This window comes from Cervus canadensis, chromosome 20, assembly GCF_019320065.1.
Source record: "Cervus canadensis isolate Bull #8, Minnesota chromosome 20, ASM1932006v1, whole genome shotgun sequence".
Classification (NCBI taxonomy): Eukaryota; Metazoa; Chordata; class Mammalia; order Artiodactyla; family Cervidae; genus Cervus; species Cervus canadensis.
In genome coordinates, this window is record NC_057405.1 from 15,926,591 (window position 1) to 15,998,679 (window position 72,089).

The window sequence follows — 72,089 nt, forward strand, 5'->3', positions numbered from 1 at the left end:
ATCCAATAAACATTCATCCATCCTGGGCTGGTGATCTGTTTCACCCTTGATAATATACATGTTTCGATGCTGTTCTCTCTAAACACCCCACCCTCGCCTTCTCCCACAGAGTCCGAAAGTCTGTTCTGTACATCTGTGTCTCTTTTTCTGTTTTGCATATAGGGTTATCGTAATTGAGAAGAATACCTCTGGGTTATTTTTTAAGCACAGTGTATTAATACCAAAGACTGTTTAGAGTGTTAATTACATGAACTGTTTTACTCTCTGGCTTTTAAATGTGAGTGTTAAATAGATGAAACTATATGGTCTTTTCTTCATCTCACAAATGACCTTCACATCATTAAAATATATATTATCATCTGATGTCGTTCAGAGTATTTCTGTTAATTTTGCAACTAACCCATCAGGATGACAGCCTAATGAGATCTCTTGCATTAATACTAACTGATCTTTGTGCCTCTGGGCTCCATCACAAATTGTTTTAAGCTGCACCTACGTGTTTGTGTATCTTAATTGCTTACTAGTATATAAGTTCATAATATAAATTCAAATACAGGGATGGGCTATCATTTCCTTCTCCAGGGGCTTTTCCTGTCCCAGGGATTGAACTCACCTCTCCTGCATTGCAGACACATTCTTTTCATCACTGAGCAACCAGGGAAGTGTGATTACATAATTAATATTTAGTAATCTATTCTTTTCAGAAATCCTAAGGCACTTTCATTTTTAAGAAGAAAATAGAAAACCATGTAATGGAAGGTAAAAGGGAAAAATATGTTTTTAAATGACAAGCAAATGTGGGAAATATAAAAGAAAAATATACAAACAAAAGGAGGAAGTAAGGACTAAAGAAAGGATGGAAGGGAAGAAGAAAGAAGTGGCAATAGAAGGAAAAATAAAAAGGAAAAAATATACCTTAATAGTTTTATCTTCTACATTAAAATGATTGGTTTATTATAGTTTATTCCAAAGCAGACCATCTGTGAAGATTTTCTTTTTTATTGAATAACTTCATTGACTTTATATAAAGAGCAATTTTATAATTATGAGTTTAATACATTTAAATATCATATTATAGGCCCTGTTACTCACTGATTATTGATATATCTCTTCTAAATTGAAATAGTATTTGAACAAAGGAGGAGTGAGGAAATAGAAAATATTTTTTATACTCAGCATAGTTTTTGAGTAGTCCCTTGACTAAGTACTATTTAATTATACCCATTAAACATTCCCACTGGTTGATAACAAGAGCAGATTATTTTACCCAATGGAAATGTTAAAAAATACACACCAGAGTTTGAGATTTGCATCATGGTATATAATTTTATTGATTAGTAAAATAGCCACTTTCAGGGTGATTTCATATTTAAATGAGATAAGCATGCAACCAAAATTAACAGTTCATAAGGAATTAAAGAGGTTAAGTCAGCCAAAAAATACAATATTATTTCAAGACAGGAAAAATGGAGGTACCGTGAGTAATTGATACCTGGGTTTATAAATCAAAGCAATTGCACACATTACATCTTGAAACCTGAACAGTATAGCATAGATGTGTTTGATTTTCAAAGTATATATGCTGTCATTTCACAAGTAAATGGTCTGAGGAATTAAAAATCATTCCATGTCTTCAGAATTGCAGAAAGTCACCACGTTGTTGCAAAGGAATGATGGCTTTATTTCAGTTTGCATTCTCTGTTTCCACTGAGAGTTCAGTATTATCTGTGCTTTATCTAGATTAAGCCTTAACATAACTCTTTCATCAAAGTTAGTATCCTGACATGTAGTGCCTGATTCTAATGGAACTGATGAAAAGATAAAGGAATGACTGCCTTGCCCACACCCAACATGCATCACTATTTCCACCAGAGTTTTCAAATTTGACACTGAACAGGCAGTTTCAACACCTACAATCTCAAAGTGATTACTATTACTGAGCATGCCAAATGGATCAGTAGAATTTTGTCCTGAATTCTTTCCTTCCAAATAGGGAGTGTGAGATTAAATGGTTATTTGAAGCACTTACTGAAATTCATGGATCAGTTTTGTTGGCTAGCTTTGCAGACATTGCCTTATATGTTGTTAACTCTATACAAATAATTTTTGTAAGTTAATTGATTTTCTTTGATCATTTAAAAAAAATGAAAAAAATTGCTCTGAGACTTTTCCCATCCAAGTACTAACCAGGCCCGACCCTGCTTAGCTTACGAGATCATACGAGATCGGGCACATTCAAGGTGGTATGGCCGTAGACTGTCCTGAGACTTTTCAGTGACAAAGTTCAATAAAGATCATTTTATTCAATTATTGACTCAACAGAGAGTTATTAATCTACTATGTAATAGGAACTGGATTGTAGATAAAAATTAAGCAAGGAAAATAACCTGTCAATGAGCTCATGGAATAGAAGAGATAGATAAGTAAACAAATATGTAGAATAAAATGTGCTACAAAAAGAGTGAGCCTAAGTCTACATGGCATGTTCAAAGTAAGACAGAAGTAGAGAGAACTTCACACATAGGAATATTCTAAGGCATTAGGGCTTGGGGACTGCATTAAATTGTTGAGAACTGGAGAGTTTGGTAGTGTCAAAACCTTGCTTTAATGAGTATAACAGGAAATGATGCTAGAACCTTTCCAGATCACAAGCATTACTTATATGAAATGTCTAGATATTTCATTGACAGTAAGAAGACAAGTTCAGCAAGAAAACAAATTAGAAGATTTGGGTGTTAGAAAAACCAACTGAGCATTTGTATGATGATTTTTAGTTATTCTTAGTTTCACCTTTTTAAACTAAACCAGTGGCAGAAAAATGGTGAGAGGAGAAGAGAGAGATTAGAGATGAAAGAAATGGAATTAACAGGACTTAATACCTAATGAAGGGCTTCTCTGATGTCTCAGATGGTGCAGAATCTGCCTGCAATATATTCTTGCCTGGAGAATTCCATAGACAGAGGAGCCTAGCAGGGTATAGTCTATGGGGTCACAAAGAGTCAGATACAGCTGAGCGACTAACACACAGACACACACACACATTGCTTATTTAAACTTGACTGCAGAAATGGAAGAAGAATTTAAATAATAATAATAACGGAATACAGTAGTCCAGATGCTAATTTTCCCTTAGGATAATATTATATTCTAGAATAATCAAATCCTCAAAGATCAGACAATTCCTACAAACTACTACTAACTGGCTCAGTTGCCAAATTTTGTCTCATTTAATTATAACTTATATTTTCATAATACTAGGTCTCTGCCCCAAATGTATGACTATAAGTCTCTCATATATTCCTATTCTCTCGTATTCTCTAATATACTCCTATTCCCACATTTTAAGGATTTCCTCTTTCCAGTTTCAACCTCTTTCCATTATTTTCGTCCCCAAAATTTTCCACTCTGCTCTCTTAAATCTTCATCCCACAGTTAACCAATTTAATTTCATCACCATTGCTGAATATTACTTCAGTTGAATTTTCACTCTTTAAGAACCCATTGATTAAAAAAAAAAAAAAAAAGAACCCATTGATAAATCTGCAAATCCCTAACTTGATACCTTCATAAAGCAAAAGTAAGCAAAATTTTGGAAGGAGAAGCATTATATGGGATACATACCCATGCTTCTCTGACTCAATTAGAAGCTCTTGCCTTTACTATTGGAGAAGGCAATGGCAACCCACTCCAGTACCCTTGCCTGGAAAATCCCATGGACCAAGGACCCTGGTAGGCTGCAGTCCATGCGGTCGCATGGAGTCAGACATGACTGAAGCGACTTAGCAGCAGCAGCAGCACCCTTTACTATGTCTGCTTAGCTCCACAGCATGTTTGAGAAATGTGTAAGTAGAAGCCAAAATATTTATTTCAAAATTATTTAGTTAATAATAAATGCAAATATTGAAAAATTGTCCTTGTCATATTATTTTATAATATAAAAGAAATGTAGATCTTATTAGCGACTAAGGCTCTCAGCTACCAAGTATTGGTTTAATACTGATGTTTTGTCCTTTGTGTATATAGACTGATGTTAATAAAAAAAAAAGTCAACATTTGTAGATGACTTTGTTTTTAAAAAATAGATGAATAATATTGTCTTAATTCAATTCAAATATGCTCTATTTAGTGGGACATAAACATAATGGGATTTAAAACTTCCTAAAAATAGTTCATAACCTAGATATTTCCAGAGAAATGTACTGTGATTTGAGAAAAAAAAAAGTTCTCAAATTTTTATCCCAGTTAAAATCATAAGAATGATTTCTATCTTTACTTTTACTTTTATTTTCAACACAAAATATGTATTCTATACATAATACAATGTTATCTTTCTACTTTCATAAATTTGCATTTTGGAATCATTTCTAATTTAGAAGCTATTCCAACAATGAAAGGTCTCTAAAACATTTTTTATTGTGATAATGTCATTTAGCATGAGATCTACACCCCTAACAAAGGTTTAAGGGCAAAATGCAGTAATTTTTGCTGCAGGCAGAATGTTGTACATATCTCTAGAACTTGCTCATCTTGCATTATTGGACCTCTGTACCTGTTAAACAGCAACTTCTCTATTCCCTCTCCCCACAGCCCCTGGCAACTGCCATTCTACTCTTCGCTTCTATGACTTTGAATAATTTAGATACCTCATATAAGTGGAGTCATGAAATATTTGCCTTTCTGAGGCTGGCTTATTTCTCTTTCAAGAGACAACTCATGCAACAGAAATATTTTTAGAAACCATCATAAAAGATTATTAGGAATAATTATCAGACAAGTTAAATAATAAAGAGAAATATATGCATTTCTGGAAATATACAAACTGCAAAAACTGGATCACCATGAAGTTGAAAATCTGAACAGATAAAAAATGAATAAGGATATTGAGTAAGTAAGTAACATTTCAGAATAAAGTTCAAGACCAGCTTCTATCAAACATTTTAAGAAGAATGGATGCCAATCCTCCTCAAACTCCTCTAAAAACTAAGAAAAGAGAATATTTCCAAACTCATTTTTGAAGCCAACATTGCCCTGAGACGAAAGCCAGAAAAAAGACAGTACAAGGAAAGAAAAACTACAATATTGTGCTGCAGTCCACGGGGTCATGAAGAGTCAGACACGACTGGGTGACTGAAAAGCAACAATGAACATTGCTGCAAAAGAGCTCTAGGGTGGGATGATTTGGGAGAATGGTGTTGAAACATGTAAATGATCATATGTGAAACGAATCACCAGTCCAGGTTCGATGCATGATACAGGGTGCTCAGGGCTGGTGCACTGGGATGACCCAGAGGGTTGGGATGCGGAGGGATGTGGGAGGAGGGTTCAGGATGGGGAACACATGTACACCCTTGGCAGATTCATGTCAATGTATGGCAAAACCAATACAATATTGCAAAGAAAATAAATAAATAAAACTGAAAGAAAAAAAAAGAAAGAAAGAAAGAAAAGAAATAGTCCTGAATAGCAAATGAAATGAATATTTAAGGGAAATTATGTAACAAGGGAACTTAAAAAGTGCCTTTCTATGGCCACTAATGACTGGAAACAGTGGAGGAAAAAGAAGCCAATATGTGAAACATAATGAAACAAAATGAGAGACAATAAAAGAAAATGAAATCCAGGAAATTATGATGAGGAAAATAAAAGTTATCTAAAAGTACTGAGTTCTAGATATCCAGGAAGCAACTGAGTCATTATAGTATGGTATAAATATAGTTGTCAATAGAAAAAAAAGGTTGAAATAGCCACATCTAAGAAAATTTAAATAACTAATTAGAAGTTAAAGTATTCAAATTTTTGAAAGGTAAAGCACCTTTAAATATGCATGTTTTTTTGAGAAACAGATTATTGAATACTTTGATGACTCAGAGTCCACATTTGGGTCTCAAACACATTTCCTGGTGAGAGACTTTAGTTCTGAAGGATTTTGCAATTTAACTGTCATGATAGTTTTATATACATATAAATAAACAAGTAAAAATAAATAAATGATGAAAGAATGAAGGAGACTTTTATTCTGTAATGAAGTATACATATATACTGTTAGTCATTCCTTCATCTATGTTTCTTGTCATTAGTGATAATCATTATCTACTAAGCCAGAACTTGAGACTAATTTTTTGCCTCCCAGAATCTCATTAAATCAGCTACTTGGACATAATTTTTCTCCATTTATTGCTACAGTAAAAAGCTTCAAAATTTTATAATTTATCTAGTCAATTAATTCCTTATTTTCTAAATTTCTTGATTCTTTTTGTGTGTGTGTGTGTGCGTGTGCTTTTTTTTTGTTTTTTTCATTTATTTTTATTAGTTGGAGGCTAATTACTTCACAACATTGCAGTGGGTTTTGTCATACATTGACATGAATCAGCCGTGGAGTTAAATGTATTCCCATCCCGATCCCCCCTCCCACCTCCCTCTCCACCCGATTCCTCTGGGTCTTCCCAGTGCACCAGGTCCGAGCACTTGTCTCATGCATCCCACCTGGGCTGGTGATCTGTTTCACTATAGATAATGTACATGCTTGATTCTTATTAATTCTAATTAATTCTAATTAATTTCTTGATTCTTATTAATTCATCAATTCATCATCCACATTCCAGAAATTCTTCTCTATGAAGGGGATAAGGCTTATAAGATAACTAAAATTTCAAGCATTTGTATTTTAATTTTTTAAAAACTGTTTTAACTTTTTGTTATTCAAAACTACAGGCAATGAATTTGAACTTTATTCCACATGCAACATAAAAGGGAAAAAGTAGAAGCAGTGACAGAATTTATTTTCTTGGGCTCCAAAATCACTGTGGATGGTGAAATTAGATGGCAGCCTTGAAATTAGAAAATGCTTGCTCCTTGGAAGGAAAGTTATGACAAACCTAGAGAGCAAATTAAAAAGCAAAGACATCACTTTGCTGACAAAGGTCCATATAGTCAAAGCTATGTTTCCCCCCCCCCCCCCCAGTAACCATGTATGGATGTGAGAGCTGGACCATAAAAAGTCTGAGTGTCAAAGAATTGATGTTTGCAAATTGTGCTGGAGAAGACCCTTGAGAGTTCTTTGAACTGCAAGATCAAACCAGTCAATAGCAAAGGAAATCAACCCTGAATATTCATTGGAAGGATTGATGCTGAAGCTGAAGGTCCAATACTTTGGCCACCTGATGAGAAGAGCTGACTTATAAGAAAAAATCTTGATGCTGGGAAGGACTGAGGGCAGGAGGAGAAGGGGGTGACAGAGGATGAGATGTTTAGATAGCATCACCGACTTAATGGACGGACATCAGATTGAGCAAATTCCAGGAGATAGTGAAGGACTGGAAAGTCTGGCATGCGTCCATAGGGTCACAAAGTGTCGAACACAACTGAACAACTGAACAACATCCAACAGGAATGGAGAAGGGCATGACAATCCACTCCAGTTTTCTTGCCTGGAGAATTCCATGGACAGAGCAGACTGGCAGGCTACAGTCCATGGGGTTGCAAAGAGTTGGACATGACTGATGTGACCTAGCTCAGCACAACCAAAAGAAAATGTACATTCTTTATCAAATTGTGCTGGAGAAGACTCTTGAGAGTCCCTTGGACTGCAAGGAGATCCAACCAGTCAATCCCAAAGGAAATCAACCCTGAATGTTCATTGAAAGGACTGACACTGAAGCTGAAACTCCAATACTTCATCAACCTGATGTGAAGAGCTGACTCATTTGAAAAGACTGATGCTGGGAATGATTGAAGGTAAAAGGAGAAGGGGGTGGAAGAGGATGAGTTGGTTAGAGAGCATCACTGACTCAATGGACATGAACTTGAACAAATTCTTGGTGACAGTGGAGGACAGGGAAGTCTGGCATGCTGCAGTCCATGGAGTCACAGAGTTGGACATGACTTAGTGACTGAACAACAGCAACGAAGCCTTATATTTATGCATGATCAGTGAACAGTTACATACTACTAGAAATAATAATTATTATGATCATAAAAAAATTCACAGTGAAACTGTATTCTACAGCACATTAGTAGAATCATAAAGCATGCGAGGATGGTTCAGTATACACAAATCAATCAATCTGATACATCACAATAACAGAATGGAAGATTAAAAATCACATGATCATGTCAATAAGTGCTAAGAAAATATCTGACAAAATTCAACACATTTTCATGATAAAAACTCTTGACAAACTGTAGAAGGAACTTACCTATTGAGCATTTTGTATCTTGAAGGCAAACCTTGCAACTAGGTAATTTTTAAGTTTGTCCTAGGAGAATTGTTAATATTTGTTGCTATTTTTGTTGGTATTTTAAAGAGTAAAGAAGTCTCATTGAATATTCCTGGGAAAATTCTAAGTTCTCTTTAGCTCCATACTTTGAGATCTCCCCTTCAGGGTGAAAATCCTCTTCACATACCACATGATCCTTGCCCCTCTCTTCAATTTCAGTATAAGTCACTAAAAAGCCTTTTGAGAGAACTCTATGACTGGGAAAAATTCATTATTTTTTGTTTTATTACTGCAAGCTAGCTTAAATAGCCAAACATTATATGAGAACCTCTGCTATCAAAATCTGTAGGCTTTTTGATTCTGAACTTTTATAATTTCCTTACATAAGACATATCCAGTGACTTAGTTGGGTATTCTGACATGAATGCAAGAAGAGAGCTCTAGGTATGTTGTACTAGTTACTGCCCCTGTTTCAGCTCCTTTGCATTTGCATTCAAATTACAGATGACACGATTTTACATATAGAAAACTCTAAAGACTTCACAGCCAATAACAGCAACAGTTAACTGTTAGAACTAATAAATAGAATACAAAATCAAACAAATCAGTGGTATTTCCATAAACTAACAAAAGGAAATTAAGGAAGTGATTATATTTACAATAACAGCAAAAAAGAATAAAATTCTCAGAATAAACTTCAGCAAGGAGTTAAGTGACTTGTACATGGAAACTATGAAACACTAATGAAATAAATTAAGGCACACAATAATAAATGTAAGACATCTTTGTTAACATATCGGAAGAATTAATATTGTTGCAATGTCCATATTACCCAATGTGATCTACAGATTCAATGCAATCCCTATCACGATCACAATATTTTTACAGAAATAGAAAAATAATTCTAAAATTCATGTGAAATAATTAAAGACACTAAATAGCCAAAGAATTTGATAAAGAAGAACAAAGTTGGAGGCAGCATTCTTCTTGATTTCAAAATATACCACAAAATTATAGCAATTAAAATAGTACAGTACTGGCATATAGATACACACATAGACCAACATAACAGAACAAAGCTCAGAAATAAGTTTATTATTATAAACTCAGTGTATTTTTGGCAAGGTGTCAAGAATACAACATGGAGAAAGGATATTGTCTTCAAAAGACAGTGTTGAGAAAACAGACTATCCATATGCAAAGGAATGAAATTGGATTCCTCTCACATAATAGACACAAAAAACAATTCAAAAGTGTGTTGATGACTTAAATGTAGCACTTAAACCTATAAAAATCCTCAAAAACAAAAATTCAGAGGAAACTTCTTGACAGTGGTCTTAACAATGATTTCTTGAATTTGACACCACTGCACAGGCAACAACATAAAAAAACAGACAAATGTGACCTTATCCAACTAGAAAGCTCTGTGCTGCAAGGGCAAAAATCAACAAAGTGAAAAGGCAACCAACAGATTGAGAGAAAATATGTGTAAACCATGTTTCAGACAAGAGGTTGGTATCCAAAATATGTATCACCTACCAATAAATATTTGTAAAAACCAATACAAAAATGAGCAAGGATGTTGAATAGACATTACTCCAAAGAAGCTATACAAATGTCCAATGGCAGGCAGGCATAAGAAAGGGTGGTTAATATCACTCATCACTGGGGAAATGCAGATCAAAACCACTCTAAGTTATAACTTGCAGTTGTTAGGGTGGTTATTATTTGAAAAAAAATAAAGTGTTGGTGAGCATGTGGAGAAATTGAAACACTTATACACTGGAATGTAGTATATTGCAGTCACTATGGAAAATAGTATAGAGGTTCCTAAAAAATTAAAAATAGAACTACCAGAGCAATTCCACTGTTTGACATATAGTCGAAAGAATTGAAGTCAGGGTCTCAAAAATTATCTGCAGCCCTCTTTAATTGCCACATTATTTACAATTGTCAAGATATGAAAACAACTCAAAAGTCATTCTATAAAGAACAGATACAGAAAATGTTGCATATACATACAATGGAATATTATCAACCCTACTAAAGAAGGAAATCATGTCTTTTGCAAAAAAAAAAAAAAAAAAGACGAATATACAGGAGATTATGCTAAGTGAAATAAGCCAGTCACAGAAGGACAAACACTATGAGATATCACTGCTATCAGTTTCTAAAACAGTTAAACTCCTAGTAGCAGAGAATGGAAGGGTGGTTTCCAGGGACTGGGAGGAGGTGGAAATGTACATTTTGTGAATGTATATAAAGTTTCAGGTATCCCAGATAAACAAGCTCTAGAGATTTGTTGTACAACCTAGTACTTGTAGTTAACAGCATCGTGCACTGTAAAATTTGTGAATGGGATATAGCTTATGTTAACTATTCTTACCTGAAAAAAGAAAAAAAATGCAAAAGAACTAAAGGAAATTTTTGGAGATTATAGCTATGTAGTACCTTGGTTCTGGTGATGGTATCATGACTGTATACATATATGCAAATTTTTCAAAATATATTTATTAAATGATTTTGTATGTCATTATGCTTCAATAAAGCTAAAAAATAGTTTATTAAAAAATATTTTGACATTTTGGCTTTATTTCTGTATCTGTAGTATTCTATGTGTGGGGAAAAGGCATCCTTCTGACTAAATTAACTCAGGCGACCCATGAAATTAAAATAAATAAATAAATAAATAAGCATATTTTAAAACAAGTCCTTGTTTTCAGTACCCCTAGCTCTTTGCATGATCAAGTCCACCATGAGTTTTTCAGCAAATCCAATTGCTCTCAGTGGGATCTGCTTCTGCAGGCCCTGTCTCAGCTTGTGCTCGCACAACCCTCCCTCCGCTCTTTGTTCATTTATATTGTGGTTTGGTATTGTAGATGCTCTAGTTTTGCCAAAGATAGAATTGTATTTATTTTCCTTAGTTTTAATTTTAGAAAAAGAAAGGAATATAAATTTATTTCATCTACTTGAATATTCATACAATTGGAAAATAGAGATGGGGACAGAGACAAAAAGAATATAAATGTCTTCATTTCATTATCTTGAAATGAAAAAATTAAAAAAGAACCAGAGTCAAAGGATTTCAGTTCAAGGTGATTGTTTGGGCATAAGAAATGAGTAAGAATGAGGAGTTTAGAACCTTTCTCACCCTTTTCACTACTTCTGCTACAAATGTATTCTTTATGTTATAGATTCATAAAACCCCAATATAATTATTTCTTACATTACCAAAACAGGTAAGAAAATTAACTATGAATTAGTGAATGCAAAATTTAGAGTTGGGCCAGCCTTGGGTTATATAACCTTTGATTGATTACTTCTCTTCATCTCAGTCCCAGACTTTGGGTACAGACAACATATTGGGCAGCAATCTTTGACTATCATTTCTTAAATTTTGACTCTTTTTATTTGCTGACACTCTGGCAGTGCTGACTGGCATCATGTGAATTCTATTACCTTATTCATGGTCATTTCTTCTCAATATTCTTTGTAGGCATCTTAACATTTACTCTTAAATGTCAATATTCAGGTTCTTTATTCAGACTTCTGTTTTTCTTAAGTTAAACTTGACTCTTTTTCTTCAACTGTCTCATATGCCTCTATATTCTAAATTAAAAATTATTTCCCAGAACCCTATGAAATGCCCAAGAGATGCATATTTGAAGTCCATCTCTCTGATAGTTCCAGAAAGTCTGATCCAAATATCTCTGTATTTATTTTGTTCTGTTGTTCAGTTGCTAACTTGTGTCCAACTCTTTGTGACTCCTTGGACTCTAGCACACTAGATTCTTCTGTCCTCCACTATCTCCTGGAGTTTGCCCAAATTTATGTCCATTGAGCTGATGATACTATCTAACCACTTCATCCTCTACCACCCCCTTCTATTTTTGCCTTCAATCTTTTCCAGCAACAGAGTCTTTTCCAATGGGTCAGTTCTTCTCATCAGGTGGATGAAGTATTGGAGCTTCAGCTTCAGCAGCACTATTTTTACTGAGTATTCAGGGTTGATTTTCTTTAGGGTTGACTGGTTTGATGTCCTTGCAGTCCAAGAGACACTTAGGAGTCTTCTCCAGAAACAATTCAAAAGCATCTGCTTTTCAGTGCTCAGCCTTCTTTATGGTCAAACTTTCACATCCATGCATGACTACTGGAAAAAAAAAAAAAAAAAAAGCTTTGACTATATGAATATTTGTCAGCAAAATGATGTCTCTGCTTTTTAATACAGTATCTAGGTTTGTCACACCTTTCTTCCAAAAAAACAATTGTCTTTTAATTTCATGGCAGCAGTCACCATCTGCAGTAATTTTGGAGCCCAAGGTGGGGGGGGGGGGGACACTGTCATGGCTTGCCCTTCTTCCCCTTCTATTTGCCATGAGTGATGGAACCAGATGCCTTGATCTTTGTTGTTTTAATGTTGATTTTCAAGCCACATTTTTCACTTTCCTCTTTCACCCTCATCAAGAGGTTCTTTAGATCCTCTTCAGTTTCTTCCATTAGATTGGTGTCATCTGCATATCTGAGGTTGTTGATATTTATCTTGGAAACCTTGTTCCTGCTTGTGATTCACAAGCCTGAAATTTAGTATGATGTACTCTGCATATAAGTTAAATAAGCAGGGTGGTAATATACAACTTTGTTGTACTCCTTTCCCAATTTGGAACCAGTCAGTTGCTTCATATCTGGTTCTAACTGTTACTTCTTGTACTACATGCAGATTTCTCAGGTAAGACAATCTGGTACTCCCATCTCTTTAAGAAATTTCCAATGTTGTAACCCACACAACCAAAGGATTTAGCATAGCCAGTGAAGCAGAAGTTCAGTTCAGTTCAGTTCAGTTGCTCAGTTGTGTCTGACTCTTTGTGACCCCATGAACCACAGCACGCCAGGCCTCCCTGTCTATTACCAACTCCTGGAGTATACATTTTTCTGTAATTCCCTTGCTTTATCCATGATCCAACAAATTAGGGCAACTTCTGGTTCCTCTACCTCTTCAAAATCCAACAAGTACATCTGAAAGTTCTAGGTTCATATACTGCTGAAGTCTATCATGAAGGATTTTTGAGCACAACTTTGCTAATATGTGAAATTAGCACAATTGTATGGTAATTTGAACATTCTTTGCCATTATCTTTCTTTGGGATTGAAATGAAAACTGAACTTTTCTAGCCCTGTGGTCACTACTGAGTTTTCCAAATTTGCGTACGTTTTGAGTATGGCACTTTAACAGCATCATCTTTTAGGATTAGAAATAGCAAAGCTGGAATTCCATCACCTCCACTAGCTTTGTTCATAGTAAATTTTTCATAGGGCACACTTGAATTCACACCCCAGAATGTCTGGTTTAGGTGAGTGACCACATCATTGCGGTTATTTGAGTCATTAAGATCTTTCTTGTATAATTCTTCTCTGTATTCTTGTCACCTCTTAATATCTTTTACTTCTGTTAGGTTTCTACCATTTCTGTTCTTTATTGTGCCCATCCTTACCTCAAATAGTCACTTGATACCTCCAATTTTCTTAAAGAGATTGCTCATCTTTCCCATTCTTTTGTTTTCCAATTATGTGTTTGACTACAACATTTTGTGTTTAAATTTTTTTCATGTATATGTAGAAATGGTAATAAATGTCCTATATGTAAATCCATCTTACATTATTTAAAATAATATTGCCTGTCAAGTGCCACTATCAAGTCTCTTTCAGACATCCAAGTTTTGGAAAATCACTGAAGGCAAAAAGTTACAGACGCTTAGAAAAAGTGCTTCCTACAGAAGCACAGTAAGCCCAAATGTATCTCTGGCATGCCCCCTCTTTCCAGAATATTGCCCTTTGAAACTCGATAAAAGAATCAAATCCCCACCCTTCCAAGCCAACACTACTCTATGTGCCAGCCCCTTTAATCCCTCAGAAAGTAAATGCAAACTGTCTTTTATTTTCTTGTTAATACTTCTGTGAGTATTTTCACAACATGCATTGGCTCATCTAACACTATCATTTCTCCAAATTGTATGGGACAAATGAGATCATCTGTGTGACAGCTTTTAAAATCAATGAAGTTTATGGTAGTTCAAGCTTAAGGTTTTATCTTCCTGAGTTTGAAATGTAAGAAAAAAGTTGTGGCGTGAGAGATACACTTGGAAACCTTAGTAATTCTTTGACAAGACATGGTTCAAGCTCTCACTTTCAAATGGAAAAGTGAAAGTTGCTCAGTCATGTCCGACTCTTTGTGACCTCATGAAGGATATAGTCCTTTAATTCTCCAGGCAAGAATACTGGAGTGGGTAGTTATTCCTTTCTTCAGGGGATCTTGCCAACCCAGGGATCGAACCCAGGTCTCCTGCATTGTGGATGGATTCTTTACCATCTGAGCCACCAGGGAAGCCCAAGAATACTGGAATGGGTAGCCTATCCCTTCTCCAGAGGATCTTCCCGACCCAGAAATCGAACTTGGGTTTTCTGCATTGCGAGCAGATTCTTTACCAACTGAGGTATCATGGGAAAGACCATCTCTATTTGGCTTTAAGCCCATGTTGGTAGGTCTGTACAAATTTCAATTTATCTTTCACATTGACAAACACAAGCACATATATTAGACATACATAATAAGGATGTACTGCTTCAAATGTCCTTTTCTCAGTTAATAGATTATTAATACTACTATGTGAATACTTTAAACTCCTTATATTTTTATCTTCTTGAATACCCTACTGTCAAGGAGTGGCGGGTGATGATCTTTTTTTTTTTTTTTTTTTTTTTTTAAGATTGTTTACATAGGTGCTGAAGTGTCCTGAGCCTTAGAGCTATATTTTCAAATGAGAATTTGAATTTTAAATGAGTTGACTCTTTCTGAAGCTACATAGCATCTGGAAATAGTTAATCAGCCATGACCTCTGCACTGAAACCCTCAACTCTCTTCTCTCTTTATTGCAATGCAGTCACCTCCTGTGTTAGCATTCTGTTTTTTCCAATCTAACACATACTTTATTTCATTCTCTATGCTCTCTGATTTTTCCAGGACATATTATGTTGCCTGCAACCTAATCTCTTCCAAACTGAACCACGGAATTTAAAGTTCAGGATTCCGTGTCATTACCACAGCCATTTCTGACTCCAAATTTTTCATTGCTGTTTCTCAACTCTGATGTTCAAACCTCATTTTGCTCTTCTTGAGGTCTCCATTATTTGAGTTATTTTTTCTGTGCTTATTTTATTTTTAAGTAAATTTAACTGTTTTATCAGGTTTTCTTTTTCCCTATGCATTTACAATTTTACTTTCAAACAAATAATAAGTTGTCTTCTTTTGAATATACCTTTTGTAGAGTTTAAAGAATCTCCATTCAACATAACTTATTTTATCTATAAAAAGAGCTAAAACAAAGTTGATTATCATTGTTTTCATAAAATTAAAGACTCTAGGATGAAATTAAACAGATTCAGTAGTCGATTTGTTTCCCATGTACAAACATTAAAATTCGATCTTCCTATTAAAAAAAAAAAATCAAAGAAGGAAGGCCTGGTCAGGTTTACGATGGCGTGAAGTGAACACTTGGACTGCAAGGAGATCCAACCAGTCCATCGTAAAGGAGATCAGTCCTGGGTGTTCACTGGATGGACTGATGCTGAAGCTGAAACTCCGATACTTTGGCCACCTCATGCAAAGAGTTGACTCATTAGAAAAGACCCTGATGCTGGGAGGGACTGGGGGCAGGAGGAGAAGGGGACGACAGAGGATGAGATGGCTGGATGGCATCACCGACTCGATGGACATGAGTTTGAGTAGACTCCGGGAGTTGGTGGTGAACAGGGAGGCCTGGCATGCTGCGATTCATGGGGTCGCAAAGAGTCGGACATGACTGAGCAACTGAACTGAACTGAAGTGAACATGGTTTGCTGCCTAAGAGGAGCAGCAGTGTAGCTTTTCTCCTCCAGGAATGTAGTGTAAGTATTGGTTCATCATGGCATTTGCACCAGAGGATACTTGCTGTTTATTTTGTCACTATCCATGAGCTAAGGATTATTTTTTACATTTTCAAATGGTTGAAGGAAAAAAAAAAAAAAGAAACAAAAATCTACTACCTCTGACACAGGAAAATTACATGAAATTCAAATGGTATTAACATTGCAACTTTATTTCTAGGAATATATTGAAAGAAAATAAAGATATATCTACACAAAAACTTACACATGAACTGTCATAGCCCAAATGAATTGGATAAATAAATGTTATACATCCATGCAATGGAATATTCTTCAAGAATAATAAAAGAGTGTACTGTTGATACACACTACAACATGAATGAGCCTTGAGAGCGTTATGCTAACTGAAAACTGCCAGGCACAAAATATCGTGCATTTTATGGTTTCACTTATATGAAATGTCCAGAATGAGTAACTCTTTAGAGACGGAAAATAGATCAATGCTTGCCAGAGGCTTAGGGGAAGAAAAATTGGGAGTAATGAAAGTGTTCCGGAGTTAATAATGAGGAATGTGTGACATTGTGAATTTACTTTGAATGACTTTATTGTATAGTTTAAAAGAATAAATATTATGGTATGTGAATTATATTTTAAGAAAAATATTTTTTTATAAAAAAAAAGATTTCATTTCCTTATTAGTTTTCATCAGTTTTGCTGTGAAATGTCAAGCAGTATATAAATAGATAATACAAGTAGATACATGGTATAGATACACAGACACATAAATACATAGATAGGTAAAGAGACAGAAGAATAGAGATAAATGTAGAAATTTTAAAACTTGTTTGTGTTAAGAAATTTTTGAAACTTATTTGAGGTTGCTTACCCTGTGTGCACAATCGTTGTATATTATCTCTGCTAATATTGCTTCTACACCCTTCCTTTTGGGATTCCAAATACCTGCTTGCTACACATTATTTTATCCTCTATAACACTCACACTATCTCATATATTTCCCACTCATTCAACTTTTGAGTTTCATTCTATATCACATATTACAAATCATTATACCTCTGTGTTTGGCTCTCCTGGAGGAGGAAATGGCAACCCACTCCATTATTCTTGCCTGGAGATTCTCATGGACAGAGGAGCCTAGTGGGCTTCATTCCATAGGGTCACAGGGTCAGACATGACTGAACTGACTGAGCACACACACACCTCTGTGTTCATCTGTGTTTATTTGGTATTATAGTTCTATATTTTGGTTTTACTTGATTACTACTTTTTTTCAGTTTTAGAAATTTTACTCAGTTTTCTAATAGCTTCTTCATCTTTTCATTATTACTGTGAACAGAGATATCATACTAATTTAAAGGCTAACCCCTATATTTCAAACCCCTGGGGATCATTGCTGTCTCTATTTTGTTACTGTTCAAAAGGGAGTTATCTTTTCTCCTTGTGTCTATGGTTATTTATGTATTGGTTGCTACTAAATTTTCAAAATTGCTTGTAGAAAATTATGAAAGAATAAGACAAATAACTTACTCTCATAAGAGGCATGAGAGTAAATTAATCTTTCTTTCAATTTCACAGGTTTGGTTCTTCAAATCCAGGCAACACATTAGTTATTGAGTATTGCCAGAACCTATTTCAAGAATTGAGATAGCTTAAAATGGGACTATAATCCAAGTCTATCTATATTTTTACCTATTTCCAAGTCACTCTTTCTTTTAAGTTGCCTTCCCTTTGAAGTTTCAGTCCATTTAAATAAAGAATTTTACTATGCAACCTATTTTAATTAAATACCAGATGGTGACTTTTCCTATTTAGTCCTGTGAGGCTGTCCTAAGTGCTGTTTAGTTTCCTAACCTTATGAAAAAAGTTTTTAAACTGGCAAGTGCACCAAGTGCATGCCATGATTTCTGGCTCTGGATATGTCTTGTTCTATACCTTGCTTTGCTGAAAAATACTGCTCACGAGTTTTAAAATGAACTGTTTTTTCCCCCCTCAGATTTTTGAAATGTTCTTAAGAAAGTTGATCTACAAGCAGTCTCTTATTCTTAAAAAGTGACTTTTTCTGTTGGAAGTGAAACTATCACAATTTCAGTTTCATAAGAATAAGATCCTGTTACCCACTGGACCTTCTTATTTCTACAGTCTATCCAACTCAGTTGATCTTATTTAATATGTCAGTCTTACAGTAGCCTATGATGTGTGTGTCTCACTGTTTATTCAACTACAGACTTCTTGATAGATATTGCAATTTTTTTGTCTTTAAAATTATTTCTGGAATAAACATCACTAAACATAAATTTATGCACTAGTGTACTCTAATTGCTATGAAATTGAGTTTAAGAAGAAATAATTTTTAATTCGCATATGATCTTTCAGTTAATTTCTGAATTTGTTCTTATACATAGAAGAAATACATTCTAAAATTTTTGAATAGTCAATGATCTTATTCTTGTTGGAACAAAATTGGAAGCTCTCAGGAGTTGGGTAAATACACTGTAGCTGCATAACAGTCAGATTAAGTATAAGTTCCATGTTTTACACAGTACATAGCAAATTTGATGATGTTGCTGTTGTTGTTTACTCACTCAGTCATGCCAGCTCTTTGTGACCCCAAGGACTGCAGCATTCCAGGTTTTGCTGTCCTTCACCATCTCCCAGAGCTTGTTCAAACTCATGTCCATTGAGTCGGCAAGGCCATCAAGACATCTCATCCTCTGCCATCCCCTCTGTTCCTACCTCCAATCTTTCCCAGCATCAAGGTCTTTTTCAGTGATTCAGCTCTTCACATCAGGTGTCCAAATTATTGGAGGTTCAGATTCAGTATCATTCCTTCCAATGAGTATTCAGAACTACTTTCCTTTAGGACTGACTGGTTTGATCTCCTTGCAGTCCAAGGAACTCTCAAGAGTCTTTTCCAATACCACAATTCAAAAGTATCAACTCCTCAGCACTCAGCCTTCTTTATGGTCCAACCCTCACATCCTCCATACATGAGTAGTTGAAAAAAACACATAGCTTTGACTATACGGACCTTTGTTGGCAAAGTAATGTCTCTGTTTTTAATATGCTGAATAGGTTTATCAGGAGATCAAACCAATCAATCCTAAAGGAAATCAACCCTGAATATTCATTGGAAGGACTGATGCTAAACCTGAAGCTCCAATACTATGGCCAACTGATGTGAAGAACTGACTCATATATACCGTGATGTTTAAAAGAAACACTTGTTAAAGCAAGTTTTCATCTTCTGGGATATACTTTTTAAAACTTCCATCCCCTGTAGTTATGACTGCATGTGCCAGGCCTCTAGAAGTTAGTGTGTTAAGCTGAACCAACTTGATTGGATTCGCTGTCCGTACATAGGGCTTGTTTTCCAAAGAAAAATATTGTTTAGAGTAGCAAACTTATAAGACTGCTCAGGCATGTTGTAAAGCCGCTGGAAAAGTAACTTGGAGCAAGTTTTGTGAGTGGAAATGCAGTGCTCAAGTCACATTCTGCTTTAAAAAGTTGTAACAAATATAGATGAATTAAAAAAAAAAAAAAGAAAAGATTCTGATGCTGGGAAATATTGAAAGCCAAAGAAGAAAGGGATCACAGAGGATGAGATGGTTGGATGGCATCACCAACTCAATGGACATGAGTTTCAGCAAGTTCCAGGAGTTGATGATGGACAGGGAAGCCTGGCATGTTACAGTCCCTGGGGTCGCAAAGAGCCAGACACAACTGAGTGACTGAACTGATTAGGTTTATCATAGCTTTTCTTCCAAGGAGCAAGAGTCTTTTAATTCCATGGTGGCAGTCACCATCTGCGTGATTTTGAAGTCCAAGAAAATAAAATCTGTCACTGTTTCCCCATCTATTTGCCATTAAGTGATGGGGCCAGATGCCATAATCTCAGTTTTCTGAGAGTTGAGTTTTAAGCCAGCTTTTTCACTCTCCTCTTTCACTTTCATGAAGAGGCTCTTCAGTTTCTCTTCTCTTCTTATTATAATAGTGGTGTCATCTGCATGTCTGAGATTGTTGATAATTCTCCCAGCAATCATGATTCCAGCTTGTGCTTCAACCAGTCTGGCATTTCACATGATGTACTCTGCATATAAGTTAAATAAGCAGGGTGTCCATATACAGTCTTGCAGTACTCTTTTTCCTAATTTTGAACCAGTCTTTTTTTTTTTTTTTTTTTTTAAACAGCACTGTGCAGTTTTATTAACCATTCAAGTACTGTAGCATCTGTAAGATCTGGACACAATTGTGATTTTAAGGTGAACACATATTCAACATCTAACAATTTGAAAGAAGCCACTACATACTGTTTTCACAGGCATGTTTTCATGGAACCAACACAGTACTAGCCATTAAACCCAGCACACCACGTGTACTGAAGTAGAAAAAAATGCAACAAGAAAAATAGCTATATTAGACAGACTTCAACACTTTAGAGAAAGGGTAATACACATTTCATTTCTCCCCTTTTGCCCCTAAATCAACATCATACCATCTGAATTTACCTATACAGTCCTACATCAGCTTCCAGAATATTTTCCAGGGGGAAAAAAGTAAAATGACGCTGGCCAGTACAGTCTTAAGATATTTAGGAAGGGGAGGGGGAGAAAGTCAGTTCTCAGAACAAATTAGTTGGCTTCAGTCTCATCAGCGGGATCTTTGGATTCTTTGTTCTTCCACACTTCTTCAATGTGCTTGTCCTTCTCTCGTAAATGGTCCAATTTGGCAGCCTGTGTGCCCCTCGGTTCTCTTTGCTGGCTTCCATCTTGTGGGTCAGCTTCTCTTCCGCCATTTTACTGACGTTGTTGTTCTTCTCTATCGTTTTCTGAAGCACTTCTTTCTCACTCTCCCGTTTCTCACCAAGCTGCTTCAAGACTTCAGCTTCATGGGACTTGTGTCTTTCTTCTGCAGCTTCTAATTTCTTCTGAATTTCCTCCAGGAAAGATTCTTGTTCTTAGGAGGGGAAAGGGGAAATTCTGGGAGAGATTCTTTTGAATGAGGGCTGAGAATCAGCTCAAAAGCCTGGCCAGAGGCATGTTTCTCCAGATCCTTCATCTGGATATCAGAAGAAGCCATGGTGAAGAGAAGACAAGAGAATGGCAGTGTACTCTACACAATTCACAGGCAAGCAAAACCCTGCTCAGTCCGAGCCTCCTGGCCACACTCTGAGCACCAACAGACCCTGATGTGCACCAGTCTGTTGTTCCATATCCAGTTCTAACTATTGCTTCTTGACCTGTATACAGACTTCTCAGGAGGCAAGTAAGGTGGTCCAGAAGTCCCATCTCTTGAAGAATTTTCCACAGTTTGTTGTAATCCACATGGTCAAAGGTTTTGGCATACTTAATAAAGCAGAAGTAGATGTTTTTCTAGAACTCTTTTGCTTTTTCTATCATCCAATGGATGTTGGAATTTGATCTCTGGCTCCTCTGCCTTTTCTAAATTCATCTTGAACATCTGGACATTCTTGTTTCACATACTGTTGTAGCCTAGCTTGGAAAATTTTGAACATTAGTTGGCTAGCATGTGAGATGAATGCAATTGTGTGGTAGTGTAAGCATTCTTTGGCATTCCCTTTCTTTGGGATTGGAATGAAAACTGACATTTCCAATCCTGAGGCCACTGCTGAGTTTTCCAAATTTGTTGGCATATTGAGTGTAGCAACTTAACAGCATCATTTTTTAGGACTGATAATGGTAAAGATAAATATTATGTGTGGATGTTTAGCTATTATTCCTAAAATGTTTGCAGAAACAAGTATAAATGTATGTATTTATCACAGTCTATTTCAAATGTTCAAATTTTAATAGAATGTATGAGGAAAATTAAAAAAAGAGAGAAAGAATAAATTTACTGTTTTTGTGGTATTTCCTTTCCCAGAGTAAATTATTGATTATGTGATGTGTCTTTCAAGTATAACTACTTCTTAGCAGCATTAAAACAACTTATTGAGCTAATAGTACACCCCTTAAAAAAAATCATAAAAATTAATGGAATTTTAAAAGACAAATTGTGACTTTAGAAAGGCAACAAATCATATATACTGAGTTTCACCTAACTGTAATATGCAAAGTTGTGCCAGAGTATTTCATACTCTATAACGTTTCTCAGATTTCAAGTATATTTGTTCCTGTCTTCCTGATTCCTGCTACATTTTCATGAATTCTTCACTAAATCACCTCACTGAATAGTTGGAAAAACCTGCTTCAGTATTATTCATAATAAGAAGAGATTAAATGAAAAATAATAAGGCATAGTTCTAGAAAAAAATGTACAGGTTTAATGTGTATTGGCTTATATTGTATGCAGGGAAATGGAAGAGAAAAAACAAACATCATTCTAAGTGCAATCTTTTAAAAAATGGAAAATCTTTTTTTACTTCAGCAGCTATTTTTTGTAACAAGACAAAGGTGGTGCTATAAAATAATTACTGGAATATTTTCCTAATACAAGTGTCTCAGTTTGCAGAACAGCTAAATGAATCAATTACCAAAGAATCCCACAGTGAAAGAGTTAGGTTTTTATAAGTTTTAGAATACAATTACACACACACACACATACACAGAATCAGTTGTGTAATAGAATCTGTAATCTTACAATGTAAGGTACCTGGGGCTTATTATCATATAGAATAAAGGAAGCCATTTTAAAAAATAATAAACTGACATTTTCATGGAGGATATGTTACATAAATAATTTCCTAAGGCCAAAAGTGTCTTATCATTAAGGTGGACATTATAGTAAAAGAATTGCCAGATTTAAATTCTATAATTTTAGGTAGTGAAAGTTCTGAGAATTTGCTGCAATTTATATAAATAGATAAATTTAATAAACTGAAATCAACCAATTAAAAAATTAGAAAATAGTGATTCCCTGGTGGCCCAGTTATTAGAACTTCCACTGCAAGGGTGAGGGTTCCATTCCTGGTCAGGGAAGTAAGATTCTGTGTGTCACAATGAGCAGCCAAAATAAAAAAAAAAAAAAGAAAAGAAAAAAAAAGAAAGAAAGGAAAGAGAAACCCTATTGTTATAATGTTACCAAAATATACACAATATATAAGCCAAGAATATTAATAGTTTCAAACTCAAGTGTTAAAAATAGCCAATGGTCCATTTCCTCTCCCTTAAACACTATAAAAAATACTGGCAATCCAAAGTGCAAAGTTACTTTTAATACAGGAGACCAACAAAGGCAACAGAAGAATTACCACAAACTAGCAAGGCAATGGAAAACTGTAATGTATTCATCACAAGAAACAAAAGTATTCATAGATTTTCTATTATAATTTATCATTAAAGTTTTTAACTTTTTTGTAGCTAGCAATTGTGACAGAATTAAATAATGACTTCTAAGACGCAAAGACATTCAGCAAATGATAAAAGATCCCACCATGATTATTCCAACTATTTCAATATTTTAAGTAGCAAATCTCTCTTATCTTGTGAAACATTCAAGTATGTTCTCTCCTCAGGGAAATTTCTAAAGACAATGCATAATTTAATCATGATTCTAATTAAATGCTGAGTAGGAACCCCACAGTGTGAAAGTTACATGGCAATGTCACTAATTATTTGTTACTTTAACTTGTGGTCTAAAACAATTCTAGGTAGCTTCAGGAAAGCATTCATAGAATTAGCAATCCAGAGTAGGTATTTCTCAAGAATACTCTTAAGATGTCACTCATTTCATAATTATTGCCTATGAAGCACTTTTCTCATTGCCTTTGCAATTTGTTATCTCTCTTTGTACCAAAGTACATAAAATATAATTGTTTTTCATTATTGAAAAACATAACTATGATTATTCACAGTTAACCCATTAAATAATCTGCATGATAACCAAGCAATATAAAATAACTCTTGCATTAATAGTTGACTTCTTCAAGGACTAAAACTTAGCTTTTAAATTTTCAATGTTTTGGACTTCCAGTTCAACATGTTGGAGTAAAAGAACGTGTGCTCATCTCTTCCTGTGAGAGCATTAATGTCACAATCAGCTGTTGAACAACCATTGACAGGAGGATACCTACCAAAAAAAGATACCCCATACCCAAAGACAAGCAAGAAGCCACAGCAAGACAGTAGGATAGGTACAATCACAATAAAATCAAATCTCATGTCAGCCAGATTAGTCAGCCAGAAACTGAGAACAGTAATACCAAAGAAATTCTCCAACTGTTGAGAGGGTTCAGAACTCCACACCAGGTTTCCCAACCTGCAGATCCAAAAAAGTGACTGGGAATTCCCAGGGAATCTGACTCTGAAGCCTAGAGGAATTTGATTACAAGACTTCAGAGGACTGAGGGATACAGAGACTCTACTTTTGGAGGGAACAAACAAAGCCTTGCATGCACCAAGACTCAGAGGAAAGGAGCAGAGTCTCCACAGGAGACTGAACCAAAACTGCCTGCTGGCGTTGAAGGGTTTCCTGTGGTGGTGTGGGTTGGCAGGGGCTCACCACAGTGATGGGGCTCTGGAAGGATCAGGCCAAGAATGGCCCCCTTTGTGCAAACCCTCTTGGAAGTTACCAATAACTGACCATAGAGTCCATAGACTCGAGGGTCGCCTCAGGCCAAAAAAACTACCAGGGAGGAGATAATTGGATCAAAGCTTTACTGAGCAAGGCCCTGCCCACAAGAGCAAGGCCCTGTTTTCCCACCACCAGTGCCTTCCATCAGGAAGTTTGCACAAGCTTCTTAGCCTCCTCTTCCAGAAGGAAGACAGAAGAAGAAAGAAGAACTGCAATCCCACAGGAACTAAAGCACAAACCACATTACAGAAAGTTAAACAGCATAAAAAAAGAAGAAAAGTATGTCCCAGATGAAGGGACAAAATAAAATATCAGAAAAACCACTGAATGTAATGGAGATAGGCAACCTCCCAGAAAAAAGAATTCAGAATAATAATAGTGAACATAATTCAGGATCTTAGAAAAAGAATGGAGGCAAAGGTTGAGAAGATGCAAGAAATGTTACCAAAGACCTAGAAAAAAATGAGAGAACAAACAAACAGAGATGAATAATACACAAGGAATACATACATGAATAATACACAATCCATAGCAGAATAACTGAGAAAGAGGAATAGAGAAATGACCTGGAGGACAGAATGGTGGGAATTACTGCCACAGAACAGAATATAGAAAAAAAGAATGAAAGAAATGAAGACCATCTCAGAGACCTCTGGGACAACATTAGATGCATCAAAATTCACATTATAGGGATGGGTCCCAGAAGGAGAATAGAGAGAGAAAGACTTGAGAAAATATTTGAAGAGATAATAGCTGAAAACTTCCCTAACATGGGAAAGAAAATAATCAACTAGGACCATGAAGCACAGACAGTCCCAGGCAGAATAAAACTAAGGAGGAAAACACCAAGACACATAGCAATCAAACTGATAAGAATTGAAGACAGAGATAAAAATGTTGTTGCTCAGTTTTGTCTGACTCAGGGATACCATGGACTGCAGCACACCAGGCTTCCCTGTCTTTTATTATCTCACAGAGTTTGTTCAAACTCGAATCCATCCAGTTGGTGATGCCATCCAACCATCTCATCCTCTGTTGCCCACTTCTCCTCCTGCCCTCAATCTTTCCCAGCATCAGGATCTTTTCCAATGAGTTGGCTCTTCGCATCATGTGACCAAAGTATTGCAGCTTCAACTCCAGCATCAGTCTGTCCAATGAATATTGAGGGTTGATTTCCTTTAGGATTGACTGGTTTAATCTTGCTGTTTAGGGGATTCTCAAGAGCCTTCTCTGGCACCATAGTGTGAAATCATAAATTATTCAGTGCTCAACCTTCTTTTTGTCCAACTCTCACACGTGTACATGCCTGTTGGGGGGGAAAAAAAAGGTAGTTTTGACAAATAAGAACCTTTGTCAGCAAAGTGATGTCTCTGTTATTTTTTAATATGCTGCCTAGGTTTGTCATAGTTTTCTTCCAAGGAGCAAGCGTCTTCTAACTTCATCGCTGCAGTCACTGTCTGCAGTGATTGTGGAGCCTAAGAAGATAAAGTCTATCATGATTTCTATTTTTTCCCCATCTATTTGCCATGAAATGATGAGACTGGATGCCGTGATATTAGTTTTTATGAATTGAGTTTTAAGCCAGATTTTTCACTCTTCTCTTTCACCTTCATCAAAAGGCTTTTTAGTTCTTCTTAACTTCTGCCTTTAGGGTGGTGTCATCTGCACATCTGAGGCTATTGATATTTCTCCTGGCAATCTTGATTCCAGCTTGAGCTTCATACAGTCCAGCATTTCACATAATATGCTCTGCATATAAGTTAAATGAGCAGGGTGACAATTTACAACCTTGAAGTACTCTTTTCCAAATTTTGAACCAGTCCATTGATGCATGTCTCTTTTCTATCTCTTTCCTTCTAGTCCTGCATGCAGGTTTCTCAGGAGGAAGGTAGGGTGGTCTGGCATTCCCATCTCTTTAAGAATTTTTGGCAATTTGTTGTGATCCACATTGTGAAAGGCTTTAGCATATTCAATGAAACAGAAGTAAGTGTTTTTCTAGAATCCCATTGCTTTTTCTGTGATCCAATGAATTTTGGCGATTTGATCTCTGGTTCCTCTGGTTTTTCTAAATCCATCTTGTACATCTGGAAGTTATTAGTCCAAGTAGTTTTGAAGCTGAGCTTGAAAAATTTGGGGCGTTATCTTGCTAGCATATGAAATGAAAGGAATTGTGTTGCAGTTTGAAATTTCTTTGGCACTACCCTTCTTTGGAATTGGAATGAAAACTGATATTTTCCAGTCCTGTGACCACTGATGAGTTTTCAAAATTTGCTGGCATGTTGAGTGCAGCACTTGAACAGCATCTTATTTTAGGATTTTAAATAGCTCACCTGAAATTCCATCATCTCCACTAGTTTCATTCATAGTAATACTTCCTAAGACCCACTTGACTTCACACTTCCCTCCCCAGGATGTCTGGCTCTAAGTGAGTTATCCCATCACAGTGGTTTCAACGTTTTAATTTAAAACTATTCATCACAAAAATCTAGTATGTTATCCATGATATTGAAGTGAAGCAGAAACCAAAAGTATTTCAAATTTCAAATAAGATTCTACAGTACTGGATGTGTATTTGTATATATTTGGTAAAGCCCATCACTGAATTTTACTACCTTAATTTTTCATGAGGCAATTTCTGGTGCCGAAAATGAACCAGTTTTGTATGCATGAACGCAAACTAAAAAACAAAGAAACCAAAAAACGTTTTCACCAACCTGTCCAGGGCAAGAGTGAAAGAGATTCCCCCCCCCCCTCCCCATTAACAGATGCATTGATCACAAATGTTTGCAATATGAAAAATTTCATCAAGTCAAGCTAAACAAAGTTTCCTTAAAAATAATTCTTGAGACTGTAGTTGTATGCATAATTGCAAGTATTTTTTGAAGGATATAGTGAAAAATTACTCAATTACTTTTAGAATTTTATCATTATGATAACAAGCTTTCTATTTTACTTCACATTTGCTTTACAAGACAGTATTATACACTATGAACATTGATACACTATGAACATTGTGTCCTAACTGAATTATATCAACTTGGAAAGTAATAATAAAATGTCAGAAAGCTAAATGATGATAGAAATTAGTCATAATCTCCAAAGTTCAGCTTACCTTTTTGTTATAAACCTTATAGAAGAAGCTAATGGCAAACTTACTTTTAATGACCTGTCTTGCTCTCACATAAAACCTGAATAGTCATGGAATTTCTCCTTAAGCATCAGAATTTCATTGATCATTTATCTTTTGGAATGTTGTAGTTTTTACTAAAATAATTTAAAATAAATCTGATAACTCATAGAAGGTAATGGGAAATATTTGTCCAGCCTCAGCATTTTATTTATTTTTTTAAATATTTTAAGTTAGTTTTTATTGGAGTATAGTTGTTTTGCAATGTTGTGTTAGCTTCTACTGTATAGCAAAGTGAGTCAGCCATACAAACATCTCTTTTTCTGTACTTCCTTCCCATTTAGGTCACCACAGAGCCTTGAACAGAGTTCCTTGACCTACACAGTAGATTCTCATTAATTATCTACTTTATACATGTTATCAGTATATATGTTGAACTTAATCTTCCTATTCATCCAGCCATCCCATCCCCTTTTCCTCCTTGGTGTCCATACATTTGTTCTGTATGTCTGTGTCTCTAGTAAGAACATTAGTGCTTTGGAAACCCTGCTTGAAGTTAGCTGACATAGAAAAGATGGACTTATTAATCCCTTTGAAATTCTTTCTTCAGTTCTATTCTGAGTTTTCAGTCTGAGACTTACACAATGGGACATATATATGCTAATAAGAATGCTAACTGTACTTCAATTAAAAAAATAATTGAATGAATGAATGAGTGAATACATGCATACATACATATTACCTAACAAAGTATCATTTGAAGATTCCCAAAGCCCATGGGCTTCCCAGGTGGCGTTAGTGGTAAAGAACCTGCCTGCCAATGCAGGAGATTTAAGAAATGTGGGTTTGATCCCTGGCTCAGAAAGATTCCCTAGAGGAGGAAATGGCCACCCATTCCAATCTTCTTGCCTAGAAAATCCTATGGACAGAGGAGCCTGGGGAGGATACAATCCATAGCATTGCAAAGAGTCATACGTGACTGAAGCAACTTAATACCCACTCAAAGCCCATTCTATCAACCATTCTACTACTTGAAAAGGAGAAAATAAATGAGAAGTCATGCCTACATTTTAACACTATATATCTTTGAATCACTAAAACAACATATATAATACTTACATTTTCCTTAAGACTTAATCATATTCCATATGTTTATTATGACATGCATCATTTTATATTTCTAACAAACAAGTCAATCCTAAAGGAAATCAACCCTGAATATTCATTGAACAGACTGATGGTGAAGCTGAAGCTCCAAAACTTTGGCCATCCTATGTGAAGAGTCAATTCACTGGAAAAGCCCCTGATGCTGGGAAAGATAGAAAGCAGGAAAAGAAGGGGATGGCAGAGGCCAAGATGGTTGGATGGCATCACTGGCTCAGTGGACATGAGTTTGAACACACTCATGGTGAAGGTGAAGGACAAGGAAGCCTGGTGTGCTGCCGTCCATGGGGTCACAATGAGTCAGAAACGATGGAGCAACTGAACAGCAAATCAAGCAGAGAAGGATATAGCTGAATCCTCATAAGGACAAAAATAATACATTTTAGTCAACTGAGCAATAAAATTGAAAACAATCGGAGTATTTTGCAAAAGATAACGCTTTATATGTTGAATCTCTGAGGTTTGTCACTGACTACCTAATTATTATAGAGAAGACTAATTTTCTGTTGCCAACTATGTAGATCACACTACATTGAAAATAGCTTCCAATTTGGGTCTTTAAGAATTTATTTAGGAGAAATTAAAAAACATAAGGGTAAAGTAGGTAATAGTGACCTTCAGAGAAAAATCTTAAAAGTATGCCAAACAGTATTCCCTGGCCATCCTGTGGTTAGGATTTCAGGCTTTCATTGCCAGGTCCTGGATTTGATCTCTGGTCAGGGAACTAAGATCCTGCAAGCCTTGTGATACGGCTAGAAAAGAAAAAAAAAAAAGTGTATTTATTTAGGATACTTTGATTGTGAACTTATATAAAAAGTTTATAAAGTCTTTAATACTGCCATGATGATTTAGAAGACATAGAATGTATTATATATGCCATGAGAAAATAAGAAAAAAAAATGTTAATACAATGCAGTCAAAGAATCAAATTTGGCTAAGTCAGTAAATAATCTGCCTGCAATGTGGGGGATCTGGGCTTGATGCCTGGGTCAGGCAGATTTCTCCAGAGAAGGGAATGGCAACCAACTCTATTATCTTTGCCTGGACAATTCCATGGACAGAGGATCCTGGTAATATAAATCTAAAACACTGAGGATGGTGACTGCAGCCATGAAACCAAAAGATGGTTTATCCTTGGAAGAAAAGATATAACAAATCTAGACAGCATATTAAAAAGCAGAGGCATTATTTGCTTACAAAGATCCATATAGTCAAAACTGGTTTTTCCAGTAGTCATGTACGAATGTGAGAATTGGACCATAAAAAGACTGTGTGTTGAGGAATTGGTGCTTTTGGGCTCTGGTGTTGAAGTCTCTCAAGAGTTCTTTAGACTGCAAGGAAATTAAGTCAGTCAATCCTAAAAGAAATCAGCCCTGAATATTCATTGAAAAGACTGATGCTGAAGCTGAAGCTCCAATACTTTGGCCACCTGATGTGAAGAGCTGACTCATTGGAAAAGACCCAGATACAGGGAAAGATAGAAGGCAGGAGGAGAAGGGGATGAGAGAAGATTAGGTGGTTCAGTGGCATCACTGACTCAATCGACATGAGTTTGAACAAACTCCCAGAGATGGTGAAGGACGGGGAAGCCTGGTGTGCTGCAGTCCATGGGGTTGCAAAGAGTCAGACATGACGGAGCTAAGCATAGCAACAAAGCCAAAAAAGAAAATACACACACACACTTTATAATTGTGTATGAGTGAAAGTGTGTTAGTCACTCAGTCATATCTCACTCTGAGAATCCACAGAGTGTAGCCCACCAGGCTCTTTCATCCATGGAATTTTCCAGGTAAGAATACTGGAGTGTGTCAATATCCCCTTCTCCAGGGGATTTTCCTGACCCTGGGATTGAACCTGAGTCTTCCACATTTCAGGAAAGTTCTTTACCATCTGAGCCATAGCTTTGTATAAGGGATATTAATTTGAACTGAAATTTGCCCCACAGAAATTTACAGCTTTATGATGAGAATAATAAAGGATAATAGAGAAATTCATTTGCCACTGTTCTTGTAGATTTTATCATATTGAATAGATAATATCATCCTATTTTAAACTACTTTGAGGCTGTGAGTCATATGCTTGTCATGTTATAGAAAATGTTAAACCTCATTGATTTTCTCGTGTCGTTGGTTCTTTTGGAACATGCTTCCTGAAAAAGATGATGGTTTATAGATCATGTTCTGTAGAACTGTGAAATATTTAGCAGCAGTGAATGAGACAGTGAGAACTTCTTGTTCCTTCACTGTAAATCTACTACCCATTCCAAAATATAAATCAGAAGAATAGAATATACACCAAGATAGAGCAAGAGACACATCAAATCAAGTGTTACAAAAATATAATGCACTACTGAACATCAGTAATTCTTTCCTGATTTATAATACTGGTATTATATCTTTAAAATATTATATGCTCTGAAACACTTTTATATAAAAGTCTGTTTCAAGCAATTATTATAAAATACAGTAAGTCATACAATTATTTTTTTAATTTTTGTATGAGAAAATAAACAATTCTGGTTAGCATTTTAAAATTTTGTTAGACATTAATGAATGTTGCCTGCGTATTTCACGTTGGCAGACATGAAATAAAGCTTAACTTTCTATTGATAAAATTATATAAATAAATTTGCATGAAGAAAACTTTTGTATTCTATTCTTGAATTAATTATCTTGCAATCAAAGTAATAGTTAAGATTCAGTTCCACAAGGCCAAAGCTTAAAACAATGTGTTATGATTATGTTGACAGACAAAAATATTATAACTAAAATTTCATCCATATCTTAACTATATCCTTGAGCAGTTACAATGAATACAAAACACTCTTTTTAACGATAGCCCAGGAATCCTCACTTCACAGAGATTAGATAATAATATGGGAAAGAGTATACACCAACACACAGTACAAAACAATAAAAGCTGCAAAACAGAACTGCTATTATGGAAACAAAGTTTGGGTGATTTTTAAATGCTAAAACCTACCTCAAACAGACAGATGGTAAATCCAGATCAGTCTCTGTATAGAAAGGGGACATAATGCTATATAATACATGCTCCTGTTAGATTTATGTGATTATAAGTAGGAGACTTTGCATTGTCCCTCACTGTCTGTAGCAGATTAATCTTTTTTATTCCCTTAAACAAAGCAAAATGGGTTTCTCAGATGGTGTTGTAGTGGAAAAGAACTCCCTTGCCAATGCAAGAGACATAAGAGACAAAGGTTCAATCCCTGGGTTGGGAAGATCCCCTGGAGGAGGGCATGGCAACCCAACCCAGTATTCTTGTCTGGAGAATAGTATGGATGGAGGAGCCTAGCAGGCTATAGTCCATAGGATCGCAAAGAGTTGGAAACAACTGAAAAGACTTAGCATGCTTGCTTGTACTAAGCTCAAAATGGATTTAAATTTTTCTGCAAAAAAAATCAAAAAAATTATCATATTTGTTCATCTTCAAAAATAAAATTGCCATCAGATTTTTTAAAAATCTGTTTCAGAAACAGTTATGACCAGAATAATCTCACCCCATTTGTCAAGCATAACCATTGGCACTTTAGGTTTATTTAAAGTTAGCTAATGTGTCAACATAACTTGAAAAGGGTTGTGGATCATACAAATAACAAAATCTGTTAAAAGACAAATTATAATTTGATCTTTCAAAGTTTCATCTGATGAATGTAAAAGACAGAGAAAAGAACTGATTTTCTTCTTAGCAAATATTTTTTCCCTAAGTTCTATAGTCATGACTAATACGTATAATTGTTTCAGTTCATTTAAGTGGAGCAATTAAAATGTATAAAGAGTGAAAATTTATTTTGACATCTGCAGGAATGTATTATAAACATCCTATTTGCAACTTAACAGTGACAAGATATTTTATTCAATTTCAGAAATTTAAAAGTTAAATATCAGTTAATATCAACAATATATCTATTTTTCTTAATTAAGTTTTGTGTGTGTGTGTGTGTGTTTTTTCCTCCAAGTGTTTAAATATAAATAAACAACATCTGTAAAATTTATCCTTTTGGAGAATTTGATTAGTTTTAAAAAAGCCAACCAGTACAATTAAAAGACTAGTAAGGAAAGGAGTTTTGGAAAGTGATTTTGGGGCTCCAAAATCACTGCAGATGGTGACTGCAGCCATGAAATTAAAAGATGCTTGTTCCTTGGAAGAAAAATTATTACCAACCTAGACAGCATATTAAAAAGCAGAGACAATACTTTGCCAACAAAGGTCCACTGATCAAGGCTATGATTTTTTTCAGTAGTCATGTATGGATGTGAGAGTTGGACTATAAAGAAAACTGAACGCTGAAGAACTGATGCTTTTGAACTGTTGAGTTGGAGAAGACTTTTGAGAGTCCCTTGGACTGCAAGGAGATCCAACCAGTCCATCCTAAAGGAAACCAGTCCTGAATGTTCATTGGAAGGACTGATGTTGAAGCTGAAACTCCAATGCTTTGGCCACCTGATGCAGAGAGCTGACTCATTGGAAAAGACCCTGATGCTGGGAAAGATTGAAGGCAGGAGGAGAAGGAGATGACAGAGGATGAGGTGGTTGGATGGCATCATTGACTCAATGGACATGAGTTTGAGTAAACTCCGGGAGTTGGTGATGAACAGGGAGGCCTGGATTCATCCATGGGGTCGCAAAGAGTCAGACACGACTTAGTTACTGAACTGAACTGCCTGAAGGAAAAGAGTTGCTTTTATTTTTTTGGTGAAAATAGCATTGAGATACATTAAAATGAGAAGAATGGTCTTACTACAAGCTAAATGTTAAAGTAAAAAAGAGAGCTGCTTTAAGGTAAGATAATATCAGGCATTGACTGAATTTGCATATTCCAAATTTGAAGAATTAATAGAACATTCAGTTACCTGTGGTTATCTACCATTTAAAAATGCAATAGTATTTGCATTTCTAAAGTGTATACACTATAATAGTCATAGTTAGATTTGCAAAATAAATAAGGTATCCCAGACAAAAATGGAGAAATAGAAAAAGAGCAAGGAAAGACATTTGAGCAGAACTTATATTTAAGTGGTATGAGGAATGAGAGAATGGTTAGAAATCACTGTAATCAATGGTGGTCTCAAAAAAAATAAAAAGAAAAAAATGAAAAATAAAGAATGAGAACATTGTTTATGGGTCTGAATGGCTAGAAGATGAATTTGTAAAGGATTTCTCACTGGAATTGCAAATAACAAGCAAATATGGATGATCAGGTGTCAGATACCTGAATTTAAAATTATATTTAAAGCTGAAGATTATGATCAGGAAAATTGAATATAATCTATGTGGGATGAAATAGCATAAATGATGAAGAATGACTTGGAAGGGAAAATTTTGTGTGAGAGAGCACCCTTATTAAAATGGACAAAGTTAGTTGAGTCAACAGACACATACTTGTAACCTTTACAGAATTTATGAATCTACACACAGAACACGTGCACACTGAGCTACTTGTGCTGGTTACTAAAGAGCCTTAGGCCAGTTGTCCTGGTTATAGTACACCTCATCTCTAAACCTGAAAGCTGTAGAGTCCTGTATGATTGGGTGAGGGCCTCTGATCCCTGGAACAGTTTTCCTGAAAAGTTTATTAAAATGGAATAGGCAATGTATGTTGACTGCATGTGCTTGTCACTCAGACATGCCTGAATCTTTTTGATCCCTTTGACTGTAGCCTGCCAGGCTCCTCTGTCCATTCCCTTCTCTAAGGGATCTTTCTAACCCAGGGATCAGAGCCAGGTCTTCTGCACTGTGGGTAGATTCTTTACCCTCTGAGCCACCAGGGTAGCTCCTGTATGTTGTACCTATATGTTGACCACCCAGGTGAAAATAAGAGATTGTAACAGAAATGGCAAAATGGTTTGGTGAAAAGTGCCAAAATTCAAAATACTTTTTTTTTCTTTTATGTAATATTTTATTTAAAATTTTTAAACAAAATATTGAAATAATAAATAAATATTTATCACCTAAAAGAAGAGCTTTGTCTATGTCAGCTTCCAGTTTTTGTCCAGATAAAATCTGGATTAAGTTTCTTTACCTCTTGCCTACTGTGTGAAAATTAAGGACATTATTTCAACAACTTGGTCCTCAGTATTTCATCTACAGATTGGGGACTAGTAATTACTATTGCAAAGATTTTGAGAATTAAGTGAATAAATGATTAAGAAATTATTTTGTAAAATTTGAAACTTCATCTAATTGATGTTATTTGCTTTAATTTGTCTATTAATGAATACATACTATTGAATTTTAATCTATTTCCATACAGATGTTTTGTATTTTTTGGTAGTTGCCTTAGCACATTTTTCCTTCTGTGATTTTGTATTTTACAACATATTTAGAATATTTTCCCTGTACATTATGAAAACATACACTCATTTGTATTTTAGATGCCAACTTAAGTATCTATTAGCCTCAGTTTTGTTTTTGGTTCCATTTTTGTGATAGATATATATCATAATTTTGTATAGTCAGTTATATCTATCTTTTCTATCTTCTCCTACTTTTATGGTTTGTAAGCAATTTTCCTTGATAAGTCTCAGGTCGCTAACTATTCAATATTTTATGTTCTTTATTATTTTGCATTTACATTTAAAATTTGAATCCTTTAACAATTTAATTTCTAAATGTTGGGAGGTGAAGCATACTATTTTTCTATATACTCAGTTGTTCCATGAAAATGTATTGAATAGTCATGTCTTATCTCCTTATTGTAATACCATATTTTCTTATTTTGAGCATGTTTCTGAGATATCAAATTTGTTATAATATTTTTATCTTGATTGTATTGTGAATTTATTATCTTTAAAAATTCTCATTAAGTATTATATGATTTGTGGAATATATTATCCTTTTATCTCCAAAACTTTTTAGCTATTTATTTATTTTATAATTCCATATCAGATGTGAAGTTCTTCAATTCCCAATGTATTTTCTTAGAATTTTATTTGTAACTTCAGCATATTCATACAAATGTTTGAAAGCATAGCCCTTACTATTTCAAAGTAATTTGAAGTAAATATAGTATTTTCTGAGTGACTAAGCACACACACACCCCTCACACATTATTTCCCCTCCTGTGTCAGTGCTCTACAAATCCTATAGCAGAAACATCTATGTAAGCAAACATCTAAGAAGCTAGCTTGTTTTCTGGTATGATAGGAAATTAATTGCATTTTTATCTGGATGCTTAATGTTTACTGAGTATTAGAGATGCATTAAGTAACTTAATATCCATCAACTTCCTTCTTGAAATTGTTCTTTTGAGAGAACTGTATTTCAATAAATATCATAGGAAAATGTGTGGTGAGCTTTAAAGATCTGTGTTGGGTTCCTGGCAATTTGTGAAAGTGAAATATGAGAAGAAGCACAATTCACATGGGGATTCACTACATTCCTTTGTTGCACAATTTCTAGAGAAAAACAAAATACTCTTCAAATATGCAGAAATCAGAACAAGGTATCAATATGTTAGGATAATAACTGGCAGGTTGTGTTATGTCTTAGGAGACTGGTTGATTTTACTCCGTACTTGGGTTGCTTTTGACTTCATAGTTGAAACTAAGGCTACTTAGTACAGTTCATCACATTGGGAAATGAACTCTGCACATAATAGAATACAGGAGAAAGGGAATTCCAAATAAAATGATGACATAGATGAAATCGTGCTGACAAAGATACTTTGGAAGTAAGGTGACAGAATTCATTAAAAATTAAAGACCAGTAAAATTCATAGGGCTTCTCAGGGGCCTTACTGGTAAAGAATCCACCTGCCAATGCAGGAGACAGTGGTTTGATCTTTGGGTTGGGAAGATCCCCTGGAGAAGAAAATAACAACCCACTCCAGTATTCTTGCTGAGAAATCCCATGGACAGAGGGATTCACAACTCTCTACTTAAAAACGTGGAGTCACATGGAAATCATTTACCTCCTCTAAGATACTGTTGTTAAGACGATTCAGGATAGGGTGACAAATGTGAGATTATAGTGTAACATTTGGGTTCCTGAAGGCATTTTTTTTTTTTTTTACCAAAAGGGGAAAAAATGGGTACTGAGAGTATTAGTTTGTCTCATGAAGCTTTAAATTTTGACATAGTCTTACACTTCTTAATGATATCAGATCAATCAGTTACATTTTTCTCCCCAACCAAAGTTTTATTTGTATTGAAAGTATGCTGAGGCAGGTAGCCCTCTTTTTTTTTTTTTTTTTTTTTTCATATCTGAAAAGCTACCTTCATTTTTACAGGAAGAGCATATCACCTTCAAGGTTGAACAGATTCAAACAGGCTCTAAATGGGGGCACTATTTGAGATTGTATACTAGTGTTTAAAGGTCAGCAGTATGGCCCTGTTACACCTTTGGATTCTTTAAAAGTGTCATTTAAATATATTCTTTATACATTAGAATTCCATTGCATTTATTCTGAGCAATACAAAATTCCATGCAATATTCAATTTACAAATAGAATGCATATGATATCTTAGGACCATCAAACAAGGAATAAAACAATCACAAATGGATGAGGGGAGGGTGAGATCAAAAGATAGAGGCAATACAACAATTTCAAGATTTCAACTTACAGTTTTTATGTCAAGTATTAAAATAACATACAAAATGTTTTCCAATACATTCTAGCTTCAATTGCTACTTGTAAAAATAACTCATGTCAACATGTCATTTTAAAGGTATAGAATAGGAAAGAAAATAATAGTATAGGCAGAGTGACAGACATATCTTGCCAAAATATGAATAATTCCAACTCTCTTATGCAGTTTTAACTTCTGTTGGGTGGTGATGTCTTATTCACTTGCTGTTTTGTGCTTGCTATGTATTTTATACAATATTGTCAGTTAAGTAGGTTAAATAAATGCAACTTCCCATACTTTGAAGCCTGGGTAAAAAGAATAAGACAAAATCAGTTTGAAAGAAAAAAGTCTCCTTAGTCAAGAGACATGTCTAGTGAGGAAGAGCTTTTCCAAACTTAAAAATCAATTAGATAATGATGACTACCATTTATTTTGAAAATCTGTTGGAAGTGAATGCATTCTTATACAGATATTGCAAATTTTATTTTTCACAAATTAATTTTTGGCTTTGACATTTATTTGAAATCACTTGAAAGCAAATAAAACCACATGTTCTATGTTCCGATTTACTATTCTTATGTGTAGCAAATAATTTTTATATTTATTTTCAGGATTAACTTGAATTTTATTCTGCACATATTTAATCTTAAGAAATTAGAATATTTTTCTTCTCAACTGATATCTATCTTTTTTACTTTTAATTTCTTCATGTAAAATCATAATCAAATTTAATGCCATACACTATTTTTTCAGAATAAAAAATATTTTTTCTTTTTCTTTTTTTAAAGAAAGCTTAGGATTTACTCTCTTAACATTAATTACATGTAACATAAAATACATTTAATTATATTTCTAATGTTTTACATTACATCCCTAGTACTCATTTATCTTATAACTGGAAGTTTTTATCTTTTGATTGCCTACATCCAATCCACTTTCCCCAAACTCCCACCTCTGCTGACCACAAATCTGAATATTTTTCTGTGAGTTTCTTTGCTTTTTTTTTTGAAATGTAACTGATCTACAACACTGTTAGTTCCTATTACATGAAATAGTGATTCAATACTTCTATACATTTCAGAATTATCACCACAATAATTCTAGTTATTATATGTCACCATACAAATAAATTGCATTGTTATTGACTATATTCCCCACACTGTAGATTTCATACCTGTGATTCATCTGTTTTGTACTGAAAGTTTGTTCTTCAGTCTCCTTCACCAGTTTCTCTCATCCATCCATCACTCTTCTCTATGACACCCACCTATTTATTCCCTGCATCACCTATGACTCTATTTCTGTTTTGTTATTACCACTCATTTGTTTGTTTTTTTAGAGCCACATATATGCAAGCCATACAGTATTTATCCACCTCTGTTTGACTTATTTTATTTAATACAATACCCCCTATATCCACTCATGTTGTTGCAAATGACAAATTTACATTCCTTTTATGGCTGAGTAATATTCTTTTGTCTGCGTGGATACACACATCATCATCATTATTATCACCATCTTTATACATTTGTCTATTGATGAGCACTTAGGTAGCTTCTATATCATGACTCTTGTATACAGTGGTGCCACAAACATTGGGTTGCATATGTATTTTCAAATTAGTGTTTTCATTTTCTTCAGATAAAGACCCAAGAGAGGAATTGCTGAATCATATAGCAATTCTATGTTTAACTTTTGAGGTGTCTCCATACTGCACTCCATAGTTGCTGCACCAATTTAAATTTCAACAATATATGAGTGCTACCTTTTGTCTACATCCTTTCTATTTTGTTTTCTGTGGTCGTTTTGATAACAGTCATTGTGACAGGTGTCAGGTGATATTATATTCTGACCTTGATTTGCACTCCCTGATGATTAGTGATGTTGAGCATCTTTTCATGTACCTGCTGGCCATCTGTATGTCATCTCTGGTAAAATATTCAGATCCTTTCCCAACTTTTGTTTTGGCTGCACCCCATGGCATGTGGGATCTTACTTCTTTGACGAGGTATTGGACTCACATCCCTTGCTTAGGAAATGTGGAGCTTTAGCCACTGAACCACCTGGGACATCTCCTTTTGTCCACTTTTTCATTGAGTTATTTGTTATTTTGATATTGAATTGTATGAGTACTTTGTATATTTTGAACATTAAAATCTGCTATTATAACAATGTTAATTCCTATTTTGTTTGCAAATGTTTTCACAATCAGCAGGTGGTGTTTTCTTTTGTTGATAGTTTCCTTCACTGTTCAAAAGCCTTTTAGTCTAATATAGTTTTATTTGTTTATTTTCGTTTCTGTTTCCTTTGCCTACAGAGACAGTTCTGAAAATCACCAGTCAGGATGGCTGCTATCCAAAAGTCTACAAGGAATAAATGCTGGAGAAGGTGTGGAGAAAAGGGAACCCTTTTACACTGTTGCTGGGAATGCAAACTGGTACAGCCACTATGCAGAACAGTGTGGAGATTCCTTAAAAAACTGGAAATAGAACTGCCATATGACCCAGCAATCCCACTGCTGGGCATACACACCAAGGAAACCAGAACTGAAAGAGACACGTGCACCCCAAGTTTCATCGCAGCACTGTTTATAATAGCCAGGACATGGAAGCAACCTAGATGCCCATCAGCAGACGAATGGATAAGAAAGCTATGGTACATATACACAATGGAATATTACTCAGCCATTAAAAAGAATACATTTGAATCAGTTCTAATGAGATGGATGAAACTGGAGCCCATTATACAGAGTGAAGAAAGCCAGAAAGATAAACACCAATACAGTATACTAACTCATATATATGGAATTTAGAAAGATGGTAATGATAACCCTATATGCAAGACAGAAAAAGAAACACAGATGTACAGAACAGACTTTTGGACTCTATGCGAGAAGGCAAGGGTGGGATGATCTGAGAAAATAGCATTGAAACATATATATTATCAAGTGTGAAACAGATCACCAGTCCAGACTGGATGCATGAGACAAGTGCTTAGGACGGGTACACTGGGATGACCCAGAGGGATGGGATGGGGACGGAGGTGGGAGGGGGGTTCAGGATGGGGAACACATGTAAATCTATGGCTGACTCATGTCAATGTATGGCAAAAACCACTACAATATTGTAAAGTAATTAGCCTCCAACTAATAAAAATAAATGAAAAAAAAAGTATAACTGCAAAAAAAAAAAAAATCTATTGCTGAGATGATGTCATAGAATGCAGTGTTTGTGTTTTCTTCTAGAACTTTTCTTCAAGTAGTCCCATCTTTCTTACTACCTCTACTTTGTACTCTTACAATAAGCGCTTTCACAATTCTGAAAATTAATCCCAGTGAATATTAAATTGAAGTAGATGTGTATCAATCTTATTTGAAAAACTATAGAAGGCCCATCAAATATGTCACAGGTTCCTCAATTCACCTGAAATTAATTCTAGGATTTTTTTTTCCTGGTCTCAGTTGTATTGGAAAATAACAATCTTCACTGGGAAAAGTGTTAGTAATCTGCCCATCATGATATAAACTATATAATTTAATGCAATTGAACTATAACCTTGATTCATAAAATCTTCATTTATTATAGTATCTATAATATTAGCTTTAAAGAGTTAAAAGTCACTTTATTCATCTCTCTTCTATTTCCATAAAGAACAGTTTTGTACTGTAAACAAAATAAAGACTATTATCCAAAATATATGTTTAATTGAAGTACTCAGTATCCTTAGTTCATCCAAGGAAAACACTTTACAATGCATCTCTATGGCTGTCAGAATAATGGCCTTCAAACATAAATGTTTACATACTAACCTTCAGAACATGTAAATTAAATATACATGAATATAAATGACAAAGAGGATTTAACATTTTAGATAAAATTGAAGGTCTAATCGAATGGTTTTAAAAGAAGTGTACTATCCTGGATTATCTAGAGATTCAATATAATCACTCCCAAAAAGTGGAAGGACACAGAAGAGGAGGTCAGAGTGATGCAATGTACAAAGTCACCATTCTTGGCTTGAAGCATGAAAGAAGAGAACTAGGAGCCAAAGAATGTGGATGAATAAATCTAATGATTAAAATGGATGTTATTTTTCATGACTCTCTGAAGGAAAGTGAATGTTTACAATGAAAGTAAACAAAACAAGCAACCAAAACATAAAAAGGACAAGTTGAAAGTATTTGCAGACCAGTTTAAAAAGAAAAACAAAACAAACAAACAAAAAATCCCCCCAAAAAATCCCTGTGCTACTTTCATTCAGGCCAGACACAGTAGCTACTGTTATTCTGAAACACAAGGACCAGACACACTGGGACACCTGCCATCAGAGGCCACAGCTCCTGCAGTCAAAGGAGAAAATGGTTCATGGGACAGTTTTGGGCAATTGGGGGTTCCTTATAAAGACAGCTTAATATATTTTTGTATAGAAGTGGTGAGAACTATTTCTGCTTCCGGTGATACATTTACTCCAGAGCATCTTAGCAAATTTGAAGGAGATGGTGAATGTGTTTCTGTCAATGATAACAAGAGTCATGTGGGAGATGCCCATATGCAGATGGATTGCACTATTATTGCCAACCTTGTCGGGATGATATTCCTTAGTGTGTTGCATGATCTTTTACTAAAGTTCCAATTTAAGGGAAAATGACAGATGGATACAATAAAACCATGTGTACATAATGTAAATAAAGGGACACAATATCCACAGCAGCAGCAAGGATGGGGATGTAAATACATGAAGTAAGTAATAATGTTCTAAAAATAGTGGCTTTTTCTCATATTTGGTCTGCTGTTGATCCAGATACCTTTGTCTTTGTGGGTCTCCCTGTTTCTCTCTCTCTAGATAGCTAGATAAATCAGTTCAGTTCAGTTCAGTCGCTCAGTCGTGTCCGACTCTTTGCGACCCCATCAACTGCAGCACACCAGGCCTCCCTGTCCATCACCAACTCCGGGAGTTTACTCAAACTCATGTCCATAGAGTCGGTGATGCCATCCAGCCATCTCATCCTCTGTTGTCCTCTTCTCCTCCTGCCCCCAACCCCTCCCACCATCAGGGTCTTTTCCAATGAGTCAACTCTTCACATCAGGTGGCCAAAGTATTGGAGTTTCAGCTTCAGCATCAGTCCTTCCGATGAACACGTAGGACTGATCTCCTTTAGGATGGACTGGTTGGATCTCCTTGCAGTTCAAGGGACTCTCAACAGTCTTCTCCAACACCACAGTTCAAAAGCATCAATTCTTTGGCTAGATATAGATAAATATGTATATAGAAACAACTCATAGATAATGTACATTGTATAATATATAATCCAGGCTATATGCATTTGTAATACTATTATTCATTATTATCATGCATATTTTCCTTTGTTTTTAAAATTAGTTTAAAATTAAAACATTTTCACAGGCTCATAAACTTACCACGGGTGAGCTTTAAGCAATTATGCTTACTAGATGTGGTGGAAAAATTATCCCTGGTGTTCATAACCATTAATATGATGTGCTAAGTCACTTCAGTTGTGTCTGACTCTGTGCGTCTCTATGAACTATAGCTCACCAGGTTCCTCTGTCCATGGAATTCTCCAGGCAAGAATACTGGAGTGGGTTGCCATGTCCTCCTCCAGGGGATCTTTCAGACCTAGGAATCAAACCAGTCTCTTACATTTCCTGCATTGGCAGGTGGTTTCTTTCCCACTAGCACCACCTGGGAAGCCCCTACTTTCAATATACTAACATTAAAAGAAAAGAGAAATAGAAACAGCAGATATATATATCAGAAACAGCAGGATATATCACCAGACTGGGTTTTGACAAACATCCCAGACTTAAACAGCACTGAGAAGTCCAGTGTCACAGCACATCTGGAATCCCAGTTGGAAAAATGTCCCAGGCAGTGCATCTGCTCCATGCGTGAGACTTCCATTAATAATCATTAATAGCATCAACAATTCTATGTTCATTTAGATTTCTCCAATTCTTATTTTTTTATGGTAAATTAACCATGGAAAAATATAGGCAAACTAATTAATTAAAATTCATAGTATGAATGGGCACAGAATAAATCATTTATGTATATGGGTATAAGCACTAAGATAATGATTAAAGCTATAAAGTCTATTTTCCTATTTTAGTTACAGTGCCTAATATTATATTGAAAATAATGAGTATTTTATGAAAATATTCTACAATTTGAATGTATCATTTCTCAACAAGATAAGTGAGCAATGGAAATGACACTATTAGTCAAGCCAAGGCATGCACAATAACACATGTGTGCATGAGCATCACTCATAGAAAAATTCCAAATCTGCCCTCATCACCTTGTAAGGTATAAATGAAGAAGTGAAAATGGAAAATGACAGCTTATATATGCTCTACACAATTGCACTGATAGAAATGACTTGGGAACATTGAACTCATTTCATTTCTGCCTTAGTAAAATTATCCATCAGTGAGTCACAGCATAGATAAGTTAGTTAAACTGGAAAATCCTGAAATTTAGACTTCATGCTGAAACAATGTAGCAAGCTAAGCAATTTTCTCTAGACTAAGACGTGTTTATTTAAAATGATCCATAATTTTGGTTTCTTACAATTCCTCCCTCACTTTTTCTGAATTAAACTGACCATCTGAATTTGTGTTAAATATATATGCTTAAGCTTGCCAAAGTAACACTTACTTCCTAGGAAAATTCTAAAATGTGATAGGAATATCAAATAGGTTAAACATAATTTGACCAACTGAAGACAGGTTTTGCTATGGCAAGTGTACACAAAATGAGGTGGATATTTCAGACCGCAGTAACACCTACTTCTAGAAACATAAATAACAATTACTTGATTTCCCAAAAACTGCCTTTCTTTCAAGGAACTCAGGGAAATATGTTCACATATCACCTTCCGAAATGGGAACAATTTATGTTCTTTCAACTGTGAACACCAATCACACAAAGACATTTGGAAATTTACATGAGATGGAAAATAATTTCAAGGCAATCAACTAAACCACGATAAAAATTACACACGCATCACAGCATTGGGAGAGAGATAAAAGTGTGACTTGCCAAAAGAGAATCAGTTTGTGTATAGCCCTGGCTGATGGGCTGGTGCCCTGAATGACAAAGAGCTGTCTGTAGGCAAATGACAGTGTAGACTGATTTGCTAACTCAGTCTTCAATAGGAAACACATGTGTCCAGGGATACAGCGTGATCAAGAAAGGCTCTGACTCTTGGGATAAGTCACCTGTCTGTGCTCTGTGTTGGCTCGTAACTGCTAACTTGAGATAATGTGGTCTGTTTTCAGTAGTTAGTTGATTCCTGGTGTCAAATAAATTATTCATAATACCCCAGAAAGGTAGGACTTGAAAGTAAAACATGAGCATCAACAGGCTGAAAATATTTAAATATTTACAAATAAGATAATGACCCACAATTAAGTTGCAATTAAGGGCATCAGGTCTTCTGAAGTGAGGCCCTAATTTCATTTCCATTGGTTCCTTATCCAATGTAAGATTTGATTTTTAATCAGTAAATGATGAATAGTAATTTTGTTTTTTTCAGGAGGAGCTTATGAGAAATGAATCAGTGAATAATAATAAGGTTGTCATCAGCAGCAAAATACAATGTGTAGAGATTTTTTTCTTAATTTTTACTTTCTTAGCTCCATTTATTACTTGATTCTCAGTAAATTAAGCTAAGAATAATACTGAAAAATATCCCAAAATTTCACCAGACTTAGATAACAGAGCTTGTGAAAATGAAACAGACATTGATGTTTGCTCTAATCATTTAGGTTTTGTTCATACCATCCTTCTCCCCTTCCTCCTAACAGCCACCACCACCCACCATACCACCCTTGCCAATGATACTTCTTCTCTAATATAGAAGAGAGGTATGGGAGAGGACAGGAAATGTCTCATTTACTTTTATAGCCCTGAGTCCTAAGCTTGATTGCTGACCTTATTAAATGATATGTACTTATTAACCCATCAATACTGATTTACTTAACTTCCATTGCATGTCAGGTATGGGGCATGCAGTGGTAATTGGATAGAAAAAGTTCTGAACCTGACTGATGGAGTGTACATGCTAGTGTGGATGACACAGAATCCAAAAATATAGCATATTCTACCTTCTGGTAGAGATACATGCAAGGAAATGACTAGAGAACCATATACACTGTGGTCAGGGGTCACATCCCTGGAAAGCTAGTAATTGAGCAGAGAATGGAATAAAGTTAAAGGAAGCAGCCACATGAAGATGTAGGGAAAGTGGGAAAGCCTGTAAGATTTGAACACAATGAGCAAGGAGGAAGAGCAGAAAGAAAGTGCTCAAAGCATGTGGACCATTGTAAACCTCAGTGTGGACTTTGGATTTGAGAGACCAAGCCCTAAATTAATAGAGGAAGGAATAAGGCTAAGGACAACTGAAAAGACAGCAGAGTAAGGTATGCTACCATACAATAAAAATTTCAATAAACAGAGGCACAGGATTGAGTTCTTAAATTCTGTAAGTGGTTTAGAATTGACAAATGATGTAATACTAATAATTATATGTATAATCTCTCACCTACTCTCATGAAAGTTTCATTGGCATACTGTTTCAGGTCCTTGCAGAACAAAATGTTTATTTAAAGTGATTATATGTGAACTTTCCCATTGGAATCCTACTTGTCTTGTCTCCATTAAAGGTTTTTAAATAATAAGAGAATACAGGAAATGTGGCATAGTAGCTAAATTATCTTCCTATTTATGTATAGACCTAATGTCTGGTGTAATTAATTATATTTAATGACTCAATGGACATAAGTTTGAGTAAACTCTGGAAGCTGGTGATGGACAGAGAGGCCTGGCATGCTGCGATTCATGGGGCCGCAAAGAGTTGGACATGACTGAGTAACTGAACTGAACTGAATGATCACATTTAATTATTCCATTTAAGATCTAGAGGATTTTTTTTAATATAAAGAGAAATTGCAGTTATGAGTACACTGAAGAATGCTCTCATAAAATCAATTGGCATGATCTCAAATGTAGGAAACATGAAGATGTAAGCAGGTTTGTAAATATATGGAAGCAGAGACAATAAATAACAGTGTTTGGCAGAAGAAAAAAAACATGTGAGAGAAAGCATGGTAAAAGATAACAAAAGATACAAATTTAAATGTAACTGACAGTTGTGAAAATAGAAAATGATTTATAGCATGAAAAATATAAATTTTGCTAAAAATTTCTTACATATTTCAATAAGAGTTTGTATTTATCAAAGGAGGGTTTTAAGTACACATTTTAAAACATATTGTACTTCTTGATTACACTGGCATCTACCTAACAAGCCCTCCACCTAGTCTTTCCTACAGTCCTGTAGGAAACTCAAATACACATACATACACCACAAAGCACTAAGGATCCCTGAAGTCTGAGAGGTAACTATATCAATCAATGACTAATTGGAAATACAGACACTACACTAGGTCATCCCAAGTGAATTTGAATCTGGGAATCAGTTTACACAGATTTCAGAGAGACTCAAGAATAATGTAACCCTGAGGTTAAAAAATGGTGGTATCTTCAAAAGTAGTTACTACTCCTAAGGACAGGGGGGCATGAGAAACAGGGTGGTTACCAGAATTTTAAAGCACAGAAGAATCTCACAGAGTAATAAATAGTCAGACCTCCGGGAGAGGGCTTGAGTAGCTTCAGCTGGTATTTTTGAGTATTATTTTTATTCTAGATACTAATAGAATGTCAGTTAGTAAAGAAATCTAGAAAATGCAGCTTACAGAGCCCCAAAACAACAGTCAAAGAGGTCTATAAAATTGATATTGTTTCTGAGATGACAGACAAAACACTAGAAGACAACTTATTGTCATAATCTAAGGGGAATTTTTAATGAAAAAAATGCTAGAGACTTTAAATTTTACTTTATGAATAAAAAAAATGTTCTAACTGTCCCATTACACTTACAGACACACAAAACTGTTTTTATAGACTTTATGATCTTAATCTCACCAAAATACTTTTACATTTAACCACATCCATTTAGGTAGGGAAAACTACCAGATATCAGAGTGACAGGAAAGTGGAGTATGGCTTGCTGTTAAGAATTGTGTACTGGTAAACACGGATAGAGGTGGATGTCTGTGGGAAAAGAAGAGGCAGGAATAGCCCGGATAGCAATTCAAACATGGGATTGTGATTTTTGTGTGTGTATCCCGTGGCGCTAAAGCACAGATTCTGGAAGGAGTTAGGTCCTGCACAATATAGGATAACTATGTTTAGATGAATGCTTGGTTTGCCAGGAAACTGGACTAGGAGCACTGGATGTTAATCTACTTCCTAGTCTATATGATAATAGCTCAATTATCACTCAGTGGAAACTCAGAAGAGGCTAAAATATCATTCACATGAGCAGTCTTTGGCTAAGACCAAGTCATGGTGGATACTGGTGCCTTGTTTATGGACAAGTGAGTAGTAAATCAACCACTGGATTTAGTAAAAATCAAGGAAGATGTAACCCAGTCATGAAGACTCCTGGAGGAAAATATTTCTATGACAGATGAAGACTAAAAATATCAACAAATATATGATGAAACAGATACAGTAGGAAAAAATCAGGATGATATTGCAGTATAAGGCTATTAAAATGTAGATAGGGTATTTTATCAGTTATGTGGAAAATTAGAGTTTTATCCCAAAACCCAGCAAAAGTGATGTGTGATAAGATAATAATTGGAAAAGAAAAAAAAAATATTCAGGTAAAAGATGAGTTGTAGCTTATTTACAGAAAGAAGTAAGAAGAATTGAAAGGGAAGAAATAATCAAAAAACACTTTTGTTTAAGAAGAAAATAGAGGGCATTTGGAATCTATACAACTCAATACAGCATTTCAATTATAGCTAAAAAAAATCTTGAAACATTTCATCCTACTGCTTTATACTTTATGAACTTTATCATATGGTGTCCCTGTTGCTGTTGTTCAGTTGCTCGGTCATGTCTGACTCTTTTCAAGTCCATGAACTGCAGCACACCAGGCTTCCCTGTCCTTCACTATATTCCAGAGTTTGCTCAAACTCATGTCCATTGAGTTGGTGATGCAATCCAACCATTTCATCTTCTGTTGCCTCTTTCTCCTCCAGCCTTCAATCTTTGCCAGCAGTCAGGGTCTTTTCCAATGAGTCAGTTCTTTGCATCATGTGGCCAAAGTATTGGAGCTTCAGCTTCAGCATCAATTTTCCTTGGGAGTGACTGCTTTTATCTCCTTGCTGTCCAAGGGACTCTCAAGAGTCTTCTCCAACACCACAGTTCAAAAGCATCCATTCTTTGAAGCCCAGCCTTCTTTATGGTCCAACTCTCGCATTCGAACATGACTACTGGAAAAGTCATAGCTTTGACTATATAGACCTTTGTCAGCAATGTGATATTTCTGCTTTTTAATATGCTGTCTAGGTTTGTCATAGATTTTCTTCCAAGGAGCAAGCATCTTTTAATTTCATGGCTGCAGTCACTGTCCACAGTGATTTTGGAAGTTAATAAAACAAAGTCTGTCAGTTTCCATTTATTCTCCATCCATTTGCCATGAAGTGATGAGACTGGATGTCGTTATCTTAGTTTTTTGTATGTTTAGTTTTAAGCCAGGCTCACCTGTGAGTGTTTGGCAGTCTAGCAGAGGCATGGGTTTACAGTGGCCTGCGATAGGGTCAGAGACTCTGGGTCCTGCTGACAGCAGCAGTCCTGGGAGGTGAGACTTGCTGTCATAAGTCCTTTTGGAGGAGGTCACCATTATCCCTACTGTAGTTTGGCTGGAGTCCAAACTACAGAGAGGGAACACAGCTGCACCCATCAGCAGAAAATTGGATTAAAGATTTACTGAAGATGGCTTTGCCCACCAGAGAAAGACCCAGTTTTTCCCACAGCCAGCCCATCCCATCAAGAAGCTTGCACAAGTCTCTTATCCTCATCCATCAAAGCACAGACAGAATGAAAACCACAATCACAGAAAACTAAGCAAAATGATCACATGGATCACAGCTTTGTTTAACTTAATAAGCCATGCCATATAGGGCCACCCAAGATGGACTCATCTTGGTGGAGAGTTCTGACAAAACACACAGTGAACCATTTCAGCATTCTTGCCTTGAGAACCCCATGAACAGTATGAAAAGGCCAAAAGAAATGGTGTGTGCATGTGTGTACTCAAATCTGTCTGACTCTTTACATCGTCATGGACTGTAGCCTACCAGCCTCCTCTCTTCATGAGATGTTCCAGACAAGAACATGGAGTGGGTATCCATTCTCATCTCATGATCTTCATGACCCAGGGACCAAACCTCAGTTTCCTGCATTTCTGGGGATTCTTTACAGTCTGAGCCACCAGGGAAGCCCCAGAGATGATATACTTAAATTAATCTTTTAGTTTATGTTTACCTATATGTTTTATATTATGCAATAGTTTATTGAGAAGTTTGGTCTAAATAAGTAGAACAAATTTATACAAATGAAGAGTGTGTATCTCTTCACATATATCTAGACACTAAAACATCAAAATATGTGAATATTCACTCATAGGTACAAGTTGTTAGTATCAATATAAGCATGTGGCTGCTCAGTAGCTCAGTCCAGTCATATTCTTTGTGATCTTATGTACTGTAGCCCACCAGACTCCACTGTTCATGGGATTTTCCAGACAAGAATACTGTAGTGATTTGCCATTTCCTCCTCTAGTGGATTTTCCTTACTCCAGGATCGAACCTGGGTCTCCTGCATTGTCAGGCAGATTCCTTACCACTGAGTCACCTAGGAAACCCATCATAAAATATTAATATGTGTTTGTATCATGAAATATTAATTTGCATAAAGTTGTAAAATTCTGCAAAAAGAATATAAATTGTGTTATGTGTCATGCTTAGTTGCTCAGTTGGGTCTGACTCTGCAATCCCACATACTGTAGCCCAGGAGACCCTGTTGTCCATGGGATTCTCCAGGCAAGAACACTGGAGTAGGTTCCCATTCCCTTCTCCAGGGAATCTTCCAGACCCGGGAACAGAACGTGGGTCTTCTGCCCTGCAGAGGGATTCTCTACAGTCTGGGCTACCAGGGAAGCCCCTATAAATTGTTTTACCAATATACAAAATTAATATAGACAAATACATTAAATTTGCCAATGAATATAAGCCAAAGTTAAGTAACATTAGTTTGTTTTGTGTAAATTTCAAAACATAATACAACTACCACTCTGTTATCATCATGAAGGCATTTTTTAATATTAAAATATTTTAACTAAAAATAATGCAATGTCAGAAATGGAATAAGTACATAGTATAAACAAGCATTATGAAATTCAATATAAAACACAAAACCAGGAATGTTAAAGCTATTTAATGATCAATACTCAATAGTACCTAGTATATATGTAATACAAAATGTATTTTCTTACACTTCAAAATCTTTTGACTCTAATATATTCTATAATCCTAACACATATATTAATTATAATTATCAAGATTTTTTCTAAGAATTTATTTTTGATGGCATTTTTATAGACTCTATGTTATGGCAAATAAAAGACAAAATAATTTTCCAATGTGTCTAGGATTCAATATATATCTATTTATCTCAAAATTAGTGAAATTATTATTTGAATTTAATCTACATTTACAAATTAATTGCTGGGTCACATCAATCAATTAATCAACCAATCAATCTAACATTAATTGCGTGAATGACCCTCAGAAATGCTGCCTAATACTTAACTTTAGCCACCAGATGTGAAAAACTGACCCATTGAAAAATACCCTGATGCAAGGAAAGATTGAATTTGGGAGGAGATGGGGACAACAGAGGATGAGATGGATGGATGGCATCACCATCGAGTGATGGCCATGAGTTTGAGCAATCTCTGGGAGTTGGTGATGGACAGGGAAGCCTGGTGTGGTGCAGTCAGTGGGTCTCAAGGAGCTGGACATGGCTGAGTAACTGAACTGACTAAACTGAAGCAGAACTAGATGAGCAAGGCAAACAAAATACTGAATATTGCATTTACTTAGGAGAAATAGGGGGGCTTCCCTATTAATTCAGTTGGTAAAGAATCTACCTGCAATGCAGGAGACCTGGGCTCAGTCCTTGGGTTGGGAAGATCCCCTGGAGAGGGAAATAGCAACCCACTCCAATACTTTTGCATGGAGATTTTCATGGACAGAGGATACTGGTGGGCTACAGTCCATGGAGTCACAAAGAGTAGAAAATGATTGAGCGACTAACACACACACATCACACACACACACACAAACACACAAGAAAAATAGGAGGATGCTAAGTGATCTGGGGTTCATCTCACAATATATTGTGTCCTTGTGATTGCCATCTAGTATCCAAAGTAGACATATGTTAATTTCTTGATCATTTTTACATGTATAAATTGACTGCATCAATTTTAAACAATTGTTTAAATCTAATATCTGACAAACCTAGATAGCAGACAGTATATTAAAAAGCAGAGACAACACTTTGTTGACAAAGCTCCATATAATCAAAGATATGGTTTTTCCAGTAGTCAAGCATGGATGTGAGAGTTGGGCCACAAAGAAGACTGAGTGCTGAAGAATTTATGCTTTCAAATTGTGGTACTGAAGAAAACTCTTGAGTTCCTTGGAAAGCAAGGAGATCAAACCAGTCAATCCTAGATACTTTTTGTAAGGACTGATGCTAAAATTGAAGCTCTAATAATTTGGCCACTGGTTGGGAAGACCCAATTCTTTAGAAAAGACCCTGATGCTCAGAAAGGTTGAAGGCAAGGGAAGAAAGGGGCAACAGAGGATGAGATGATTTGAGGGCATCACCAACTCGATGGATTTGAGTTTGAGCAAACCCTGAGAGATAGTGAAGGACAGAAAAGCCTGGTGTGCTGCAGTCCATGGGGTCTCAAAGAGTCAGACATGACTTAGTGGCTGAACTACAGCATGGTCATTTCATTCCATGGATACAGGGGTATCATGGAAAGCAAAGTATCTTCCAAAAAATGTGGTAAATCTAAAATGCTAAAATTTGTATTATCACTATTAATAATGTTTTAAATGTTTTACTGTAAAAATTGCCAAACATGAGATAAAGCATATATATTTCCTTATATATTTATATAAAGAAATACATATATATATATTTCCTTCATGTATTTAATAACATGAACTATTATTAAGTAAATATTTTTAAATGCCAATAAATATTTACAACACCTGCTTCTAATTGTTCATTTTTAGTGGTGATCAAAGCAGACCTGAGACTTGGTGGTTTAATATCCAGTAGCAACCTCAAAAGAAGGGGGCTCTTTTAGTTAGGAAAGTCCTAGAAGGTATTTTTGAGAATATGATAATTCAGTTATCACCTGGCTAATGAGCAAGAAAGCACACAAAAATGATCAAGCAAAAAATCTTCTATGCCTTAGAGTAAGGAATGTAAATGATCTTCATGACCAAGTGAATGAAGGGTAGACAGATAAATAAAGCTAAGCTGGAAAATAAGCCAAGGGAAGAACACTTAGTATTTTGTGGACCATGGTAGAATGTCTAGATGCTATGCTGAAGTACTGAGTTCCCCCTAGTTTAATAACTTTATCTGATTTAAATACACACAAAGAATACTTTGAATCTTATTTGGAAGATGGATGATCAGGGATGATTGGAAGCATGGAGATAGGCTGTGAGATAATTTTCATTGTCTCAGTTGAGAGGTATTGGTACCTTTATCAATGAAAGAGCTAAATTGGAGAAAATGAATAGCATGAGAGTAAATATTAAAACAATAAACTAGGTTTTGTAAGCAGGTGTTGAAAATATTTATTGGTACTTAAAACTGAGTAAGAAAAATGCATCAATAAAATTCCTTTGTTTTTGTCCTACAATCTTGGGGTGAAAACATATAAATGTATTAACAGAAGGAGGAGGAGGAGAAGGAAGGAGGAGAAGGGGACGACAGTGGATGAGATGGTTGGATGGCATCACCGACTCAATGGACATGGGTTTGGGTGGACTCTGGGAGTTAGTGATGGTCAGGGAGGCCTGGGGTGTTGCAGTTCATGGGGTTGCAAAGAGTCAGACACGACTGAGTGACTGAACTGAACTAACAGAATAAATGCAAGCAAAAATATGAGAGATAATGGTGAAGCATCATTGTTTTATTTCTGGCATCGAGTGTTTAATTTATCTGATAAAATTATTACTGAGAGGTATGAAATGTGATCTGTGAGACTGGCCCTTAAAGAAATAAATAGGAGGAAACTACATTTTTGTATTGACATGTAGGTGACATGAGACATTTTTGATGCTCACATTCTCTCTTTCCCTAATTTAGTGATAATTCACTGAGGTAAGAATTTAATTATGAAATGGATGATTTGGAATTTGAACATACAGCTTGTTTTACCAAAGAAAATATGGGTGGAGATAATATTGTGCCAGTTCTGAGTTCAGGTCTTAAGAAACTTTAAGTACTGCCACTCAACGTTGTTGTGTTTCTTCCATCTGCCTTGAGAAGCTGTCTGGGTACTTGTTGGTTCTTACATGAAAGAAATATGGAATAATCTGGAAAACAATCTTTAGTCTGATTCATAACTGCCCCAATGACCCAGCTGTGGTTATAATCTATACCTTGATGGGAAGAAGAGTAAACAATTAATGGACAATGATTTTCCTTTCTTTCTAAGATTGGAGCTGGGGGGCAAACAGCAGACATTAGAGGAAGGTATTGAAAAGTGAACAGAATTATTTTAGAAATTGACTAGTAAATCTAAGAAGTCTAGTATGATATCTAAGTAGTTTGTCAGGTTCATTTTATATTGAGAACTATGAATTTATTCTAAGAGAATTCTACTTTATTCTGAAATAATATGGCTTATATAAATGTCCAGTTGAAGACACAGAAAAAGTAGACAGTAGGAATTTGCCAGAGATCTGAGACACATATGTAAATTGTCAGAGTCTTAGAGGAGTATTCTTAAAATCATCAACCATGTAATCTAAGTCATGAGGAGAAATGAGAATAAAGGGAAGGTTGACGAGTTGGTTGGAAAAATGGGGGTCAATGAACTATGAAAGGAGAATATTTGCACAGTAGCCATTTGAGTAATAAAAGGTAGAATGCATCACAGGCTACTTGCAGTTTAAACATCTGTTCTTCTCATAACAACGGAAGCAATCTAAAGACAAATTAAGTGATCAGTTTCTTGACAGAATGAGTCACAGTTCTTTCTTTTGCATTACTGTCATATAATTTTTTCCTAGATTAATCACATTGTGCTCCTGTATCTTGTTCCATATTTGGACAGATTTTAAAGCCAAAATGGAAAAATACAAATATTTGGTGAATAAGAAAGCACTGAGTAATCTACATGGATTTAGCAACCATGTAATAAGACAAACTTACTATTCCAATTAGTCATGTTTCCCCCTTAGTGGATCACAGCCTTGTTGTGGTGAAGGAGTTTGCATAACTCAATGAAGCCATGAGCCATGCCATGTAGGGGCACTTAAGATGAATGGATCATAGTGGAGAGTTCAGACAAAATGTGGTGCACTGGAAGAGGGAATGGCAAACCACTCCAGTATTTTTACCATGAGAACCCCATGAACAGTATGAATTTAAAAAAAAAAAAATGACACCAGAAGATTAACACCCCAGGCAGAAGGTGTTAAAAATGCTATTCAGGAAAAGTAGAAAAGTGATTAATGGTTCCAGAAATAATGAAGTGTCTGGGCCAAAGCAGAAATGTTGTTCAGATTTGGATGTATCTGATGATAAAAGTAAAGGCTGATGCTTTAAAGAACAATATTGAATAGGAATCTGGAATGTTAGGTTCATGAATCAAGGTAAATTGGTTGTGATTAACGAGATGGCAAGATTGAATATTGACATCTTAGGAATCAGTGAACTAAAATTGATGGGGATGGGGAAATTTAATTCAGATTACCATTATATCTACTACTGTGGGCAAGAATCCCCCTTAAAGGGAATGGAGTGGCCCTCAGAGTCAACAAGAATCTAAAGTACACTTGGGTGCAGTCTCAAAAATTGCAGAATGACCTGTTTTTTTCCTAAGGCAAACCATCCAAAATCACCGTATTCCAAGTCTATGCCCCAAGACTTAATGCCAAAGAAGCTAAAGTAGACCAGTTCTATGAAGACCTAAAAGACATTCTAGAAATAGCACCAAAAAAATATGTCTTTTTCATCATAGAAAATTGGAATGCAGAAATAAGAAGTCAAGAGATACCTGAAGTAATGGACAAGTTTATCCTTGGAGTACAAAAAGAAGCAGGGGAAGGATAACAGAGTTTTGTGAAGAAAGCACTTCATCATAGCAAACACTTTTGCAATGCCACAAGAGACACCTCTACACATGACCATCATTAGATGGTCAATACACAAACCAGACTGATTACATTCTTTGCAGCTGAAAATGGAGAAACTCTATGCAGTTAGTAAAAAGGAGACTTGGAGTTGACTATGGCTTAGGTCATGAGCTCCTTATTGTAAAAGTCAGACTTAAATTGAAGAAAATAGGGAAAACCACAAGACCAATAAGGTATGACCTGAATCAAGTCTTATGATTATGTAGTGGAAGTGATAAGTAGATTCAAGGGATTAGATCTGGTAAACAGAGAGCCTGAAGAACTATGGACAGAGGTTCATAACAGTGACCAAAACTGTCCCAAAGAAAAGGAAATGCAAAAATGCAAAGTGGTCTTCTGAGGAGGGTTTATAAAAGACTGAGAAAAGAAAAATGAAAAGGCAAAAGAGAAAGGAAAATTTATACCCAACTGAATGCAGAGTTTCAAAAATTAGCAAGGAGAGATGAGAAACTTTTCTTAAGTAAGTAAAGCTAAGAAACAGAGAAAAACAATAGAATTGAAAAGCCTAGAAACCTCTTCAAGAAAATTTAAGTTATCAAGGGGACATTTCATTCAAGGATGGGCACAATGAAGGACAGAAACCATAAGGACCCAAGAGAAGCATGAGAGATTAAGAAGAGATAGCAAGAATACATGGAAAAGCTATAAAAAAATAATAATAAGCCTTAATGACTCAGATATGAATGATGGTGTAGTCGCTCACCTAGAGCCAGACATCCTGGAATGTTAAGTCCAGTGAGTGTTAAGAAACATCACTATGAACAATGTTAGTGGAGGTTATGAAATTCCAGATGGCCTATTTCCAATTCTAAAAGATGATGCTGTTAAAGGGCTGCACTCATGTCAGCAAATTTGGAAATCTCAGCAGTGGCCAAAAGACTGGAAAAGGTCAGTTTTCATTCCAATCCCAAAGAAGAGCAATGCCAAATAATGTTCAAACTACCATGCAATTGCACTCATTTCACATGTTTTCAAGGTAATGCTCAAAATCCTTCAAGGTAGGCTTTAGCAGTACATGAAACAAGAACTTCCAAATGTACAAGCTGGTTTTAGAAAAGATAGAAAACCTAGATATCAAGTTGGCAACATGTGTTGGATAACAGAAAAAAGCAAGAGAATTCCAGAAAAGCATTTACTTCTGCTTCATTGACTATGCTAAAACCTCTGACTATGTGAATCACAACAAACTGTGGAAAATTCTTAAAGAAATGGGAATATCAGACCATGTTACCTGTCTCCTGAGAAACATGTATGAAGGTCAAGAAGCAACAGTTAGAACCTGACATGAAACAACAGACTGGTTCAAAAATGGGAAAGGAGTACATCAAGGCTGTATCTTGTCACCTTGCTTTGTTCTTTTATTTTTCTTATTTTAATTGGAGGATAATTGCTTTACAATATTATGATATTTTTTGCCATATATCAATACATATCAGTTATAGGCATGCATTTGTCTTCTGCATCCTGAACCCACTTCCCTCCCACCCTATCCCTCCAGGTCATCACAGAGCACCAGCTATGGGTGCCCTGCTTCGCACATTAAACCTGCACTGCTTATTTTACATATTGTAATATATATGTGTCAATGCTATTCTTTCAAATCATCCCACCCTCTCCTTCTCCCACTGAGTCCAAAAGTCAGTTGCCTTTCATGTAGGACCATCATCATCATCTTTCTAGATTCCATATATATGCATCAATAGATGGTATTTGTCTTTCTTTTTTTTTATTTACTTCATTCTGTATAATAGACTTTAGGTTCATCCACCTCAGTAGAGCTGACTCAAATGTTTTTCTTTTTATAGATGAGTAATATTCCATTGTGTATATGTACCATAACTTCCTTATCCATTCAGCTGCCAATGGACATCTAGACTGCTTCCATGTCCTAGCTACCGTGAATAGTGCTGCAATGAGCAGTGGGGTACATGTCTTTTTCAGTTCTAGTGTCCTCAGGATATATGCCCAGTGGTGGGACTGTGGGGTCATATGGAAGATTTATTCCTCATTTTTTAATGAATCTCCATACTGTTCTCCATAGTGGTTGCTTCAGTTTGCACTTCCACCAACAGTTTAAGAGGGTTCCCTTTTCTCCATACCCTCTCCAGCATTTATTGTTTCAAGACTTTTTGACAATGACTATTCTGACTAGTAGATGATTCTTCATTGTGGTTTTGATTTGCATTTATCTAATAATGAGTGATGTTGAGCATCTTTTTATGTGTTTACTAGTCATCTATATGTTTCCTTTGGAGAAATGTATGTCTAGCTGTTCTGCCCATTTTTTGATTGGGTTGTTCATTTTTCTGGTATTAAGCTGTATGAACTGTGTGTATATTTTGGAGATTAATTCTTTCTCAGTTGTTTCATTTGCTATTATATTATCCCATTCTGAGGGTTATCTTTTACCCTATCTCATACTTTCCTTCATTGTACAAAAGTGTTTAAGTTTAATTCGGTCCCATTTGTTTATTTGTGTTTTTATTTCCATTACTCTGGGAGGTAGGTTATAGAGAATCTTGCCGTGATTTATGTCAGACAATCTTCTGCCTATGTTTTCCTCTAAGAGTTTATACTTTCTGGTTTTACATTTAGGCCTTTAATCCATTTTGATTTTATTTTTGAGCTTCCCTGGTGGCTCAGATGGTAGAGAATCTGCCTGCAATATGGGAGACCAGATTTAATCCCTGGGTCAGGAAAAATCCACTGGAGAAGAAAAGGGCAACCCACTCAAGTATTCTTGCCTGGATAATTCCATGGACAGAAGAGCAAGTCTGTGGGCTACAGTCCATGAGGTCACAAAGAGAAAGACATGATTGAGTGTTCTAGTTTAGTTGATGAGTTTTCTCAGCACCACATGTTGGAAGAGACTGTCTTTCCACCACTGTATATTTTTGTCAATGATAAGGTGTCCATAGGTGTATGGATTTATCTTCAGACTTTTATTTTGTTCCACTGATCTATACTGCTGTCTTTATGTCAAGCCATACTGTCTTGATGACTGCAGCTTTGTAGTATAGTCTGAGGTCAAGAAGGTTTTTTTCCTCTAGTTCCATTCTCTTTCTCAAAACAGCTTTGACTATTTGGTGTTTTTTTGTGATTCCATACTAACTGTGAAATCATTTATTCTAGTTCTGTGAAAAACAGAACAGAACTAGAACAGTTTGATCAGTTGAATTGCTCAGTTGTGTTTGACTCTCTGAAACCCCACAGACTGCAGCACACCAGGCTTCCCTTAACATCACCAACACCCAGAGTTTGTTCAAACTCCTGTCTATCAAGTTGGTGATGCCATCCAACCATCAAATCCACTGTCATCCATTTCTCCTCCTGTCTTCAACCTTTATCAGAATCAGGGTATTTTCCAATGAGTCAGTTCTTTGCATCAAGTGGCCAAAGTATTGGAGCTTCAGCTTCAGTATCAGTCCTTCCAATGAAAAGTTGGGACTGATTTCCTTGAGGATTTACTGGTTTGATCTCCTTGTAGTCCAAGGGACTCTCAAGAGTCTTCTCCAACACCACAGTTCAAAAGTATCCATACTTCAGCTCTCAATTTTCTTCATGGTCCAACTCTCCCAACCATACATGGCTTCTGGAAAAACTATAGCTTTGATTATACAGTCTCTGGTTTTTAATATAATATTTAGGTTGGTCATAGCTTTTCTTCCAAGGAGCAAGTGTCTTTTAATTTCATGACTGCCATCAATCACAACCATCAGTAATTTTGGAGCCAAAAAAAAAAAAGAAGAAGAAGAAGAAATCTCTCACTCTTTCGATTATTTTCCAATCTATTTGCCATGAAATGATGGGACCATATACCATGATCTTAGTTTTTTCTAATGTTGAATTTTAAGCCAACTTTTCACTCTCCTCTTTCACTTTCATCAATGGTTCTTTAGTTCTTCTTCACTTTCTGCCATTAGGGTGCTATCATCTGCATATCTGAGGTTATTGATATTTCTCCCAGCAATCTTGATTCCAACCTGTGCTTCATCCAGCCCTGCATTTCGCATGATGTACTCTGCATATAAGTTAAATAAGCAGTGTGCAATATACACCTTTATGCACACTCCTTTCCCAATTTTGAACCAGTTCATTGTCCCATATCTGGTTCTAACTGTTGCTTCTTGACCTGCATACAGATTTCTCAGGAAGCAGGTAAGATAATCTAGTATTCCCATCTCTTAAAATTTTTCACAGGTTTTTGTGATCCACACAGTCAAAGGCTTTGGTGTAGTCAATAAAGCAGAAGTAGATGTTTTTCTATTTATATCAAGATGGCAGAGTAGAAGGACATGTGCTCATCTTTTCCTGTGAGAACTCCCAAACTGCAACTCGCTGCTAAACAACCATCAGTAGGAGAATGTTGTATCCTACCAAAAAAAGATACCCCAACTCCAAGAGCAAAGGAGAAGTCCCAACAATACTGTAGGAGGGGTGAAATCACATTTGGAATCAAATCCCATATCTGCTAGAGATGCCCAGAGGGCTCAGACAAAACCCTGTGTGCACCAGGACACAGAGACCCCACAGAGACTGAGTGAGACCTGCCTTTGAGTGTTTTGGTGTCTCCAGTGGAGGCCTGGTTCTGCAGGGGCCTACTAGAGGGACAGGTGCTCTGGCTGAAGCAGACCTTAGAGGTGTGGTGTGTGGCATAAATCTTCCTCGAGAAGATCACCATTAATCCACCATAGAGCTGCAGAGAAGACAACCCACAAACTGGAGAACGATTCTATCAAAGAAGTTTTCACATTGTTGCAAAAGTTCTAGGGCCCACAACAGATTCCCCAACCTGGATATCCGGCAAAGGGACTGAGAACCTCCAGGGAATTCGACTTTGAAGGCCAGTGGGATTTGATTGCAGAACTTCTGCAGGACTGGAAAACAGACTCTTGGAGGGCACAAACAAAATTTTGTGGGCACCAGGTCCCAGGAGAAAGGAGCAGTGACCCCACAAGAGATTGAGAGAAAGGAGCAGTGACCCCACAAGAGACTGAGAGAAAGGAGCAGTGACCCCACAAAAGATTGAGGCAGACTTGCCTAAGAGTCTCCAGAAGTCTCCAGCAGAGGCCTGTGTTGGCAGTGTCTTGCTGCAGGGTCGGGGCACTGACTATAACAGTCTTTCAGAAGGAGGTCACCATTGCCACCATTACCCCTAACATAGTTTGGCCTGAGGCCAAACTAGGGGAAGGAACACAGCCCCACCCATCAACAGAAAATTGGATTAAAGATTTACTGGGCACATCTGAGCAATACCAATTCCTCCACAGCCAGTCCCTCCCATCAGGAAGCTTCCACAAACTTCTTATCCTTCTCCACCAGAGGGAAGACAGAATGAAAACCACAGGCACAGAAAGCTAACCAAACTGATCACATGAATCACACAGCTTTGTTCTAACTCAATGAAACTATGAGTCATGACGTGTAGGGCCATCCAAGATGGACAGGTCATGGTGGAGAGCTCTGACAAAACATAGTCCACTGGACAAGGGAATGGCAAACCACTTCAGTATTCTTGCCTTGAGAACCCCACGAATAGTATGAAAAGGCAAAAAAATATGACACTGAAAGATGAACTCCACAGGTCGGTAGGCGCCCAATGTCCTACTGGAAAACAGCAGAGAAATAGCTCCAGAAGGAATGAACAGGCTGAACAAAGCAAAAACAATGCCCTGATGTGGATGTGATTATTTATGGATTTAAAGTCTAATGTCTCTAATACCCTTTGTTAAAATGAAGCACATGTGTGTGATGCATTCTAAGTTGTGTCAGTCCTATAGTATCCTTTGTGACGCTATGAACCATAGCCTGCCAGGCCCCTCAGTTCATGGGATTCTCCAGGCAAGAATACTGGAGTGGGTTGCCATGCTCTTCTGCAGGGTATCTTCCAACCCAGGGACTGAACCCACATCTCTTCTGTCTCATGCATTGGTAGGCGAATTCTTTACCACTGTGCCACCAGGGAAGCCCTGGAATATAATATATTGCCATATTTTTAAGTACTATTATTCATACATGGATTTCTACAATGATATCTTAAAATATATTTTATATATATATAATTTATATAAAATTTATAATTATTTATTTTAGAAGTATAAATAGGGCTAATAATTAACATTCATAAGTGTTAATGAAAGATTATGCAGTTTATGCAAAGTTATTTCTAATCAATGTTTATTCCATCAGAAGGACGCATCTATTATAATTTATCATAGAAAAACTACTCATCTAAAAACATCAAGAAAGAAAGAAATAATGTTTGACTAAATCTGGTCATTATGGCCCAGCTAATTTGACATGCAAAATTGCTCATCATAACAAATATGAAATAAAATACAAATCTAGAACTAGAACCAAAAGCAAATTATAAATTTACTCCAAATGAAAATATAAATCTTTGCTATAATCTTTTCAATTAAAAAAAAAGTGAATACAAAGTCACTAGATAAGCAAAGATGGTTTCTAATATAATAAATCCAGGGTGAATTCTTGATTTAAAAAATACTTCTACGAGATAATAGATAATAGCTTAAAATAAAGTGATATTTTGTGTGTTTGCTCAGTCTCTCAGTCATGTCCAACTCTTTGCCACCCCATGGACTAGAGCCCCCCAGGATCCTCTGTCCATGATATTCTCCAAGCAGGGATATTGGAATGGGTTGCCATCTTTTACTTCAGGGTATCATCTCAGCCCATGTGTTGAATCCTCATCTCTTACCTTCTACATCAACAGGTGAATTTTTTACCACTGTGCCACCTGATAACTATAGCTTGTGAATTAACAAACACCAGACATAAAAATGACTAAGTATCTTTTATTATGTGAAATGTAAAATTCATTGAAATATTACTAACAAAATAAGAGAGGTTTCATAATCTTAAAAAATAAAAAAAACTCCCAAAAATCTCTATCCATATTTTGTGCCTCCAACATTGTATATTTCAGCCAAAAGCATAGAAAGATGGTCATAAACCTTGAATAAATGAAAACAAAGTCGTGATCACACTTATGGATAAATTAAGTGTGAGGTTTTAAGCAGACCAATAAATATTGCTAGAATGCCTCAGAACAATAAAACAGAAAAACGGGGTGGTTATTTTCAGTACAGTGAGCAGAGTTGTCTATGACAGAACCAGAAGACTTGTCAAAAGTTCTTTCATTCTAGGACAAGGTGATCCTTCTGCACAACTTCAAGTTAGGTAAATTAGAAGTGTCTCACAGAGGAATATATTACAGATCAAGTGAGTAGGAGAAGCTAAATCAAAGTGTAACCTGGCCTCTGAGGAAGCCTAGGCAGATGAAATCATGTGTTATACTTTCACCAACTTGAGTCACAAGACAGGCAAAGCAAGTAGTGATCAGATGGAGAAGAAGTTTTAATTAGTCCAGGTATAAAAGCAATCATACCATGCTGCCAATTCAGAAACAGGGAGGGAGGCCTTGGTGGTCCAGTGGTTAAGAACCCATGCTTTTACTGCAAGGGGCACCAGTTTCTACCTCAGGTTAGTGAACTAAGATCCTGCATGCTTTGCAGTGTGAGGAAAAGACCAAAACACAAGGAAGATGCAGAAGACCACAAAATCTAATACATAAAATGAGTTACAGACTGAAATGTCCCTCCACAAATTATTATGTTGAAGCCCTAACTAACCCCAATATGACAGTATTTGGAGGTAGGGCTTTTAGGAATTACTTAAGATAAAAATAGACATAAAGGTAGGGCATTAATCCAATAGGATTTTTGGCCTTACAAAAAGAGGGAAAAAGAAGAGCTCTCTCTCTCTCTCATGAAAGCCCAGGTAAGGACACAAAGGAAGGCAAGGGGCTATAGGTCAGGAAGAGATCTGTCACCACAACCAAGCTGTGTTGGTTCTTTGATCTCAGATTTCCACCTCCGAGGATGTCAAAGATGTGAATTCCTTTTTTTCAAGGCACCCAACCTGCATTATTTCGTTATGGCAGCCTGAGTAATTTAAGACACATTGGAATATTTCACACTTCCTATAGCAACTGTTAAAATTGTTACATATGAATATTTCAAAATGTGCCTGATTTGTTTTTGCTCTTATCCAATTCTTTAAAAACATAAATCAGTTAAATATAATAAATTACATTTACTAGTAGGAGAAGTAATGAATAAAGGCTTAAGAGGTAAGTGAGTACCTGAGTTAAATTCAAAATGTAAATAAATGTCTACGTCACAGACTAGAAGTAAAAGCAGGCAAGAAAATGAATAAAAATTGTCTTGAAATGACCATTTTTACATAGATGGGTAGAAGATTCATGAAGAGGAGTTATAGTATCACTGTGTGTGTTAGTCACTAGTCATGTCCAACCCTTTGCCACTGCCTGGACTGTAGCCCTCCAGGCTCCTCTTGCCATGGGATTTTCCATTCACGAATACTGGAGTAGGTTGCCATTCTCTTCTCCAGGAAACCCTCCCCACCCAGGGATCGAACCAGGGTCTCTTACATTGCAGACAGATTATTTACCATCTGAGCTACCAGGGAAGCCCATATTATTACTGAAATAGTCCAAATCTGTTTCTCTTGTTTGAATAAAGCTGTGAAATCCTAAGCAGTTTCTGCAAGAAGAGTATAACTGATACATCCACAAGGGATCTAATCAGTTACCTAGTTAGAGATTATATAGGATGACTCATTTATTGTTTTAATACTGCTGACAAGTGAAGTTTTAATGGACACTTCCAGTGAGTGGGGCAATTTGATTTTATTCTAGGTAGTCTAACATTAACTTCACCTTGTTTCAATTATTCTTTTCTTTTTTTTTTTTGACACTATAATATTAATCATTGAAATAGTGATATTTTAATTTGCTATATTTTGATTTGTGGTGTCAAATAACTTTATTTTCCTTAAAGTTAGCAGTTATGATATTTTTAAAATTTATTTATTTTTTATTGAAGGATAGTTGCTTCATAGAATTTTTCTGCTTTCTGTCAAACCTCAACATGAATCAGCCATAGATATACATATATCCCCTCCTTTTGGAACATCCTTCCCATCTCCCTCCCCATCCCACCTCTCTAGGTTGAAACAGAGCACCTGTTTAAGTTTCCTGAGAGATACTGCACATTCCCATTGGCTATCTATTTTACATATGGTAATGTAAGTTTCCATGTTACTCTTTCCATACATATCACCTTCTTATTTTTAATATAGTTTCTGGAGAAATTTTATTTATTTATGTCCCTATGTACCATGGATATCCCCTCTCTGGATGAATGAGCTAAAAACTGATTATGTTGCTTTAGTATAATTTAAAGTTATTTTCCAAACTTCTTAAAGTTTAAATTCCTTGTGTGTACATGCATCCTAGATCATGTTGACTTGTTGTCCCTATGGACTGTAACCCTCTAGGATCCTCTGTCCATGGAATTCTCCAGGCAAGAATACTGAAGTGGGTTGCCATTTTCTACTCCAGGGGATCTTCTCAACCCAGGGATTGAACCTGTGTCTCTTATGTCTCCTGCATTGGCAGGAGAGTTATTTATCACTAGCACCACCCAGAAGCCCTTAAATTCCTTAACATGTCCCTCAAATGTTCATGTTTATCAACCACCAATTCCATTCCTAGACCCATTTTTAAAATAAAATTTAATTTCAGAATACTTTTAGAATTACTGAAAAGTTGTAAAAATAATTCAGAGTTCATACACCCACAGCCAGTTTCCTCATATCTCAGCCAATGAAATAATATCAATGCATTATTGTTAAAATGCATATCTTATTCAGTTTTACTTAGTTTTTACCTAATGTCCTTCCTAGTATCCCGCTGAGAATGCTACTGTACCCTGTTTCCAAACAACAGCACATTCTGAAATACCAGGTGTTAGGATTTAGGAGTGAAATTTGAAGTTTGGGAAGGAAAAATTCAATTATACATGTCAAAGTCCTAGGCAACCACTAATCTACTCTCTGCCTCTATGCATCTGCTTGTTCTGAATAGTTCAGATAAATGAAGCCACACTATGTGGTGTTGTGACTTTTCTCTCACGTGTAGCTTCATGTTTTCAGGACTGAGCCATTTTGCATCCTGTGTCAGTACTGTTCAACCTCTCTGGAGAATTTTTCATTTCAATTATTAAACTTTACAGCTATAGAATTCCCACTGAGTCTTTTTTATAGTATCTATCTCTCATTGATATTCTCTATTTGGTGAAAAATTGTCATCATACATTTCTTGAATTATTTAATCTTTGTTTCTTTAGTCTTTGAACAGATTTATAATAGCTGTTTTGAGGTCTTTGTGGGCTTAACCCACCATCTGCTTCCATTGTTTGTTTGTTTTTTTTTCCCCTGCATATGGGTAACTTTTTCCTTGTCCTTACATCTCTATATTTGTGGCTATAAATTGGACGTCTTAGATAATATGTTGTAGCTCCTCAATATAGACCCCACCTCTCCACCTGGTGGTGGCTATTATTGCTGTCTGCCTGGTGATGCAACTGTTTGGTGATTTGCTTAAATTAATTCTGTGAAATATATTTTCCCTGCAGTAATGTACCTGCTCATGTTGTTTTCTGCTTGTTTTTATTTTTTAGCTGAGCTACCTAGAGATTGTCCCTGGGGTGTAAGGGTAAGGTATATGCAATTTTGGAGGGAAAAAAATTGTGCTTAAGTCTTCTTAGCCAGTTAGATTTTTACCCTTTTACTGTTGAGTGTGTTTGTTGCTTGGAAACTCAGGGAAGTTAAGTACTCTTCTCTCACATTCAGTCAGAGACCATTAGTTCAGAGATTCCCTCTCTGAGGGCTCCTTGGAGGGTGCCACCCTGGGCCTTAGACCCAGCCTTCCAGATTGTTAGGGATAAGTGCTATTTTATTCTTACATTTGGCTCCTTTAAGAGTCACCTCTGAGTTAAAATAGCTAACTGTTCAGTAAGTGTTTCTTTAGAAGTTGTGTTTAAGGCCCTTATGCCAGTGAGGCATCTGTCCTGTGTTGATGGGTCTGCTTGTGGCTTAGAGAAAGTCTACAATTTCACTCCACATCCTGCTCTAAGCACTCTGAGTCTAAGTGCACCTAACACTTGCACACAGTCTTCCCAGGCCCCAGAATTGACTGTGATTTTGGGGTTTCCCTCGTGGCTCAGCTGGTGAAGAATCCACCTGCATTGCGGGAGGCCTGGGTTCAATCCCTGGGTTGAGAAGATCCCCTGGAGAAAGGAAAGGCTACCCACTCCAGTATTCTGGCCTGAAGAGTTCCATGAAAGTATAGTCCATGAGGTCACAAAGAGTTGGACACAACTGAGTGACTCTCACTTTCAGAGTACCTACATTTCTGTACACCTGTTCCTCTCAATTATTCTACCATAACTTAAACATTCCCTATTCATGTGTGTTGGTAATTAATTTGAATGAAATTGTATAAAAGAGTTGGACATGAATGAGCAATTTTCACTTTCACTTTCCAGGAGAATTCGTCTAGACTCTCTCCTGTTAAACTTCTGGCTGCTCTGTTGTTTGCTTGTATTATGAACCTAGTATTTTCTTTGTAAATTCTGTTCACCAAGATCTCCATTATTTTTGACAATAATCATTAAGCATGAAACTGTCCATTCTCTGTGGAAAAAAAAAAAAGTTAGTTCCCTCAGGCAAAGCTGTAGAATTCTTTGTGCTATGGTCCACTTCTCCCACAACCAGAACCCCTTTTTACTGCACCAGCACTGGAGGTAAGGATCTTATTTTATCAATGATGTGTGTGTGCATGCTAAGTCATTCCAGTTGTTTCCGATTCTTTGTGACCCTATGGACTGTCACCCTCCAGGCTCCTCTGTCCATGGGATTCTCCAGGCATGAATACTAGAGTGGGTTGCCATGCTGTCCTCCAGGGGATCTTCCTGACCCAGGGATTGAACCCATGTCTCTTACATCTCCTGCATCAGCAGGCAGGTTCTTTACCACTGTGCCACCCAGGAAGCAATACTCCTGTCCTAAGTACATGTATGGTTGTGGGAACACAGCCCTTGATCTTTCTGCATTGCCCCTTCTGGCAGCAAATCTCCACCTATCCCTAAGCTAGGGCATGGGCAATCAAGGCCCCAGATTTCCACCATCTGTCAGGAAGATCCCGAAGCAATATTTTCCTTTTTACTAGTGGGGACCATGTAGAGGAAGGATGATCTGTTCCTCTGTCTCACTTGCCTGGAATGGAGCTTTGGTATCAGAGCTGGATGGTGTGATGACAAAAAAGGGCAGCCTATCTCTCCAGAGGTAAAACCACAGTCCTTCACAGGGAACTAGGCAGAGAGTGAATCGAGGTCTTCTTGGCTACACCCACCTGGAATAGGGTACTTAGGTTTGAACTTCTATTATAAAGAATTGAGTGTTAATGGTGGTGGTGGGTCTGACAAGTTATGGCTCAATTTCCACAAATTCTTGTTGCTTCCCTCAAGGTTTAGGAGATCATTTATTTGCTGATCTTCTTGTTGTATCTTTTTAGGACAATTTTCATAGTTGTGAATGATTTTTTAAAATAATTTTAACCACTTTAATTGTTGTGGGGGAGGGTCCACTGAGTTCCACTGAGAATACTCTGCATTCCAGAAGTCCCAGACATTTTATATACATCTGTTGTTTTATTATCTTTGTTCATGCTCTGTGCTTCACCTGATTAACTTCTGCTCTGCCTTCTGAGAACAACTTAAACAACATTCTCTGACCCGGGCTAGGCCAATCACTGCTCTCATAGAAAATGCTTCACATTTGCAAATTTGAATGTCAGTCTTAATTCATTATTTGTGTTAGTATATTTACTTCCATCTTCTGGGAAGATTGATAGCTCTTCTAAGATAAGAAACTTTTTTTTTCCTTAGTTCTTGCTGCATTTCCACAGTACTAGTTTTATTAATTGCCATAATGTAGTAGGTACATAATAAATGCAATGGTAGTAGCTACTTGAGCTAATGTGACCCAGTATTACACAAAAATCTTGCATAAGGAGACCCACAGTTGTCTCCCAGTCTTGATCCAGCTCTTGCTCTTAGAAAGACTGAGCTGAAAATTTTTTTTTTTGGGGGGGTGCTGATATTTATTTATTTTTGGATGAGCATCATGATAGCAGAAATATTTTGTACATGAGTATAGAACCCTGGAGCTAAAGCACTGCCCCCAAGGAGGAGCAAGGAGTTAATTGGTAAATATCGTAGACATTTCCTTCTGGTTAAAAAGATCCCAATGTGTCCCATTTGTTTCTAAGTCATGTCACTCTAGGCATCTTGCTTCTCAATAAAAAGCAATATCAATTTTATCATGAGGTTGTCCATGTAGACAAATGTCAGAATCCTTCCTTGAGAGTGGAGGTAGAGAGTGTATTTCCATTTGAATTTCCTTAGCCTAATCACCCTAAAATTAGCCGGATTCAGCTATATTTGTCCATATATAGGACTTCCCAGGTGACTCAGTGGTAAAGAATCCACCTGCCAATGCAGGAGACACAGGAGATGTGCCTTTGATCCCTGGGTCAGGAAGATGCCTTGGAGAAGGAAATGGAACCCCCTCCAGTATTCTTGCTTGGAAAATCCCATGAACAGAGGAGCCTGACTGACTGAAGTCCAAGGGGTTCCAGAGAGTCAGACACAACTGACAGACTGAGCATGTACAACCAGAAGATTATTAGGATTATTACCACTGACCTGAAAGCTGCAAAAACCTAGGAACCAGCATCATCCCTACTGTGAATAAAGCTTGATGAACAGCTTGATGGTCTTGAGCCTCAGTAACTCATTAATTTGTGGCACAGGTTCACTTCAGGTCTGCCTGTTGAACTTAGATTAGAGATACTGCATTTTAAAGAATTACACTTTTAGGATCTAACTTGTTGTTATTCAGTTGCTCAGTAGTGTCTGACCCTTTGCAACCCAATGCACTGCAGTGTACCAGGCTTTCTTATTGTTCACCATCTCCTGGAGCTTGCTTAAACTCATGTCCACTGAGTTGGTGATGCCAACCATCTCGTCCTCTGTCATCCCCTGCTCCTTCTGCCTTCTGTCTTTTCCATCAGCATCAGTCCATTCAGTGAATATTTAGGGTTCACTTACTTTAGGATTGACTGGTTTGATCTCCTTGCAATCCAAGGGGCTCTAAAGAGTTTTTTCCAACACCACAGTTTGAAAGCATCAGTTGTGCAGCACACAACCTTCTTTATGGACCAAGTCTTACATTCATACATGACTACTGAAAAACACTATAGCTTTGACTACACATTTCTTTGTTGGCAAAGAGATGTCTCTGCTTTTTAATACAGTGTCTAGGTTTGCCATTGTATAGGAAACAATGGAAACATTGACAGACTTTATTTTCTTGAGCTCCAAAATCACTGCAGATGGTGACTGCAGCCATGAAATTAAAAGGCACTTGCTTCTTGGAAGAAAAGCTATGGTCAACCTAGACAGCATATGAAAGAGCAGAGACATTACTTTGCCAACAAAGGTCCGTATGGTCAAATCTATGGTTTTTCCAGTAGTCATGTATGGATGTCAGAGTTGGACTATAAAGAAACCTGAACACCAAAGAATTGATGCTTTTTAATTGTGGCATTGATGAAAACTCTTAAGAGTCCCTTGGAGTGCAAGAAGATCAAACCAGTCAATCAAAATAAATCAGTCCTGAATATTCATTGGAAGTACTGGTGCTGAAGTACTGCTCCAATACTTTGGCCACCTGATGCAAAGAACTCATTAGAAAAGACCCTGATGCTGGCAAAGATTGAAAGCAAGAGAAGAGGATAACAGAGGATGAGACGGTTGGATGGCATCACTGACTCAATGGACATGAGGTTCAGCAAGCTCAAGCATTTGGTGATGGTAAAGGAAAGCTGGCATTCTGCAGTCCATTGGGTCACAAAGAGTTGGACATAACTGAGTGACTGAACTGACTAGGTTTGTCATAGCTTTTCTTCCAAGGGACAAACATACTTTAATTTCATGTCTGCGGTCACCATCTGCAATGATTTGGGAGCCTAAGAAAATAAAGTCTCACTGTTTCCATTGTTTTCACATCTATTTGTCATGAAGTGATAGGACTGGGTGTCATGACCTTGGTTTTTTGAATGTTGATTTTAAGCCACCTTTTCACTCTCCTCTTTCACCTTCATCAAGAGACTCTTGAGTTTTTCTTCACTTTCTGACATTATGGTGGTGTCATCTGCATATCTGAGGTTGTTGATATTTCTCCTGCCAATCTTTACTCAAACTTTGATCCATACATCCCAGCATTTTGTGTGGTGTACTCTGCATATGAGTTAAATAAGCAGGGTGACAATACACAATCTTGCTGTGCTCCTTTCGCAATTTAGAATCAGTCTATTGTTCCCTATCTGTTTCTATCTGTTGCTTCCTGACTTGCATACAGGTTTCATAGGAGGCAGTTAAGGTGGTCTGGTATTTCCAACTCTTTAAGAATTTTCCACAGTGTGTTGTGATTCACACAGTCAAAGGCTTTAGCATAGTCAGCGAAGGAGAAGTAGATGTTTGGGGAATTCCCTTGATTTTCCTATGATTCAACGGATGTTGACAATTTGATCCATGGTCCCTTTGCCTTTGCTAAATCCTGCTTGTACAGCTGGAAGTTCTTAGTTCATGTACTTTTGAAGTGTAGATTGGAAGATTTTGAGCTTTACTTTGCTAGCACGTGAAATGAGTGCTATTGTGCAATAGTTTGAACATTCTTTGGCATTGCCCTTCTTTGGGATTGGAATGAAACTGATGCAACTTACTGCAGTATATTAAGTATTAATATATTTATTAAATTATTTTTAGGTATCTCTTGAAGTCTCAGGATATATTCAGTTACTGGCAAGCTTTTTATTTATAATGAATAATTTTACCTTACCTACTGTATCTAAATATTGCTCCTTCTATTGTAATTTTAAAATTACTAAAAAGAAAATTTTCAAGAAACTATGAAATATGAAGTAAGAATAGTTTGTTTATTTTACATAAATTTTATATTCAATTCAGTTCAGGTGCTCAGTTGTGCCAACTCTTGGCGACCCCATGGACTATAGCATGCCAGGCTTCCCTGTCCATCACCAACTCCCAGGCCTTACTCAAACTCATATCCATCAAGTCGCTGGTGTCATTGAGCCATCTCATCCTCTGTTGTTCCCTTC

At 36.3% G+C, this 72,089-nt stretch overlaps 1 pseudogene; it reads right to left on the reverse strand.

The window, feature by feature from the left end:
* Positions 1–20,779: 20,779 nt before the first annotated feature.
* LOC122422781 lies at positions 20,780–21,227 on the reverse strand (annotated as a pseudogene).
* Positions 21,228–72,089: the final 50,862 nt, after the last annotated feature.